This window comes from Pleurodeles waltl, chromosome 8 (genome assembly GCF_031143425.1).
Source record: "Pleurodeles waltl isolate 20211129_DDA chromosome 8, aPleWal1.hap1.20221129, whole genome shotgun sequence".
Classification (NCBI taxonomy): Eukaryota; Metazoa; Chordata; class Amphibia; order Caudata; family Salamandridae; genus Pleurodeles; species Pleurodeles waltl.
The window spans coordinates 698,106,642-698,178,730 of record NC_090447.1 but is presented as its reverse complement, the minus strand read 5'-3'; positions in this window follow the sequence as shown (position 1 = coordinate 698,178,730).

Below are 72,089 nucleotides of genomic sequence, written 5' to 3'. Positions count from 1 at the left end.
ATTACCGCGGAAGTCTAGGTTACTGCCCCCTTGCATTGACCATTTATTCTATTTGCATTTACTACCCTGGTCATAAGGGTTAGAGGGTATTTGCCTCATTGTTTGTTATATATTTGAGATTTAGGCCTTCATTATGAGTTTCGCCGCTAGCCAAAGTCAAACCGCAGAGGTCCAAACACCGCCACCCCTATTTGGAGTTCACCGCAGGGCCGTCAGGAAGAGACAGCGTTTCCGCCCGCCAGCCCTGTGGTGAATAGGGCCTGAACATTGCAGCCAGCTCGTAATCGAGCTGCCAGCAATGTGGCTTTGCAGTGGGTGCAGCAGCACCCATCGTGCATTCCACTGCCCATGTCACGTGCAGGGGCTCTCAGGGGACCCCGGACACCCCCATTCCGCTAGCCTTTGCATGGCAGTGGAACCACCATGAAAAGGCTGGCGGTATGAGGACTCCTAAATCCAGAGGGGCTGACCTGGCGGATTACAACCGCCAGGACTGTTGGCGGTCCGACCGTGGCAGCTCCTCCATGGTCATAATGTGGTGGCCGGACCTCCACAACCGTGGCGGTCCGGCTGCCACCGTGAGTCTGGCGGTCTCAGGACCACCGCACTCATAATGAGGGCCTTAATGTTATCAGGTAGTATTTCACAGCAATAAAGGTTTCTCTCTTGTTGCACTGTACTGGTGTAATTTGAAAATGTGTTCACGGAACTTGCACCCAGTTCCCAGGATCAATGTACATGGACTAACTACAGGATTGTCACAGTCTTGAAAGTTCAACAGTCTATCGACCACCGGCTGAGGCAGCACTCAGACGGCCTGCCTGTTACCCTGTGGATGGGAGCCAGTTTTCTGAAAACAGTTGAATTGTGGGGCCTTTCACTCACCCCAGAAGCCCTATTGGACTCAAAATATTGCACTGGGATCTGCCCTATACATCCCCCAAAAAGATCTTGAAGGTGGATAATGATCTTCTGCATGTCACGTACCCTATTGTGCGTCTCTGAAAGTGCAGTTTTGAGTTGGGCCAGCGAGGATTCTGTTTCATCAACACGCTCTGAAAGTTTCTTTTGGTCAGCCTGTTAGGCGGCTTAGGTCCAGGTCTACTGCATACATTTTCTGTTCTAGTGTAGCTTTTGTGTCCCTAGTCCCTGATCTCCTCCACCCAGGCAAGTCGATGTGATCCTGCCTCATATATCTGGGGAAGGGGTCCACTGTCAGCCCTATCTTCTGAGGTTTTGGCCTCACCATGGCTGCATGGGGAGGTCAGCCACCTATGACTCTCCGGAAGTGATCCGTGGCACTCCGTTGATCGCCCCGGCCAGTGCTCTGTCTTCACTCCGGGCTGCATTACTCGGGGTGTTCTTTCGCCTCCCCGGCCAACCTGCTCTCACTGCCCTTGCCCCCAGGAGCCAACCACCCGACCACTGACAGGCCAAGCCCGAGCGGGCAGACAGCAGCAGGACCCCTTGCAGACATGAGCATCCCAACTCACCCTTCCAGCCAGACGCACAGGTCCTGTCCCAGTCGACTCTTTCTCATGGTCACGCTGCTGCACTCCTTCTTAGGGCACTAGGCCCAGTGCAGTCCCCCAGCCATTGGCCTCACCGCAGTCACTGCAGCCACTGCTGTCTCTGGTGGGCAGTTGTCCCCTGCCTCCAATCCTCTCCAGGTTCTGTTTCGCTGTGCCTCTATGACACGCAGGGGAGAGGGCCCCCTCTCCATGTTGATGAGCCCACAGGGCCTCAAACTGCGCCCCTGGTCACAGCCAGGGTTCGAGGCAGCCCTGCTCAGTTCTCAATGGGCTCCGTCTTTTGTCATGAGCCCCATACGTTTTTGCACCCTCCTGTCTTGGAGGAGGAGAGCACCCCCTTGTTGGCTCAGGCCCGCTGCGGCCCACTTCGCCAGCCCACATGGGAATTAGGAGCCGCAACCATTTTGTGTCCTGCAGCAGCCCTGGTGGTTGGGCCAAGTGCGACCACACAACAGGTCCTTTTTCGGTCACCCAGGAATGCTGCCAGAGTCCCCAGGGGCACTCGCCAGGTCAGTCCTCTGCAATTGGGGCTCTGGGGCCTCAGAAGAAACACCTCAGTGAGACTCGGTACAGGAGCTTAGGTTTGTGCAACCGTCTCCATTCACAGCTGGTCACACACCCTAATTCGTGCAGTTCTCATAATTTTCCACACCTGTGACTAAATTCAGTCAGTAGAATAATGGAGGGAAATGAGTAACATCTCTCTGAGTTCATGAGACTACACCACCTATTGAAACTAGTAGACTGGCAGTTTCTGACATTCGAGGCATAGGATTGAATGCTCCTTTGCACAACTGGGTGATCCCAAGTTTAGAGAATGTTCAGGTCTGGTAAGCACACTATGAGATCAACTTATTCCTGCTATCTTGAGTGTGTTCGTCTTTTACTCCCATCACACCTAGGTCAGGTGCTGGGGACTTTTACCTTTGCTTGGACTATTTGTATTCCACAACAATATCGCAAATGTACTTGAAAAGGACTCCGCTATAATTAGTGCACCATGCGCAGTATCACTGGGGCCAACAATGTAGGGAGCGCACTAAAACCAATTCACAACTTGCATTTGGTCCCATCTTGTCCTTCCTAGTCCTCTGCATACTTGACACTGGAGCAACAGAACGTACATTTGCCAAGGAACAGCTTGAAGATCTGTTCGCACACACTACATTACAAAACTGGAGGCTCGATAATGGCTCTACTTCTTTACTGTGAACTCTAACAGCAAAGGAAAACATTATTTAACAAATGGCGTATTTCAACATGACTTCCAAAACGGTAGTAAAGTTGAACCTTCCTACACTATGCATCCAGTGATGATGACCTCATCATTTGTCCTGTGACATCATAGCAACACTATAAATACTGCACTCACAGTTAACTATTACTGTTCTTTGCCGCTGTAGTAGGAGCTAAGTGCTTCGAATGCCGCAGCTAATTTAAGACCTGCACTGTGCTGACTTTTAGTAACCATGATTAGTGTTTTCTTTTCAGAGAATGGTGGAATCATCCCAAAGTTTCTTTAAACACCAGTTTGTGTGGCATCCCTCATCATAGTTTGCATGCTACATTGCTTCCCCCTTGGGGAATACTTAATTTCCTTTTGTGGATAAGGTTTTCTGACTGCTTTAGAATACATTCATTTATTATTTAATGTTTAGATACTTACTGCAGTTCTATTCTTAGATTGCTTTGGCAGTACTTCCTTTGACTTTGTGTCATTAGCCCTTTTTCCTAGAAAAGGAGTGTTCAGTTTTCCTTTTTTTATAGGCAGCTTCTAAAATATTTAGGGATGGAAGGTAGAAATAGGAGCGGTTAGGGCCAAGTCTTCAGTGCCTGAGTGTGGGGATGGATTCATCATTGGATAAACATGACTCCTTTCAACAATGCCCTTTCAGGGAGGATCCTTACTCAAATGTTCATAAGGTAATTCACAATTGCTCCATGCTTTCACAGGCTTAAAGCCCATTTCCACCATACCCCAGTGGTGCAGCTCATTCTTCACAAAGTAGCCTTTAGTCTGCTAGACATGCGGAAGAGCGAAGAGAGTGCTCAGGTAAAAGAAAGCACACATTTTGTGGAATGTGTATAAGTGGTGTCCTGAGAATACTGTCCTGGCCACTGGATGTTCAGGAATCTGCTAGTGGTGAGGAGGAGTTTTTTTTTCTTTTTCAGTATTACGCGTGTTCCTTACATTTCTTTGCTTAATGCTAGTTACGTTTTAAATGTCATAGGAGTCAATATGTGCTTGTGAACTTGAGTAAATTAGTATTGCTCGATAATGACCATGTAACTATACTCTCTCCAGTTCAGTGCATTCAAGACTTTCACTGCACCAACCCAATTTTGTTTGATGAATGTGAAAAAAACAATAAACATTAAAAAAAAAAAAAAAACACATCCGAAGCGTTTCAGAATCATGATGTACAGTTATTTTCAATGGTTTCAGAAGGGCTTGAATTGAGTATTACCCAGAAGACGGATGGAGGTGGCAACGGGTTCCCTTGTGGTTACTTTTCAGGGTTGTTTCTCCAGCTAGTCTGGATCCCAATCCTGATAACAGTCAAGGATGTGGTTATACACACATCCAGGGTGAGATTACATTTGTTAAAGGGTCTCATAAGGTTATCCTTGATGTTCTGAGGCAGCTTCTCTTTGATTCAGGTTCTATTGTTCACCTTTCCCTAGATCAGAAATGGGCCCCTTCAGTATTATTAGACATTGTCATGAGAATTGAGCCACATTTGACAGAAATGTCAGATAAAGAATTGGGAGCAGACACACAGAATGTTACCCTTTTGGGGATACATTTGTTAAATAAATCTCTGCTAATGTATGGACCTTCACTTCCTTAAATAAGGCAAAACAAAACGTAAGAAAGGCTTTAAAGGTACCTGTTGGTCTTTGCTAACAAAGGTGATTCAGTATTTGATACACAAAGGGGCAATAGAGTTGGCTCTGTGGGATTCTCAGGGGTTCTTAAGGAATCTGTTTCAGGAAAGAAGACCAATCCTTTTGTCCAGTAATAAATCTGAACTTGTTGAATGGTTTCCTAATGTACAGACATTGCAAGATGGAAGGAGAGCATTGTTTGAGAGATTCCCTCCCCGGGGTGATGGCATGATGGTAAAGTTGGATATTTGAAAGCTTTATACCTTTTGGTACCATTTCATCAGTACCACGGATGTTTCAGTTTGCATGGGGACGAAAGAGGTTTCACTTCACTACTCTTCCATTCTTCCTGCCTTCTAGGCCATGAACCAGAACCCCAGATTCAAGCCATTGGTATCACTCAGGGGGAAAAGGGTTCTAACATGATTTTTTTGCAAGGTATGGATGCCTAAAGATGGAAAATATGTGATAGCAAGCTATCACTCTTTGCCTTTTGTCTGATATTATTGGGTTGGCAACTATAGCTGGAAAAAAATAATGGTTTTCATATTTTTGATAAATAGTATACAAATTCATCACAATATGTGGAAAAGTATATCTAATTCCACCAGATTGGTTAAATTCAATATAATTTTAAAATTCTAATAATAACAATATAGGCCTTAAAATAATAATAATAAAACTTACAGTTTCAAATAATAATAGTCACATCTTACATAGGCAATGTATGTCATGAGTGAACATAAACACAACTTTATCGTTCACATTCATCGTTAACATCTTCTTCTAAATAGGTGTCATCATTCTCTGCGTCTGTTTGATTTTCACAAGTGGAAAGCCTGCACATATCAGTGCACTTGAGGTCATTTAGACAGCAGACACATGTTGGTAGTTTGCAGTTCCTAATGCAGTTGCAAGCTAGTAGAACTAACACAGCCTGAGGTGCTGGGTGCCCCTCCATCCAGTCCACTACCAGTTGCTCTGCGCCCTCATGTTTTTCCAACTTCCACCCTCTCCCAATTGGACTAGGTGTCTGTGGATCATTCTGAAGCCATTTTTTGCTTATAGCAGCTGGATAACTTGCATGTTCTGCATGTTTCTTCAGACATTCCCTGCAAGGTGACAGTTGATGACTGTCTATTTCCACTTTTTGCGCAGAATAGGTGAGATCTCAAGTCATTCAGGTAATGAGCCAAAGATTTTGGTGCATACAGCAAGCAAGAGAATTGCTCCAGTTAGTCCATTATTTTGTTGGAGAGATCCCATTTGTTTCAGAGATGTGAAAAAGTCTCCCATATATGTCTGTTGGCAGACATAAATTTGAATGCACTTACTTTTCCTTTTCCCGCAAATGCACTTACGATGTCACATCAAGTAAATATATGGGGACCTATCAAAGCTCAACAAACATTTTTACCAAGAGTTGAAGCTACTTTCCCAATGTCAAGGACTTGCATGTGTATTTCAGTACCACATTTCAAAAACAATTTAGCCATGATTCCGTCATGGAATCCAAAACACATACTAAACACATCAATGTCATCTGAGCTTATCATTACTGCCTCATAACCTGCATTAGTAGCATGAGGAGCATGCAGCATCAAAGGGCCATCTGCTTCTTTGTGTGTACTGTTGAGATCGGGCTCTTCATGGCTCTCTTTATTTGTGATTTTGTAGCATTTATCTTCCCAGTTTGCAAACAGTGTTTTATTTTCAAGTTTTACTAAATACTCTGGTTTCTTCCATTCATTAACAAGAAATGCAATGAGAGTTGTTTTATTCCTTGTGTGGCTTAGAAATTTCCTCCACTGCCTGACAATCTGGGTAAGGTGAGATGCTCTGTAACTGATTCCCGAGTTCTTCCCCTCTGATTGTTCTTTCGCCGTTATTAATAGATATCTCATTGTACGTATCAAACACAACATTGATTCTTTGACTCCTATTTCTTTTTGGCAAAACCACAGACAAGATGGACATAACCTCCTCACGAAAGTTTGATTTCTCTCCTTTTACTCTCTGAACAAGAAACAAACCATGAACCTGCGTAGCTGAATTTCCAGGTATTTTCTCAAATGGGTAATGTTTTTCTGCAAGTATGTTAAAACAGCTTTGTTTGTCTTTCGCAACAGGCCTTCTGGAGTTGCTAAAGTCCATGGTAAAGGTCCTAAGGAATGAATGAGTATATCCACCATTTGAAGGTTCTAATTATGTGCTGTCCCAATGATTCGACTAAATAGTGCTTTGTCTGCTTTCATGATGATTGTCCTGCCATTGCTATTCACTGCCTTCTTCTTGGACATGTTAGTGAAGGTTTTCAATTTGTTCATTTTCATTGGGTCATTAAACTTCTTAATAGGTGGATTATTCTCAAGTCTCTCAAGTTTGAAGTCTGTATAGCTCTGTTCACCTATTTCATGCTTCTTCATCATGTCAGATAATATGTGCCTGAATATGAGTTTGACGGATCTCAGACCACGAAACTCGCAGTGGCTGCCAGACTGCCTTACTCCAGGCGGTCCAATTGCCAGATTATTATCCAGGGGGTTGGACTGCCAGGAGACAGTGCGCTGCAGACAGTGCACATGCTGAGGGTGCTTGTGTGCAAGAGCATTGGCCTTGGCTCCCCCAGGGAGCCAAGGCCAATGCAACTACACTGTTTCCACAGAGATTACTGGCTGAAGCGTCGTAATATGACATTTCCACCAGTCAGCACAGTGGAAAGATCATAATACGATGGGGGTGAGGCCGCTGCCTTGACAGCAACCTCACCCCCGCCGTATTGGCGATCTTGGTGGCAACGTAGCCGAGATCGTAATCAGACCCTATATCTTGAGATGCCTTTTTTGCTATGGAGAGAATAATGAGATCATGTGGCCCAACAAATGGATTTATCCAGATTTGAACAAGACTAACAGCTCTCATTACAGTACCTTTGTCTTTTTCAATTTGTGACTTATGTAGGTCTGAGTGAGTAAGATCTGATATATTGTTACAGACCATTCCCCTTATCTGACCCAAAAAGGCACTGTGTTAAGCCATCATATAATATCTTTTCACAGCACCCACCGTGAGGTTGAACCTTGTCATACCACCTGGAGTCTATGTGTCTTTGTTGACTGTTACTTCTATCGCTTGATTGACCGGAATTCGTCCAGATGGATTAACATCTGACAGTTGAACTGAAAAGTATCCATTGATGAAGCTGTGGTGTATCTATGGATGTTTCACTGCGAGTAATGTAATTTTGGCATAGTATACAGGAAGATAGCTTGCGTAGTTCATCCTGTCATATGCAAAACACCATGAGATCATAGAGCGTATGACAGTAGGATGTTAATGCTAGTTTTCTTCTCGAGCAGCACACAGCAGAGCAAGCAAGACATTTTCAACAATATGCATATACGACATCCAAAATGCAGAGAGAACTCCATTGCCATGACGGAGATGATTCCCTTATCAGCTCTGATTGTTTCAAAATGTCAGAAACAGTTGTCAACTCAGTTGCAGGGGCATTAATGGTGGGCAAGTAGCCCATGGAATCATGCAATACACTAACTAGATCTCCAGTACTGATGTTAAATCCTGTCCAACTTGATATTATCTGTGCGAGGATCGCTTCTTGTCTTATAACAACCCAGATTATGTTCTCATTTTGTGCAAGCTTCAGTTGGGCAACACATTCCAGCATAACTCCGGTACTAGTCATCAATGGTTGACTTTAATGATGTTCTTCTGTTTAAGTGCTTACTTGTGCACTCCCTTGCTCCAGCATCATCACTGACACTTGCTTCAGCTTTTCACTTAATAGTCTGTAAATCTCTCTTCGTAGTTAGCAGGCTCCTGCACTTCCTGTGCTAAAATACTTGGGGAACCATGTTGCTTTCTGCTTTTCTTTTGGTGTCTAACAGTGGAATGTAATTCCTTACTTGAGCTGCCTCTAACAAAGTTTTCCATGATGAGTAGTCCTGCGGCTTGTCAGTGTAACTCCATGTTGGACATTTGACCATAAATGAATTATACACTGGGGATCAGAGGGATGGGATGTGCTTGTTTCAGTCTTCTTCATGATGCTGCTTGTAGGAGGCTGGACTGGCTTGTAGTGAGTACCAAGGGGTACTCACACCTTGCACCAGGCCCAGGTATCCCTTATTAGTGTAGAGGGGTGTCTAGCAGCTTAGGCTGATAGAAAAGGTAGCTTAGCAGAGCAGCTTAGGCTGAACTAGGAGACGAGTGAAGCTCCTACAGTACCACTAGTGTCACTTGCACAATATCATAAGAAAACACAATACACAGATATACTAAAAATAAAGGTACTTTATTTTTATGACAATATGCCAAAAGTATCTCAGTGAGTATCCTCTGTATGAGGATAGCAAATATACACAAGATATATGTACACAATACCAAAATATGTAGTAATAGCAATAGAAAACAGTGCAAACAATGTATAGTCACAATAGAATGCAATGGGGGCACATAGGGATAGGGGCAACACAAACCATATACTCTAGAAGTGGAATGCGAACCACGAATGGACCCCAAACTTATGTGACCTTGTAGAGGGTCGCTGGGACTGTAAGAAAACAGTGAGGGTTAGAAAAATAGCCCACCCCAAGACCCTGAAAAGTGGGTGCAAAGTGCACCTAAGTTCCCCAAAGAGCACAGAAGTCGTGATAGGGGAATTCTGCAGGAAAGACCAACACCAGCAATGCAACAACGATGGATTTCCAGACGAGAGTACCTGTGGAACAAGGGGACCAAGTCCAAAAGTCACAATCAAGTCGGGAGTGGGCAGATGCCCAGGAAATGCCAGCTGTGGGTGCAAAGAAGCTGCCACCGGATGGTAGAAGCTGAGGATTCTGCAAGAACGACAAGGGCTAGAAACTTCCCCTTTGGAGGATGGATGTCCCACGTTGTGAAGAGTCGTGCAGAAGTGTTTTCCCGCAGAAAGACCGCAAACAAGTCTTGCTAGCTGCAAAGCTCGCGGTTAGGGTTTTTGGATGCTGCTGTGGCCCAGGAGGGACCAGGATGTCACCAATTGCGTGAGGGGACAGAGGGGGCATCTGTAGGAAAGTACCATCTTGCCTGGCATGTTACCCCCATTTTTCACTGTATATATGTTGTTTTAGTTGTATGTGTCACTGGGACCCTGGTAACCCAGGGCCCCAGTGCTCATAAGTGTGCCTGAATGTGTTACCTGTGTAGTGACTAACTGTCTCACTGAGGCTCTGATAATCAGAACCTCAGTGGTTATGCTCTCTCATTTCTTTCCAAATTGTCACTGACAGGCTAGTGACCATTTTTACCAATTTACATTGGCTTACTGGAACACCCTTATAATTCCCTAGTATATGGTACTGAGGTACCCAGGGTATTGGGGTTCCAGGAGATCCCTATGGGCTGCAGCATTTCTTTTGCCACCCATAGGGAGCTCTGACAATTCTTACACAGGCCTGCCACTGCAGCCTGAGTGAAATAACGTCCACGTTATTTCACAGCCATTTTTCACTGCACTTAAGTAACTTATAAGTCACCTATATGTCTAACCTTTACCTGGTAAAGGTTAGGTGCAAAGTTACTTAGTGTGAGGGCACCCTGGCACTAGCCAAGGTGCCCCCACATTGTTCAGAGCCAATTCACTGAACTTTATGAGTGCGGGGACACCATTACACGCGTGCACTACATATAGGTCACTACCTATATGTAGCTTCACCATGGTAACTCCGAATATGGCCATGTAACATGTCTATGATCATGGAATTGCCCCCTCTATGCCATCCTGGCATTGTTGGTACAATTCCATGATCCCAGTGGTCTGTAGCACAGACCCTGGTACTGCCAGACTGCCCTTCCTGGGGTTTCACTGCAGCTGCTGCTGCTGCCAACCCCTCAGACAGGCAGCTGCCCTCCTGGGGTCCAGCCAGGCCTGGCCCAGGATGGCAGAACAAAGAACTTCCTCTGAGAGAGGGTGTGACACCCTCTCCCTTTGGAAAATGGTGTGAAGGCAGGGGAGGAGTAGCCTCCCCCAGCCTCTGGAAATGCTTTGTTGGGCACAGATGTGCCCAATTCTGCATAAGCCAGTCTACACCGGTTCAGGGACCCCTTAGCCCCTGCTCTGGCGCGAAACTGGACAAAGGAAAGGGGAGTGACCACTCCCCTGACCTGCACCTCCCCTGGGAGGTGTCCAGACCTCCTCCAGTGTGCTCCAGACCTCTGCCATCTTGGAAACAGAGGTGCTGCTGGCACACTGGACTGCTCTGAGTGGCCAGTGCCACCAGGTGACGTCAGAGACTCCTGCTGATAGGCTCCTTCAGGTGTTAGTAGCCTTTCCTCTCTCCTAGGTAGCCAAACCCTCTTTTCTGGCTATTTAGGGTCTCTGTCTCTGGGGAAACTTTAGATAACGAATGCATGAGCTCAGCCGAGTTCCTCTGCATCTCCCTCTTCACCTTCTGATAAGGAATCGACCGCTGACCGCGCTGGAAGCCTGCAAACCTGCAACATAGTAGCAAAGACGACTACTGCAACTCTGTAACGCTGATCCTGCCGCCTTCCGACTGTTTTCCTACTTGTGCATGCTGTGGGGGTAGTCTGCCTCCTCTCTGTACCAGAAGCTCCGAAGAAATCTCCCGTGGGTCGACGGAATCTTCCCCCTGCAACCGCAGGCACCAAAAAGCTGCATTACCGGTCCCTTGGGTCTCCTCTCAGCACGACGAGCGAGGTCCCTCGAATCCAGCGACGCTGTCCAAGTGACCCCCACAGTCCAGTGACTCTTCAGCCCAAGTTTGGTGGAGGTAAGTCCTTGCCTCACCTCGCTGGGCTGCATTGCTGGGAACCGCGACTTTGCAGCTACTCCGGCCCCTGTGCACTTCCGGCGAAAATCCTTCGTGCACAGCCAAGCCTGGGTCCACGGCACTCTAACCTGCATGGCACGACTTTCTAAGTTGGTCTCCGGTGACGTGGGACTCCTTTGTGCAACTTCGGCGAGCACCGTTTCACGCATCCTTGTAGTGCCTGTTTCTGGCACTTCTCCGGGTGCTACCTGCTTCAGTGAGGGCTCTTTGTCTTGCTCGACGTCCCCTCTCTCTGCAGGTCCAATTTGCGACCTCCTGGTCCCTCCTGGGCCCCAGCAGCGTCCAAAAACGCCAAACGCACGATTTGCGTGTAGCAAGGCTTGTTGGCGTCCTTTCGGCGGGAAAACACTTCTGCACGACTCTCCGAGGCGAGAGGGATCCGTCCACCAAAGGGGAAGTCTCTAGCCCTTTTCGTTCCTGCAGAAACCTCAGCTTCTTCTGTCCAGTCGAAGCTTCTTTGCACCCACAGCTGGCATTTCCTGGGCATCTGCCCATCTCCGACTTGCTTGTGACTTTTGGACTTGGTCCCCTTGTTCCACAGGTACCCTAGATTGGAAATCCACAGTTGTTGCATTGCTGGTTTGTGTCTTTCCTGCATTATTCCTCTAACACGACTCTTTTGTCCTTAGGGGAACTTTAGTGCACTTTGCACTCACTTTTCAGGGTCTTGGGGAGGGTTATTTTTCTAACTCTCACTATTTTCTAATAGTCCCAGCGACCCTCTACAAGGTCACATAGGTTTGGGGTCCATTCGTGGTTCACATTCCACTTCTGGAGTATATGGTTTGTGTTGCCCCTATCCCTATGTTTCCCCATTGCATCCTATTGTAACTATACATTGTTTGCACTGTTTTCTAAGACAATACTGCATATTTTTGCTATTGTGTATATATATCTTGTGTATATTTCCTATCCTCTCACTGAGGGTACACTCTAAGATACTTTGGCATATTGTCATAAAAATAAAGTACCTTTATTTTTAGTATAACTGTGTATTGTGTTTTCTTATGATATTGTGCATATGACACTAAGTGGTACTGTGGTAGCTTCACACGTCTCCTAGTTCAGCCTAAGCTGCTCTGCTAAGCTACCATTATCTATCAGCCTAAGCTGCTAGACACCCTATACACTAATAAGGGATAACTGGGCCTGGTGCAAGGTGCAAGTACCCCTTGGTACTCACTACAAGCCAGTCCAGCCTCCTAGATTGGTTGTGCAGTGGTGGGATAAGTGCTTGAGACTACTTACCACTCTTGTCATTGTACTTTTCATAAGAGAAAAATATACAAAACAAGGTCAGTGTATATACACATAGCCAAAAAGTTTTGCATTTCCTCTTTTCACTCTTTTCTAAGTGCTGAAAAGTACTCCTAAACTTTCAAAAAGTTCTTAAAAGTTTAAAAAGTTTTTTTCTGTCTTTCCAAAAAGTTCTGAAAACATTTTTCTCTTTTCCTATCACTTTAACTCTCTCTAAAAAATGTCTGGCACAGGCAAAAATGTTGAACTGTCCAAACTTGCATATGATCACCTTAGCTGGAAAGGAGCAAGGAGTCTCTGCATAGAGAGAGGTTTGAGTGTAGGGAAGAATCCTTCCTTAGAACTGTTAATTAATATGCTTAGAGTACAGGATAAGGCCATAAGTGCCCAATCTGTAGAAAAAGTAGCTAATGGTTCTCAATCTGATCCAGGGACTCCCCCAGGAAAAGGTTCAGGAAAGAAACTTCTCAGCCTGCCCATTACTAGACAGTCTAGCATAGTTGGTACAGAAATTGAATCACACCATACTGAGGGTGTGCTCTCACATTATGCTGGTAGCCAAGCTGTTAGGGTGCCCTCTGTAAGGGACAGGTCTCCTTCTGTTCATTCCCATCATACCTCTGTATCTAGAAATGTCCCTCCCACCCACCCTGATGACAGATTGTTAGAAAGGGAACTCAATAGATTGAGAGTGGAACAAACCAGACTGAAGCTCAAGAAGCAACAGCTGGATTTGGATAGACAGTCTTTAGAATTAGAGAAGGAAAGACAGAAGTTGGGTTTAGATACCCATGGTGGCAGCAGCAGTATTCCCCATAGTCATCCTGCAAAAGAGCATGATTCCAGGAATCTGCACAAGATAGTTCCCCCTTATAAGGAGGGGGATGACATTAACAAGTGGTTTGCTGCACTTGAGAGGGCCTGTGCTGTACAGGATGTCCCTCAAAAGCAGTGGGCTGCTATCCTATGGCTATCATTTAGTGGAAAAGGTAGGGATAGGCTCCTTACAGTGAAAGAAAATGATGCCAATAATTTCCAAGTTCTTAAGAATGCACTCCTGGATGGTTATGGCTTAACCACTGAACAGTACAGGATAAAGTTCAGAGAAACCAAAAAGGAGTCTTCACAAGACTGGGTTGATTTCATTGACCATTCAGTGAAGGCCTTGGAGGGGTGGTTACATGGCAGTAAAGTTACTGATTATGACAGCCTGTATAACTTAATCCTGAGAGAGCATATTCTTAATAATTGTGTGTCTGATTTGTTGCACCAGTACTTGGTGGACTCTGATCTGACCTCTCCCCAAGAATTGGGAAAGAAGGCAGACAAATGGGTCAGAACAAGAGTGAACAGAAAAGTTCATACAGGGGGTGACAAAGATGGCAACAAAAAGAAGGATGGTAAGTCTTCTGACAAGGGTGGGGACAAATCTAAAAATGAGTCTTCATCAGGCCCACAAAAACACTCTGGTGGGGGTGGTGGGCCCAAATCCTCCTTTAATCAGAACAAAGAAAAGAAACCATGGTGCTATTTATGTAAAATAAAAGGCCATTGGACAACAGATCCCAGTTGTCCAAAGAAAGGCACCACAGCTCCTACCACTACAACCCCTACTGCTACACCTAGTGTCCCTACTAATAGCAGTGGTGGTGGGAGCAAACCTACTAATAGCCAATACAAGGGAGTAGCTGGGCTCACTTTTGGTAATTTAGTTGGGGTTGGTCTGATTAGGGAGACCACAGAGGCTACTTTAGTCTCTGAAGGGGCTATTGATTTAGCCACTTTGGTTGCTTGCCCCCATAACTTGGAGAAGTACAAGCAACTAACCCTAATAAATGGTGTTGAGGTCCAGGCCTACAGGGACACAGGTGCCAGTGTCACAATGGTGATTGAGAAACTGGTGCACCCTGAACAACACATACTTGGACACCAGTACCAAGTAACCGATGCTCACAACATAACACAAAGCCACCCCATGGCTGTTGTAAATCTCAACTGGGGGGGGGTAACTGGTCCAAAGAAAGTTGTGGTAGCTTCAGATTTACCTGTAGACTGTCTATTAGGGAATGATTTGGAGACATCAGCTTGGTCAGATGTGGAGTTGGAGGCCCATGCAGCAATGCTGGGCATCCCAGGGCATATTTTTTCTTTGACAAGGGCTCAGGCCAAAAAGCAAAAAGGACAGGGAAGCTTGGATCCTGGAACAATGGACCAAGTGCTCCCTAAAGCTAGGGCTAGTAGAAGCAAACCACTTCCTACTATCCCTCCCTCTACAGTGGATTCTACTTCTGAGGAAGAAGAATTCCCTCCCTGTGCAGAACCTACACCAGAGGAGCTGGAAGCAGACACTGCTGAGCTTTTGGGTGAAGGGGGGCCTGCCAGGGAGGAGCTGAGTGTGGCACAGCAAACCTGTCCCACATTAGAGGGTCTCAGACAGCAAGCTGTCAAACAGGCTAATGGGGATGTCAGTGACTCTCACAGAGTTTACTGGGAGGACAACCTCTTGTACACTGAGCATAGGGATCCTAAACCTGGAGCTGCCAGGAGATTAGTGATTCCTCAGGAGTACAGAAAGTTCCTCCTAACACTGGCACATGACATTCCCTTAGCTGGGCACCTAGGACAAATGAAAACTTGGGACAGATTGGTACCATTGTTTCATTGGCCTAGGATGTCTGAGGACACAAAGGAATTTTGTAAGTCCTGTGAAACCTGTCAAGCCAGTGGCAAGACAGGTGGCACTCCAAAGGCACCCCTTATCCCACTGCCTGTGGTTGGGGTTCCCTTTGAAAGGGTAGGGGTTGACATAGTTGGCCCCCTTGACCCTCCTACTGCTTCAGGCAATAGGTTTATCTTAGTGGTAGTGGACCATGCCACAAGATATCCTGAAGCTATTCCTTTAAGGACCACTACAGCTCCTGCAGTGGCAAAGGCCCTCCTGGGAATATTTTCCAGAGTGGGCTTTCCAAAGGAAGTGGTATCAGACAGGGGAAGCAATTTCATGTCTGCATACTTAAAGGCCATGTGGAAGGAGTGTGGTGTAACGTACAAGTTCACAACACCCTATCATCCACAAACAAATGGACTGGTGGAGAGATTTAACAAAACTCTCAAAGGCATGATTATGGGACTCCCTGAAAAACTCCGCAGGAGATGGGATATCCTTCTACCATGCCTCCTTTTTGCCTACAGGGAGGTACCCCAGAAAGGAGTGGGCTTCAGCCCCTTTGAACTTCTTTTTGGACACCCTGTTAGGGGTCCACTCACACTTGTAAAGGAGGGTTGGGAACAACCTTTAAAAGCTCCTAAGCAGGATATTGTGGATTATGTACTTGGCCTCAGATCAAGGATGGCTGAGTACATGAAAAAGGCCAGTAAAAACCTTCAGGCCAGCCAAGAGCTCCAGAAGCAATGGCATGATCAGAAGGCTGTTTTGGTTCAGTACCAACCAGGGCAGAAAGTGTGGGTCTTGGAGCCTGTGGCCCCAAGAGCACTCCAAGATAAATGGAGTGGACCCCACACAATTGTTGAAAAGAAGGGTGAAGTCACCTACTTGGTTGACTTAGGCACTGCCAGGAGTCCCCTTAGGGTGCTCCATGTCAACCGCCTGAAACCCTACTATGACAGGGCTGATCTCACCCTGCTCATGGCAACAGATGAGGGACAGGAAGAAGACAGTGATCCTCTACCTGATCTCTTCTCTTCCACAGATCAAGATGCTCTTGTGGAAGGTGTAGTTTTGGCTGATTGTCTTACTGCTGAGCAGAAAGACAATTGCATAAATCTCCTAGGACAATTTTCAGAACTCTTCTCTATTGTGCCAGGCACCACTTCTTGGTGTGAGCACACTATAGATACTGGAGACAGTTTACCTGTCAAAAGTAAGATCTATAGGCAGCCTGACCATGTCAGGGACTGCATAAAGCAAGAAGTTCAGAAAATGTTGGAACTAGGAGTGGTTGAGCACTCTGACAGTCCATGGGCTTCTCCTGTGGTACTGGTACCAAAACCCAATTCTAAAGATGGAAAGAAAGAAATGCGGTTTTGTGTAGACTATAGAGGTCTCAACTTGGTAACCAAAACTGATGCTCACCCTATACCCAGGGCAGATGAGCTCATAGATACACTGGCATCTGCCAAGTATCTAAGCACTTTTGATTTGACTGCAGGGTATTGGCAGATCAAATTGTCAGAAGATGCTAAACCTAAGACTGCATTTTCTACCATTGGAGGACATTACCAGTTTACTGTAATGCCTTTTGGTTTGAAAAATGCACCTGCCACTTTTCAGAGGTTGGTGAACACAGTCCTGCAAGGGCTGGAAGCTTTCAGTGCAGCATATTTGGACGATATAGCTGTCTTTAGCTCCAGCTGGGATGATCACCTGGTCCACCTATGGAAAGTTTTGGAGGCCCTGCAAAAGGCTGGCCTCACTATCAAGGCTTCAAAGTGCCAGATAGGGCAGGGTAAGGTGGTTTATCTGGGACACCTTGTTGGTGGGGAACAGATTGCACCACTTCAGGGGAAAATCCAAACAATTATTGATTGGGTTCCCCCTACCACTCAGACTCAGGTGAGAGCCTTCCTAGGCCTCACTGGGTATTACAGGAGGTTCATTAAGAACTATGGCTCCATTGCAGCCCCTCTTAATGACCTCACTTCCAAGAAAATGCCTAAAAAGGTATTATGGACAGCAAGCTGTCAGAAAGCTTTTGAGGAGCTGAAGCAGGCCATGTGCTCTGCACCTGTCCTGAAAAGCCCTTGTTACTCTAAAAAATTCTATGTCCAAACTGATGCATCTGAATTAGGAGTAGGGGCAGTCCTATCACAACTTAATTCTGAGGGCCAGGATCAACCAGTTGCTTTTATTAGTAGAAGGTTGACCCCTAGAGAAAAGCGTTGGTCTGCCATTGAGAGGGAGGCCTTTGCTGTGGTCTGGGCTCTGAAGAAGTTGAGGCCATACCTGTTTGGCACTCACTTCATTGTTCAGACAGACCACAAACCTCTACTTTGGCTAAAACAAATGAAAGGTGAAAATCCAAAATTGTTGAGGTGGTCCATATCCCTACAGGGAATGGACTATACAGTGGAACATAGACCTGGGAGTAGCCACTCCAATGCAGATGGACTCTCCAGATATTTCCCCTTAGACAATGAAGACTCATCAGGTAATGGCTAGTCTTATTGTTCTTCGTTTGGGGGGGGGTTGTGTAGGAAAGTACCATCTTGCCTGGCATGTTACCCCCATTTTTCACTGTATATATGTTGTTTTAGTTGTATGTGTCACTGGGACCCTGGTAACCCAGGGCCCCAGTGCTCATAAGTGTGCCTGAATGTGTTACCTGTGTAGTGACTAACTGTCTCACTGAGGCTCTGCTAATCAGAACCTCAGTGGTTATGCTCTCTCATTTCTTTCCAAATTGTCACTGACAGGCTAGTGACCATTTTTACCAATTTACATTGGCTTACTGGAACACCCTTATAATTCCCTAGTATATGGTACTGAGGTACCCAGGGTATTGGGGTTCCAGGAGATCCCTATGGGCTGCAGCATTTCTTTTGCCACCCATAGGGAGCTCTGACAATTCTTACACAGGCCTGCCACTGCAGCCTGAGTGAAATAACGTCCACGTTATTTCACAGCCATTTTTCACTGCACTTAAGTAACTTATAAGTCACCTATATGTCTAACCTTTACCTGGTAAAGGTTAGGTGCAAAGTTACTTAGTGTGAAGGCACCCTGGCACTAGCCAAGGTGCCCCCACATTGTTCAGAGCCAATTCACTGAACTTTGTGAGTGCGGGGACACCATTACACGCGTGCACTACATATAGGTCACTACCTATATGTAGCTTCACCATGGTAACTCCGAATATGGCCATGTAACATGTCTATGATCATGGAATTGCCCCCTCTATGCCATCCTGGCATTGTTGGTACAATTCCATGATCCCAGTGGTCTGTAGCACAGACCCTGGTACTGCCAGACTGCCCTTCCTGGGGTTTCACTGCAGCTGCTGCTGCTGCCAACCCCTCAGACAGGCAGCTGCCCTCCTGGGGTCCAGCCAGGCCTGGCCCAGGATGGCAGAACAAAGAACTTCCTCTGAGAGAGGGTGTGACACCCTCTCCCTTTGGAAAATGGTGTGAAGGCAGGGGAGGAGTAGCCTCCCCAGCCTCTGGAAATGCTTTGTTGGGCACAGATGTGCCCAATTCTGCATAAGCCAGTCTACACCGGTTCAGGGACCCCTTAGCCCCTGCTCTGGCGCGAAACTGGACAAAGGAAAGGGGAGTGACCACTCTCCTGACCTGCACCTCCCCTGGGAGGTGTCCAGAGCTCCTCCAGTGTGCTCCAGACCTCTGCCATCTTGGAAACAGAGGTGCTGCTGGCACACTGGACTGCTCTGAGTGGCCAGTGCCACCAGGTGACGTCAGAGACTCCTGCTGATAGGCTCCTTCAGGTGTTAGTAGCCTTTCCTCTCTCCTAGGTAGCCAAACCCTCTTTTCTGGCTATTTAGGGTCTCTGTCTCTGGGGAAACTTTAGATAACGAATGCATGAGCTCAGCCGAGTTCCTCTGCATCTCCCTCTTCACCTTCTGATAAGGAATCGACCGCTGACCGCGCTGGAAGCCTGCAAACCTGCAACATAGTAGCAAAGACGACTACTGCAACTCTGTAACGCTGATCCTGCCGCCTTCTCAACTGTTTTCCTACTTGTGCATGCTGTGGGGGTAGTCTGCCTCCTCTCTGTACCAGAAGCTCCGAAGAAATCTCCCGTGGGTCGACAGAATCTTCCCCCTGCAACCGCAGGCACCAAAAAGCTGCATTACCGGTCCCTTGGGTCTCCTTTCAGCACGACGAGCGAGGTCCCTCGAATCCAGCGACGCTGTCCAAGTGACCCCCACAGTCCAGTGACTCTTCAGCCCAAGTTTGGTGGAGGTAAGTCCTTGCCTCACCTCGCTGGGCTGCATTGCTGGGAACCGCGACTTTGCAGCTACTCCGGCCCCTGTGCACTTCCGGCGGAAATCCTTTGTGCACAGCCAAGCCTGGGTCCACGGCACTCTAACCTGCATTGCACGACTTTCTAAGTTGGTCTCCGGCGACGTGGGACTCCTTTGTGCAACTTCGGCGAGCACCGTTTCACGCATCCTCGTAGTGCCTGTTTCTGGCACTTCTCCGGGTGCTACCTGCTTCATTGAGGGCTCTTTGTCTCGCTCGACGTCCCCTCTCTCTGCAGGTCCAATTTGCGACCTCCTGGTCCCTCCTGGGCCCCAGCAGCGTCCAAAAACGCCAAACGCACGATTTGCGTGTAGCAAGGCTTGTTGGTGTCCTTTCGGCGGGAAAACACTTCTGCACGACTCTCCAAGGCGAGAGGGATCCGTCCACCAAAGGGGAAGTCTCTAGCCCTTTTCGTTCCTGCAGAAACCTCAGCTTCTTCTGTCCAGTCGAAGCTTCTTTGCACCCACAGCTGGCATTTCCTGGGCATCTGCCCATCTCCGACTTGCTTGTGACTTTTGGACTTGGTCCCCTTGTTCCACAGGTACCCTAGATTGGAAATCCACAGTTGTTGCATTGCTGGTTTGTGTCTTTCCTGCATTATTCCTCTAACACGACTCTTTTGTCCTTAGGGGAACTTTAGTGCACTTTGCACTCACTTTTCAGGGTCTTGGGGAGGGTTATTTTTCTAACTCTCACTATTTTCTAATAGTCCCAGCGACCCTCTACAAGGTCACATAGGTTTGGGGTCCATTCGTGGTTCACATTCCACTTCTGGAGTATATGGTTTGTGTTGCCCCTATCCCTATGTTTCCCCATTGCATCCTATTGTAACTATACATTGTTTGCACTGTTTTCTAAGACTATACTGCATATTTTTGCTATTGTGTATATATATCTTGTGTATATTTCCTATCCTCTCACTGAGGGTACACTCTAAGATACTTTGGCATATTGTCATAAAAATAAAGTACCTTTATTTTTAGTATAACTGTGTATTGTGTTTTCTTATGATATTGTGCATATGACACTAAGTGGTACTGTGGTAGCTTCACACGTCTCCTAGTTCAGCCTAAGCTGCTCTGCTAAGCTACCATTATCTATCAGCCTAAGCTGCTAGACACCCTATACACTAATAAGGGATAACTGGGCCTGGTGCAAGGTGCAAGTACCCCTTGGTACTCACTACAAGCCAGTCCAGCCTCCTAGAGCATCCAGCAAGACAAGGAGCCCTCTCAGAAGCAGGCAGCACCCGCAGAAGTGCCGGAACAGGCACTACGAAGTGGAGTGAAACAGTGCTCACCCGAAGTTGCACAAGAGAATCTCACGCCGCCGGAGGACAACTCAGGAGGTCGTGCAATGCAGGTTAGAGTGCCGTGGACCCAGGCTTGGCTGTGCACAAAGGAAATCCTCAGTGAGTGCACAGGAGCCGGAGTAGCTGCAAAACACGCGGTTCCCAGCAATGCAGTCTAGCGTGGGGAGGCAAGGACTTACCTCCACCAAACTTGGACTGAAGAGTCACTGGACTGTGGTAGTCACTTGGACAGAGTTGCTGAGTTCAAGGGACCTCGCTCGTCGTGCTGAGAGGAGACCCAGAGGACCGGTGATGTAGTTCTTTGGTGCCTGCGGTTGCAGGGGGAAGATTCCGTCGACCCACAGGAGATTTCTTCGGAGCTTCTAGTGCAGAGAGGAGGCAGGCTACCCCCACAGCATGCACCACCAGGTAAACAGTCGAGAAGGCGGCAGGATCAGCGTTACAAGGTCGCAGTAGTCGTCTTTGCTACTTTGTTGCAGTTTTGCAGGCTTCCAGTGCGGTCAGCAGTCGATTCCTTGGCTGAAGGTGAAGAGAGAGATGCAGAGGAACTCTGATGAGCTCTTGCATTCGTTATCTAAGGAATTCCCCAAAGCAGAGACCCTAAATAGCCAGAAAAGAGGGTTTGGCTACTTAGGAGAGAGGATAGGCTAGCAACACCTGAAGGAGCCTATCAGAAGGAGTCTCTGATGTCACCTGCTGGCCCTGGCCACTCAGAGCAGTCCAGTGTGCCAGCAGCACCTCTGTTTCCAAGATGGCAGAGGTCTGGAGCACACTGGAGGAGCTCTGGGCACCTCCCAGGGGAGATGCAGGTCAGGGGAGTGGTCACTCCCCTTTCCTTTGTCCAGTTTCGCGCCAGAGCAGGGCTGAGGGGTCCCTGAACCGGTGTAGACTGGCTTATGCAGAAATGGGCACCATCTGTGCCCATGAAAGCATTTCCAGAGGCTGGGGGAGGCTACTCCTCCCCTGCCTTAACACCTTTTTCCAAAGGGAGAGGGTGTAACACCCTCTCTCTGAGGAAGTCCTTTGTTCTGCCTTCCTGGGCCAAGCCTGGCTGGACCCCAGGAGGGCAGAAACCTGTCTGAGGGGTTGGCAGCAGCAGCAGCTGCAGTGAAACCCCTGAAAAGGCAGTTTGGCAGTACCCGGGTCTGTGCTAGAGACCCGGGGAATCATGGGATTGTCTCCCCAATACCAGGATGGCATTGGTGGGGCAATTCCATGATCTTAGACATGTTACATGGCCATATTCGGAGTTACCATTGTGAAGCTACACATAGGTAGTGACCTATGTGTAGTGCATGCGTGTAATGGTGTCTCCGCACTCACAAAGTCCGGGGAATTGGCCCTGAACAATGTGGGGGCACCTTGGCTAGTGCCAGGGTGCCCACACACTAAGTAACTTAGCACCCAACCTTTACCAGGTAAAGGTTAGACATATAGGTGACTTATAAGTTACTTAAGTGCCGTGTAAAATGGCTTTGAAATAACGTGGACGTTATTTCACTCAGGCTGCAGTGGCAGGCCTGTGTAAGAATTGTCAGAGCTCCCTATGGGTGGCAAAAGAAATGCTGCAGCCCATAGGGATCTCCTGGAACCCCAATACCCTGGGTACCTCAGTACCATATACTAGGGAATTATAAGGGTGTTCCAGTATGCCAATGTAAATTGGTAAAATTGGTCACTAGCCTGTTAGTGACAATTTGGAAAGAAATGAGAGAGCATAACCACTGAGGTTCTGATTAGCAGAGCCTCAGTGAGACAGTTAGTCATAACACAGGTAACACATACAGGGCACACTTATGAGCACTGGGGCCCTGGCTGGCAGGGTCCCAGTGACACATACAACTAAAACAATACATTTACAGTGAAATATGGGGGTAACATGCCAGGCAAGATGGTACTTTCCTACACTGCACAATCATTTCACCACCAGCTCTGGTAAAATAAATTATTTAAAACATTCATAAATTTTACTTGGTGTACTTAATATAATCATAATTACTATTATAAGTATTATCAATTTATATAATCACATTTTCTGTAATTGTAATTTTTAATAATACAATTCACAATAACATTTATGACATTTACATCAAGGTATCTTGGGAGTAGAGTGGTAACTCACAAAAGGCAAAGAGTTATGACTTGCTATGACATATTTTCCATCTCTAGCCGTCCATACCTTGCCAATATATCATATTAGAACCCATCGACCCACGTGGCATCGCTAACATGGCTGGCTGAAGGCCTATTTAGTGCCTTGGTGCGTTTCAAAGCTCCTCAAGCTGATAGTTTCAATGCTCACATCTCACGGCTGGCGCCCGGTGGTTTTGCTTGGGCAGCATGTTAATGGTGTGTGCCAGCAAAGGAGGTGGGGCTTCAGATAGCAACGGTGGTATCCCTTCTTCACAGTTTGAGGTTTGTCATCAATTACAAGAAATCAGTGTTACAGTAGAGTCAAGTAATTCGGTTCTTGGAGGTTGTCATAGGTTCCATGAAGACATCCCTTTTTCTTCCCAAGCAAAAATAAAGATGCTAACAATTGAGATCTTTTTGTTGCTACAAAATAAACAAGTTTTCTCTCAGGAGGTTGGGCAGTGTAGTAGGCCTTCTATCTGCATCTATTCAGATGATTTTTCCTGTACCCCTATCTCCTCAACATCTGAGGGCACTTCTCTCAGGAAAGACCTCCCTTACTGAGCCCTAGTTTCTGTCTCGGAGTTGCAAAGGAGGAGTTATAGTGGGCGCTCACCAAGATGGAGGCCTAGAATGAATTTGATTGATTGCAAATTTGTAAAGCGCAACAGCTGCTTCACAAGGAAGTGTCCCGGTGTTAACGCACAAGGTAAGAAATTGCAGAATCTTACTTGTCTACAAACAGGAAGGTTTTTAGCTTTGTTTCTGAATAGCATTTCTGAATCAAGCATCCTAAGCTCAACTGCCAGCTCACCCCACAGCTTTGACAGCAAGTATCAAAATGAAGCAACCGCTCAGCCTGGATTTGTAAACCTAGGAACAAAGAGAAAGCATTGATTAGCTGAGTGGAGAGCTTTAGATGGGCGGTATATGCAAAACCTGTTCCTAAGGTACATAGGACATTTTTTCTGAATTACCCAGAATAGAATTAGCAAGGCTTTAAACTTTTTCCGTTCTTTATTATAGGTGTCAATGAAGTAGTTTTAGATCATCACAAATTGATTGTGTCTCAGCAACCTTAAGTTTGGCTCCGGCCACTGCGTTTTGGACCATTTGCAGCTTTTCTAATTAGGTAATCAGGAGCACCCAAGTAGAGAGAGTTCACATAGTCAAATTTAGAGGTTTCCAGGGCTACAACTATCCTCTTTCTGGTCAGAAGAGTTAATGAACTCAGGATCTTCTCAAGGATTTCAGGATGCCAAAATAAATCCTTTTCACAGCACTGATTTGGCGTTTAAAAGAAAGCTCTTCATCAAACTTTTACTTTTAGATTTCGTATATAGGGTAAAAAAAAAAATCAGATGTCAAGTTAGTATCAGACACCAGCAGACTAGGATAAGGGGCAAGGTGTAGAGAGGTTTTTACAGGAGAAAAGTGATCCAAAGAAGAAACGTAGCATTGTCTAAATTACTTCATGCTACTTGCGGGTTCTTTTTCAATAAAAAGTTCAATAAGTTACTAAGTCAGTTGTTTTGTCCTTTTGCACACGGACAACATCTCAGCAGTAAGTTACATAACCACACTTGGGGGAGCTCTTTGCAGAGGTTCAGTAGTCCTTACTTGGAAGTTTTGGCGTTTTTGCCTGGATAGAGGTATTGTGGCAGAGGGAGAGTATCTGCCAGGGCTTGCCAATACCATAGTGGTTTGGAGTTCCAGGTTTCTTCAGAACAGAAGCAATTGGTCTCTGGATCCATAAATCTTTTATTGAATCAGCTGCCTTTGGGTTCCTCTTCAAGTGGATTTGTTTGCGGCCATACTGACTCTTATCCTTCCATGATTTTTGAGTTGGAGGCCAACTCCAGAGGTGGAGACAGTAGAGGCCTTTCTTCAACATTGGGGATAATTTCAGGGGTTTGCTTTACCCTACTTTTCAGATGATTCTCAGATCCCTCGTAAAGATCAGGAGGAAGCAGGCCACTCTAGTAGTAGTCACCCCCTAGTCACTTCTTTTTGGTCAGCTAGGGCTTGGTATCCACAGCTTCTAAAATTCCCAGTAGATTTTTAAAAGATGTCTTCCTGTGTTTCCTTGGCTTCTTTCTGATCCAGTAGAGAGTAGTCCCGGATTGCTTTTGCTATGACGCTGATCGCCTGGATGATTTCAGGGGATCTTGGGCTATCCTGGGTATTTCACAAGAGGCTTTGTCATTTATCAGGGACTTTGGAGCCCCGTCAACTAGAGCAAATCACATGTATGCTTGGTCGATTTAGATTGGCTGGTGTATGGACAGATAGATACCAGTTTTGCCCCTCCGGTAGAGGTGGGCAACCTTTTGATTTTTTGTTTTGCTTGGATCATCAACTCTTAAATGTCAGCAATTTTAACTGGTCATATTCTGGTTAAAAATGAATCTATGGGTCAACACATTCTAGTGTGTAGTGCACTGCACTCTATTTGTATAAAGCTACCTTATAACCCCAAATCTGCAGCCCTTTGTTAAGTAAGTTTTGAACTGTCTGATTTACTGATCAGACAATTCTTCCCTTTCGTTGAAGCTGGTTTCTGTAAAATGAACTGTTATTTTGTTTGATATCGTTTTGTAGAATATCAGATGTTAAATCTCTCAAAGTTGACATTAAATTTGTTTCTCCTTAATGAGATACCTTTTATGTTAAAAGACATATAGACATCAGTTTTTTTCTCCTGTGAAATGGTACGAAGAACAAACCACTGCTTTTCATTCTTCCTTTTGCTTCCAAACGTTTCATTTTTTAAAGAGGCCTTTTAATCCAGTGTCCTCTTTTACTTTGACCATGTGGGTCAAATGGATCATGAGTGAATCAGGTACTATTCCTCACTTTACATGGCTCTATACCCGATTGCCTAAAAAGCAGACAGGTTACTCCTGTCCTAAAAAAGAAACAGAACTGACTAGTCCTACTAATACTACTATCCTAAATTTGGCCAAACTCCTAGAAAGATGTGTTCACAACTTCTTAATCACATGGAGCAATTACATCTCTTTGATCAATGCCAATCCGGTTTAAGACTCAACATTAACACTGAAACTGCCCTGGTCTACATTGTTGACAACACTACATTCACTTGATCAGAATGAATCTTGCTTACGTATCTTACTTGACGTATCAGCTGCGTTTGACAACGTGAATCATGAAATCCTTTTGAAACTATTAGAACACAGGATGGACCTCTCCGGTTTTGTATTAAAATGGTTCTCCTCCTTCCTTTACAACATGTTTCAAGGCATCCTAATCCATCACACTCTTTCCAATCAGTTGCCAGTTACACTAGATGTCCCCCAAGGTTCCACTCTCTCCCCAACTCTGTTCAACCTGTACATGGAGCTCCTGACTGAAATCTGCAAATTCTCCCACATCTCCTGTTACATGTATGCAGCTGATACTCAACTCTGCATGAAAATCACCTCACTCAATGATATCAGCACCCTTAACAACACCTTGACAAAAACGCAAAATTGGTTGACTCATAACCACCTCAAACTCAATGCCCTCAAAACAGAATTGCTACTGATCTCACCACCCAGTTTTGACCCTAATATCAAACACAACATTACACATCTTACTGCCTTGAACTGTACCTCCCACATCATTGCCCCACCTAATTCCTTAGGAATAATCTTGTATACCACCCTCTCTATGCAAAAGCACATCAGTGCCACCACAAGAGGAGCTAACCATCAACTTCCTCTATTAAGGGAATTAAAACCTCTCATTCCCACGGCAGATCTCAAAACAGTGGTTCAAGCACTTGTGATATACAAATTAGACTATGGTAGTGCCACCCTCGTAGGCCTCCCATAAAGCAAACTCACGCCACTGAATGCTACCTTGAACGTGGCAGTAACGCTCATCACTGGCTCCAAAATAAGTGATCATGGGCCAGATTTCCGAAGCATTTTTCGAATGCTTTTTTCTACGTACCAAAACAAAATGCGACTCAGTAACTTGTTTATCAAATCACATTTTGCTTTTACGATTCGGTTTAGGAAGGGGCATATTTAGGGCATCCCTTCCTAATACCGAATTGCACTGGCATGTAGGAATGTTTTGCCACTATCAATGCGGTCACACAACATTTGCAGTGACTTCAAGTTGGTGGTAACCCATTTGCAAATGGAAGGGGTCACCAGGACCCACTTCCTCTTTTGTGAATGGAAGCATAAATATTTTCTCAGAGCAGGACCACTCCCAATGACCACTGCCTACTCTGAGAAATGAAAAGAAAACTTTTCATTTTTTGTTTGAAATTCATCTTGTTTTCCTTTAAGGAAAGCGGGCTGCATTAAAAAAAATAAAACTGCTTTATTTAAAAGCAGTCACAGACATGGTGGTCTGCTGAGCCCAGCAGGCCACCATCCCTGTGAGTGCAGCCATTCCCAATGGTGGTCACAAATTGTGACCTCCCTCATGAAAATTGATGAGGTAGGTCTTTGCGACCCCATTGGGAATTGCGAAATGTGTCTGAGACACATTTGTACATTTCATTTTGCGTGTCTTTAATTGCGACTCACAAAAAGTCTCAAATAGAGACTTGCAAAATGAAATGGACATACATCTGGCCCCATATCTCCTCTGATCTCTGCTCACTGAAATTGTTATTCTTTGAGGCCAGGATCTATCTCAAAATTGCCTGTGTGACCCATAAAGCGCTGCATCACAACACCCTTTCCTACCTGTCCCAGAAACTAACCGTATCTAGCAGAAACAGAAATTCCAGAAGCACAAGTTCCTTGCTACTTAAGCCACAAAAGTTAAACAAATAGAAAATCTACAGTCAATCCTTTTTCTGGAAACCCCTAAAATGTTGAACTCTTTTCTTCCGGAGACCAGGTACAACTCCTCCACTTTCTTGTTCAGAAAAGAAGTAGAACTTCTACTAGTAAACACGTTTGTCTCACACTCAGGCCATACCTCCCTCTCCTCAAGTGTGACTCTTACCTGCCCGTGTGGGGCTCCATTTATCAAGCCCATCCACATCTTTGAGATCTGCATTATTTATCCGTTTTCCAACCCTTCTCACACCGCCCCATACCAATCTGACCCGGCCCATGCCAGCTTTTCAAAAGACTATGGGGGTTATTCCAACTTTGGAGGAGGTGGTAATCCGTCCCAAATGTGACGGATTTACCACCAGCCGTATTACGAGTTCCATAGGATATAATGGACTCGTAATACGGCTGGTAGTATATCCGTCACTTTACCGTCACTTTTGGGACGGATTACCACTTCCTCCAAAGTTGGAATAACCCCCTATGTGTGACTTTTGCTGTTCTTCCTTATATTTTGATTTTATTATTTGCTTATGTAACCTTTGCCGCATGACCGACTTCACTTATATGTACATAACATATCGTTTGTTGCATTACATAATTTCATTATTTGTTTTGTAAAGCCTGTCACTCAAAAGGGTTGTGTTCGCGCTATATAAAACTCTGAAATAAATAAATAAAAATTGATGCTTCAGCTTTCAGAGTTCATTCAGCTATAGAGATAATGACATCCAAGGTTTTACCGCCTTCGATTTGCTTACACGATGAAGACAACAGATTGGTCTTGTGAATCTATACTAAGAACTTTCTATTTTAAGCCTATTGTCAGTGCTCTCAGGCAGAAGTAGACAGGCTTTGAAACTGTCTTAAATTAGCCTCAGGTTTTGTAATGGAACATAAAATCTCCCTCTCTATCATAACAGGAGGTTTAGATTCTACTAAAGACAGAGGCAAAGATTATCTTTCTCGACTACACACATTTAACATTTTTCGAGAGATGGAAGCCGTTCTTTTTCTCTTTTCTTGAAAGGATGGTCTCATTTAGGACAAAATACTGTTTTGAATTATTCTGATCGGTAGTTTCTCTTCAGCTCAAAGTAATTGTACGCATTTTCTGGATGGATTAGAGTTTGCAAAGAAGAGAAGGCGCTGACTGAGGCTGCAGTATTTATAGGGCTGCCAATTATGTCACAGGATTTATTATGAGGTTATCATCACTGAATGCGTAGTGTGGGAAAGTTCAAATTTACCTCCTTTTTGCAAGCCGCGTTCAAACGTGTTATTTGTTATGTATTGTTTTTCTTTGATGCTAGTGGAGTCATAATATTCGGCTCAGTATGTCTTTAATAGAATCTAAACGCTGTGTGTTCTTTGGAGGCGGGGCAGGAGCCCTTTAAAACTCGTTCGCGCTCCCGCCGTCGCGGGAAGCGCTGTGTGTTCTTGGAGGCGGGGCAGGAGCCCTATAAAACTCGTTCGCGCTCCCGCCGTCGCGGGAAGCGCTGTGTGTTCTTTGGAGGCAGGGCAGGAGCCCTTTAAAACTCGTTCGCGCTCCCGCCGTCGCGGGAAGCGCTGTGTGTTCTTTGGAGGCGGGGCAGGAGCCCTTTAAAACTCGTTCGCGCTCCCGCAGCGCGGGACGCGCGCGGGCGGCGCCCGGGCAAAGCCCGGGCCCGTCCTGCGCCCGTCAGCGGCTGACAGAGGCTGGGCTGGGCCACTCCCCTAACATCTATCTCCCAAGAAGGCCATATTGTACTCAGTCCCTTTTGTTATTTCCTACTCTGTCTCCCCAGTCAGCTGCTCCATCTAATCTGACACCTTATCATTTAACCTTGCACCTACACTAACACCAGATGGGCAAAAGGAAAGCAATAGAGGCAGGGGCCGGGGCAGTACTAAAAGCCAAGCGAAAAAGGCATAAGCATGCAGCTAGCAACTGCGTTATGGATAGAATCGACTCTCTCCTGGGCGAATGCAACGGAATACTAACTAGCCCCCAGGGTAACATTTCTATTGCAACTGGGGAGGGGCCCACTTCAACTAGCAGGAAGGAAGGTTCCATGAAAATCGCTGAGATTTTCGTGAAACGTGGGCAACAAGTTACTGACACTACAGGGGTGGGTGAAAATAGGAACGTTATCACCCATGCGGCCCCCTCCCTAGCAGAAGACCTACCACTTGCCACCAACGATTCCATCCAGCTCAGTAACCGCTTCAATCCCCTAACCAACCTCCCTGAATCACGCGACGACATCAACCCAGACACCCTGGCAGATGGGCCAGCAGCAACCAACACGCACTCTCCTCATGTAACCCCACAGCATATCGAATACATACAAGCTCTAAGGAAGGAAGTCACAGAACTCAAGCATATGGTTAACTCATTACTTGCAATAGTAAAACAGCTAACCCACGCAAATAACACGACCACCAGTAACCTTGCCCAAAATCCAATCCTATCAGGCATCACAACAAACTCGCCCAACTCCTCTGCTTCTAGCCACGCTGGCCCTCACCCTACCAAAGAAAAGACCATGAACTCCCGCCAGACTCCCCTCTTCCACAATTTAGGCATAGGAAATTCACTAGACATCTATCATAATACCCTCAAACCCATGAGCAACACCGCCTCAAAATACTCTACGCAACCAGCCACTGACCAGTCCCATTTAGGTAATATAGTTCTAATGGTTAACGTTCCCAAGTTAACCACATTGGCGCGCAAGGAAGGGGTAGACTCTATCAAAAACAAGGCAATCCACTGGATTCGCCATGTTAGAGTCTGCCGATCCATAATACGTGAGGACCTAATTACCGTAGTACGACGGCCAGACCCGGGAACTCACTTTGATATCCTAAAACTGACACTCAAGAACAGGACCATGGCGAACAATCTGGTGGCCCTAGACGCAAGAACAAGCCCACCTGCACACTCACGCATCCAGTTTAAACAGCCCAGGTCACCTACGCTCCACGAGGAATGCCCGAGTTACCACCCGGCAGAAAACCTATCCCCTCTTGGTAAACATGATTGACTCACAGCCCCACCTAAAATCTATGCAGGCAAACCTTGCAACCTTCCAACATCTATCACCCCCAGATCCTCCTTTTACCCCACCACTGTCTGTCCATGTATTCACCCCCCTACCCATGACACCGCGACCATTTCCGGCTCACCGAGCAATCATGACAACGATGCTCCACCCATCTTGCAGGCACATTGCCCACCAAACCTAGAGCTGCTGTCTAGGCCCGCAAGCATCTCCTTGATCAGGACCAGGCCTGTTCCAACAGAGGAACATCACCAACCACCACAAGCCTCACGGGCAAACATTGGTATCAACCCATCTCTGCTCCCTCAGCCACATCTGCCAAACCAACCCCCGACAGCCAACTTCACAAACCCCGGGCATTTAGGCAGGACAACTCAGTCACAATCTGGGGTACGACTTGTCTCATGGAACGTGGCAGGTCTGAAATCTATTCTTCCCCTTCCATCCTTCTCCTCATTTATTGACGAACATGACATATGCCTCCTACAGGAAACATGGTCACTCGACCCACTCTTCCGAACAGGCTACTCAAATTTCCACATCCCGCTGTGGCCAGCACGAGAGGCAGGCCCTCAGGGGGTCTGACCATCTGGATCAAAACATCGCTTAGCTGCCATATATCACAGCTACCTACCGCCTCTCCCGACCTGTTAGGCCTTCGTCTATCCTTTGGGCCTGACTATGTGGTGAACATCTTTAATATCTACGCTCGAGGGGTCAGGGGGGGTCAAGTCTCCAAAACCCTCTGCGCCCTCGTAGCCCTCTTACAAAATTATCCCCGCCATCATAAAACCATTGTGGCTGGGGACTTCAACGTCACATTCGAACCCCTTGACTGGGACGATCTCAGGTCCACCCGCGAGGAAGATCAAGCCTGGTCTATCCCCGCCCTGTCAATTCCACCCATCAAAAGGTGGACGTCGGTTGCCATTCAGGTTAAATCATTGACCATGGAGTTTGGACTCAGGGCGCTAAATGGCAGAACTAATTCAGACACCAACGGTAGTCACACATACAACAAAACGAACCACACCAGCAGAATCGATTATTGCCTATTCGATATAAGATTATGGCCTCTAGTCATCGATATGACAATCATCGAAAGGACCGAAAGTGATCACAACCCTCTCTCTGTCCACACATTAGCCCTAGGTAACCTCCCAGCCACGTCTAACCCCGCAGCAGTAGCACCCGAGGGTATTAACCTGGCCAACAACAAAAGACACCTAAAATGGGTCAATATTGTGGCCCGGCCCGCACTCATCAATGCTGCCAACAACACCCTAAAATCCACACTAAGGGACCTAGAGGCGGGTTCTGCAACACCCCACCAGGAAATTAGCTCAATCCACACCTCCTGCTTTAGGGATATCGCAGCCCACTTCTCAGCACCCCCAGCCCACGACGACAAACGACCCAAAGCCAGGCACCGCTGGTTCAACAAAACGTGCCGGTCCCTAAACAAGCGCCTAGTTCAAGCCATTAAATCCAAGGACCCCATCGCCATCCGCGTAGCTAGGAAGTCCTATAAATCTGCAATATGCATAGCCAAGCGCGATCAAGATAGCAAATGGTGGACAGCACTCAGCGACGCTGTGCGCGAGAGAAATTATAGTCTGTTCTGGTCCCTGGCAGCGCGAGGCCCAGAAACCAGTGGTTTGGACATCACAACCAATATTGCCCCAAGAGACTGGATAGCCCACTTTAGTAGTCTGTACTCCCCTGATCATGATAGCCCCACCTCTGTTTGTACGGGCCCCCTCCTACTTCACTCATCAGCACCAACCACCGCAGCACCCCTGTTGTTCTCCCAAAGTGATATAACTTATTCTCTAAGCACTCTAAAACGCGGCAGGGCCCCTGGTTCAGACTGCGTCCCAGCAGACCTATTCTCAACAGACCTAGCATCCTGGTCAAGATATCTCACCATTCTAGCTAACGCAATAGCATCTGGGGCGCCAATTCCCGACTCTTGGAAAGCGGCCATTGTTATTCCAATCTTTAAAAAGGGCGACAGATCTCTTCCCTGTAACTATAGACCCATTAGTCTAATTGACTGTGTCCAAAAAGTCTTCTGCCACTGCCTCCTAGGGAAGATAGAAGAATGGATAATTGACCACGATATCCTTAGCCCCCTCCAAGCCGGTTTCCGAAAGAAGATTTCCACCACTGATCAAGCCCTCAGATTCCTATTATTATATTGGAAAACAGTGTTCATTGGTAAAGGCAGCCTTTATGTAGCTTTCGTGGACCTCAAATCTGCCTTTGACCTAGTACCTCGCAACAAACTGTGGGTCACTCTCTCTCGGATGGGAATCCCGGAACACATCCTTGCCATTTTGATACGACTCCACGAGGACAACTACGCACAAGTCAGGTGGGGCAACAAGGGCCAACTTACCGATAGAATCCACGTCTCTAGGGGTGTGCGGCAAGGTTGCGTACTTGCCCCGACCCTCTTTTCCCTGTACATCAACAAAATTGTCCCCTCCCTTCTCAGACTGCAGGCTGACGCACCTTCACTTGGCACACAAAAAATCCCAGTCTTACTCTTTGCCGATGACACTCTTTTGATATCTAAGACCCCTAGTGGTCTAAGGAAACTCCTTGCGTGCTTCGAGCATTTCTGTTCATCCCAGGGACTCGAAATCAACGCAACGAAAACCAAACTAATGACCCTTAATCCCCACAGATCTTTCAAAGGGAAATTTACTTTAGAGGGCTCCTCACTCGAGAAGGTGGGCATTTTCAGCTACCTGGGCATAACACTCACTGACAACATGTCCTGGAAGCCACACATAGGAAAACAAGCCCTTAAATTAAGACAAACAACTGGGGCTCTACTAAAAAATTTCCACCTCTCACACACAAAACCAATTCGCCCAGCATTACAGTTATACGAAGCCCAGGCAGTTTCCTCAGCGCTCTACGGGGCTGAACTTTGGGGTTATACCAAAACCAAAGACCTAACCACCGCTGAAAACAACTTCTTAAGAAATCTTGTGTCCCTTCCGCTAAGCACCCCACTGTTCCCTCTTTTCAAGGACCTCGGCATCAAACGCATTGGTCACAAAGCCCGCCTGCGACCTCTGCTGTACTGGCGGCGTCTCTGGACCACTCCGGAACTTGACATCTTCACCGAAGCTCTACAGGTCATCCTAAAAGCCGACCACCTGCACAGAATCCCCTGGCTACGATCCATCAAGGATTTACTTCACTCTATCGGGCTCGATGATCTCTGGAACTCACCAGCCACGTCAGTCTTTCCCTCGAAAAGCGAACTAAAGAAACTTTACTGGCAAAGGGCCAACAACGAAGACACTCGGGCTGCACTCCACACTACATTATCTTGTGACTTTGCCAACCTAAAAGAGTCATGCAAGTACGAAACTTTTTGGGACCTAATCACGGTCCCAAGGGAAAGGAAACTGTACTTCCAGCTCCGCATTGGAACACTCCCATTAAGACTTTTCACCAGCAGCTGGTCACACAACGAATCCACCGCATGCCCTGCTTGCAAAGCCCCCGTCGAGAATCTCCCTCACCTCCTTTTTGCATGCCCCGCGTATACTGCCCCCCATAGGAAATGGCTGGCCCCGGCATGCAGACTACTGGGAGCACGCTGCTCTGCGCTAGCTCTGCGAATCCTTAGATCAGACACCAGGCCAACGCTAGTGATCGCTATCGCCAAATTCCTCGGAGCTAGTTGGCTTATTAGAGGGAAAACTCTCCTGGACAAAGACTCCAAATAAGACTGTCCCAACATCCTGCACATTGCATTTCATTTCATTTCATTTCATCTAATTTCATTCCATTTTATTCTATCTCATTTTTATTCCATTTGAATTTTTATTTATGTTTTACTCCCTTTTATCACCATATTTACCTGCAATTTTATTTTATTATGTGCATTTACTTGTATTTATTACTGCTCGCGCTTTTTTGGCTCTTGTAGCCGCAATAAAGCTTCTTTGAATTTGAATTTGAATCTAAACCACTTGTCACAATTGTGGGATATACTTCACATTCCCAACGTCTTTCAGCAGCTGTTTCCCTTGCTCATGTAAAAACAGCAAGGGTCAACACATTTTTCCTAGGACCTGGGTATTGTTGACAAAATGCGAACAATTGTTTTTTTCGGAATCATGCTTAAGTGATTAGGATTTGGGGGAATGTTAAATGCATCATCCAATACAAATTACTCTCAAAAGCTCATGCAACTTAAGTAACAAGAGAAAAACCTATATTTATAGTGATACATTTTATTAAGGATGGGAAAAATACATTACATTCACAAAGAGATAATTTTCAGCGCAAGGTGCTACCAATAGTGTTTAACGGCACAGTGTACATTAATTTTTGAAAAAAGCGAAAAAAGAATAGTATAAAATAAAGCAGTTGTTAAAATTTTCAGCATACACGTAAGGTTTTGGCTGTTCAAGAAAAGTATAGAAAAGAGCAACTAATAGCTTTAATCCTTAATGCTATTCATTAATGTTCGTTCTCTATCATTATCTGTCACTATGGTTCTCCAGCATTGGTGTCTTCCGCATATTCAGAAGCGGCACTCCTTCTTTTCCTGTGATCTATTCTGGCACGCGTGTGCTTGAGCTATTAACCTATCTAGTTTGCTGGCAATTCAGTAGGCCAGCAATGCGCTTGGTATGCTACACGGACTACTGTATTAAATGTAGGAAAACATAACCGCACATCCCTACACAGTAGGCTGGTTTTGGCAGGACAGACTGCAAAGAGAATCAAACGAATATAGGATGGTGCCACATCAGACAGCTCCTTGCTTCTAAATAGTTCATCTTGGGTACGGGATAAGAACCTCACACAGAAACAAAAAAAACAGATATAGGTCCTCATTATGACTTTTGCGGTAAATCCCACTTACCGCCATGCTGGCTGCCACCAACATACCGCCACCATGGCAGATATCCGTTCACCATTTTATGACACCCACACACACCAATCCATCACTATTCAGACACAAGTCCGCCACACCAAAGTTCAGCGATAAACTTGTGGTATCAAAACCCACACTGTTACACCAACAGAACTAAGCCCATCACATTATGACCCACGAATCACCACGGCGGACATTCAGTGGCGGAAAACCCTTGGCGGTACATACCGCTGCGCTCAAAATAAACACACTCAAACAAAACAGCACCACATTGGACAATTCAAACTACACACACCTGACACCCACACCACACCCACACACCCACACCACTATAAAACACACACCCACATTACCCACAACCTTTTACGAATACAAATCATTGCCACAAGACAGATACCACGACTACAGACAAAACCACAGCCACACACCACCTAAACCTATACACCAACCATCTACCCCACATCACACACCCCAACACATCACCCTACACACCCTCACCTACACAACTCACACAACACCCATTGGCACCACAAAGACACCCCAGATTCTCAGCGGAGGCCCTGAGGGTCATGGTGGTGGAAATCATCCGGGTAGAGCCACAGCTATTTGGAGCACAGGTGCAGCAGATATCCATTGCTAGGGAGATGGAGCTATGGCGGAGGATCGTGGACAGGGTCAACGCCGCGGGACAGCACCCAAGAATTAGGGATGACACCAGGAGGAGGTGGAATGACCTACGGGGTAAGGTACGTTCCATTGCAGAAAGACACCAACTCGCTGTACAGAGGACTGGCAGTGGACCCCCACCTCCTCCCCCACAACTAACAACATGGGAGGAGCAAGTCTTGGCAATCATGCATCCTGAGGGCCTGGCCGGAGTAGCAGAAGGACTGGACTCTGGTAAATCAACTCTATACTACTATCAACCCCCTACCTGCAGGCCATCACATACCCCCACCCTCACTCCCATCACTCCACCACCTCACACCCCCCCACCATCACATCTCACTCACCCCAATGCCAAGCCCTGCATGCACCACCAATGCATGGACACCACTCACAGATCTGCATGGACACTTATCACTAAAGCATGCACACTAGAGAGAACTAATCATCCCGCCATACACCAACGTACACAAGTGAAAGATGCCAGGCAAATACAAAGAGTGCAACCTACCAATGCACAATATGTCACACACACAAACAATAACACTGCATTCACATTCCCACAAGTACCCCAGCCACTGTCAGCGGCAAAGAGGTGCCAGCACTATCCAGTCCCCCCACAGAAGAGGCCCACAGTGATGACAGCAACTCTGGTCGCCTGAATCTGGATGACCAATCTGGCCCATCAGGGACCTCTGGACAGCCGGTTACCCAGGCCCAGTCACACAACATCACAGAGCCTCCCCCATCTGGAAACACCACCACACCACCCACCCAGCGTATCCATACCTCTGTCCCCAGGACACGTCAATCAGCAGTGAGTCCACCACTACAGGGACCTCAGGGCACACCTCATACCCAAGACAATCAGGGACCTGGGGTCAGTGGCAAAGGGCACACAGTTCAGGGGACAGAGGCACAGGACAACAGGGAAACTGGGAGGACTGCTGGGTGCCAGGGGGAGGACAGAGCCAGGGAACCAACTCTCCAGGAGGCACTCTCTAAGATCCTGGGAGCATGCCAACATTCCCAGGATACGCTGGGCCAGATCCTAGACAACATGCAGGAGAACAGGCGGCTGCAGGTGGGACAGTACCAGGGGATCAGGGAGGACTTGCAGGCCATCAACGCCACCCTAGTCTCCCTAGCAGGGGTGCTGGCAGACATGGCCAACATTATGAGGGAGGCAGTCTCATACCAGCGGGCCCCTGCCACAAGCCAGACATCTGAACTGCCTTCCACCTCCACTGCCGCTAGTGGACAGGAGGCCCCACCTCAGGACCCACAGGCCATCAGCACCCCTCCCCCTGCAGAAGGAGAACCACCCCGCAAACGTTCCCTGCAATCCAGGCAGAAGCCAGAGACTATTGCCAAGACCCCCGCCAAGAAATGAGATTCTCCTGATTGTCACCCTTGTGTCCCACTCTGTCACCCTATCCACCTCGAACTGCCATTGCTCGCCTTCCTATGTCCTCTTGGACAATGCACCTGTGCTACAAATAGACTGGAACAATGCCCTGGACGTTCATCCATCATCACCCCATCCCATTGCACTTGCCCCTCTTCTTCTTAGCACTTCAATAAACACACATTGAAAAAATACAAGTATGGAGTATGTCAAATGTTTTAAGTATGTATTCGTTTAACGAGGTTCAAACATTGCAATTCAACTGTAAAGTAATGTTGACATAGTAAAGACCTGTAATTGGCTGCAGTGATCACATCAGGAGCGATAGTGGGGCACCAACATCTGAAAAATGAGTTGCCAAAGGATACAGTGAGTGGGCATAGAAGTGGGAATTTACAGCATGCCAGCACCATAGATAAATAAAAAATGACAATGAAATGTGAAGTACCACCGTCATACCTGTGTATCATAGGAAATATTGTCGAATCACTGCAGTTCTGTTGTGCTCATCCTCATCCTCTGCCTCCTCATCCTCACTGTCCACAGAGTCCACTGCTGCCACACGGCCATCTCCAGCCTCCTCCTCCTGCAGAAAAGGCCCATGATGTCTCGAGGCAAGGTTGTGCAACATGCAGCATGCCACAGTTATCTGGCAAACCTTCTTGGGTGAGTAGCACAGGGATCCACCTGTTAGATGGAGGCACCGGAACCTGGCCTTCAGGAGGCCAAAGGTACGTTCGATAATCCTTCTTGTTCGCCCATGTGCCTCATTGTAATGTTCTTCTGCCCTTGTCCTGGCATTCCTCACACGGGTCAGTAGCCATGATAGGTTGGGGCAACCTGAGTCACCTGCAAATATCAAGGGACAACATTTAGCCACACACTATCCTATATGGCCCACACCATACCCATACACCAACATCTACTGGGTGCGAACCAGGTCTCACCGATTAGCCACACCTGGTGCCTCTGTAGTTGGGCCATCACATTTGAGATGCTGTTATACCTCAGGATAAAGGCATCATGCACAGATCCTGGATCCTCAGCATTGACATGGGAGATGTACTGGTCCGCCAAGCACACCATCTGCACATTCATGGAGTGAAAACTCCTTCGATTTCTGAACACCTGTTCATTTTGCTGGGGAGGGGACAAATGCAATATGTGTTCCATCAGTTGCTCCAATTATGTTGGGGATATGTCCCATTGCATAGAAGGCAGCCTTCGCTATGGCCAATCTTCAACCTGGGGGAAAACAATGTAGCTGCACATGTGTTTAATCAGGGCAGACAACACTCTTGTCAGCAATATTGAGAACATTGGCTGTGACATTCCTGCTGCCAAGCCCACTGTCACTTGGAAAGAACCATTTGCCAGGAAATAAAGCACTGATAGAACTTGCACAAGATGGGGGATCCCATTGGGGTGACGGATAGCAGATATCAGGACAGGCTCCAGTTGGGCACACAGCTCCGTGATTGTGGCCCTGTCAAGTCTATAGGTGGGGATAATGTGCCTGTCCTCCATTGTTGCCAAGTCCACCAGGGGTCTGAACACGAGGGTATGTCTCCATCTCCTGTTCATCCGCAGCAGTAGCAATCAATGGGGCAAAAGAGTGAGGAGCCGGTCACAAACTGAACATTGTAGCCACAACAGTACAATGCATGATGTTAATTTGTAATAGGTAAGTGGGATTTGTCCTGTATGTCCTATTTTGAATTGTGACGCAGTTATTATCCAGGACCTGCCCCCCCCGCTGAAATGGCGTTTGCCTGTCCTGTGTGGAGGGACAAGTGAAAGTGAGGTAATTCCGCTGACGTTCTGCGCAGTGGCAGGAGTCGGTCGTGAACCGCCGTGCAACTCCTCACTGGATAACATTGGGCCCTATGGGTTACCGTGGCCAATGGTGATCTACGCCGGCGGTGATGGTATGCGCCGTCATGGATGTGAATGCCATTTTCTATCATATTCCTCACTTTCTAACTGACCTTCAACAGGAGAGGACCTACACTGCATGTGCTGCTGTGACCTGTGTCTGGAACCTACCATGGCTCATGTGACTGGGGAAAGTGCCCCTGCTTTCACCTCAGTGGATCTGGAGCGACTGGTGGATGGGGTCCTACCCCAGTACGGACTGCTGTATGGGCCTCCAGACCAATAGGTGAGTACACTGTGAGCACGATGCATGTGGCATGAATGCATGGAATGGTGTGTTTAAAGGCCTCGTGTGGGGGTGGGTGAGTGGATGCTCCCTGGGCGGCTTGCAGCTTGTGTGCTGGGCCCTGAGTATGCAAATGGCGATGTGAAGGGGTATGGTGGGCCATAAGTGTAACAGGCAGGATGGTCTGACTGATACCATTTCCTGTGTGTATTTCTCTGCAGGTCAGCGCCCATCAAAAGAAGGGTCTATGGTGTGCCATTGCCAAGGACGTGCGGACCCTGGGGGTCCACGGCAGGCGGAGCACCCACTGTCGGAAATGGTGTTAGGACCTGAGGTGCTGGGCACGGAGGACCGCGGAGGCCCAGCTGGGGATGGCCTCCCAACGAAGAAGGTGTGCCCGTCGAACCCTGACCCCCGTCATGGCCCGCATACTGGTGGTGGCCTATCCGGACTTGGATGGGCGCTTGAGGGCATCACAGCAGCCACCAGGGAGTGAGTACAGTGCCCATCATCACTACTTATGCATGGTGGGGGGTTACCCAGGTGGGGGATGTGTGTCAGTGGGTGGCCTAGGCCAGGGCTGACATTGCAGAGTAGGTCTCATGTTGGGTAGGGTTCTGAAATAAAATTCCTGCTACCCAGCTTGTAGGCATCCACAACTGGTCAGGGCTGTGTAGGTCCAAGGTGTGCTGCATTTGGCAGTATGTGCCCCTCCCCATGCCTTGGTGGCTAGTATTATCACAGGTAGTGCATTGCATAGTGCGTAGGGCTGTTCCCTGTGTGTGTTGGTGGTGTGTATGCCAACGGTGGTGTTGGTGCAGCCATTGATCCATTGTATCCTTTGTCTCCCCCCCCTTTTTGTTTTGTCATCCTGTCCTTATGTGCATTAGCTATATCTGGCAGAGGCACTGGTGACAGAGGGAGCTGCATCCCACAGGAACCAGGAGGCAGAGTCCATCGATGGTGAGGGCACCAGTGTGACAGAGGGCAAGGGGAGCACCACGGCGGAGACTGGAGGGGACAGTTCAGACACAGATACCTACTCCGATGGATGCTCCCTTGTGGTGGTGGACACCTCTGTGACCACCCCAGCTACAGGTACATCCGCCACCCCCGTACCAGCACCGCCCTCCCAGCAGCCCCTCAGTGAGTTGCCCGTGCCCCCTCACCCGGGAGGGTGGGCATCTCCTTCGCCCCAGGCACCTCAGGCCCTGCCTCAGTGAGCCCTGCTTCCCTCAGTGAGGAGGCTATTGACCTCCTGAGATCCATCTCTGTTGGGCAGTCAACCATTGTGAATGCCATCCAGGGGCTGGCAGCCCAGATGTAACAGACAAATGCATTTCTGGAGGGCATTCACACTGGCTTAGCTGCCCAACAGAGATCAATCCAGGCTCTGGCCTCCTCTCTGATGACAGCCATTGTCCCTGTTTCTACCGCCCCCTGCCAACTTCCTCTTCCCAATCCCATTCCCCTCATCCCCAACCTATCCCAAGTACACAGGCAGATGAGCATGCACACAGGACAACACACAAGAGTGGCACAGGCAAACACAAGCACCACACATCATCCCACAGGCACTCACACAAACACCATCCAGATGCAGACATACCAACATCCACAATTTCCACTGTGTCCCCCTCCTCCTCCTCCACCTCCCTTCCAGTTGCATCTACACTCACACATGCATGCACTACATCCTCATCCACTACCATCATCACCACCACACCTAGCAGAACACACACCTCACTTGCAGACATCTCTGCAACAGCCATGCACACATCCCCTGTGTCCTCTCCCAGTTTGTCTGCCCCCCAAAGTACACAAATGCAAGCACTCAGATACCCAACAGCCATCCACCTCACAACAGCATCCAGCCCATGCACCTGCACCCAAACACAGCAGACAGACACCTCCTACAACCACTCCCTCTTCCTCCACTCCTAACCCTCTCCCTCTTCCCGCCCCAATGTCCGTAAGAAGCTTTTCCTCTCTACCATTGACCTCTTCCCTACCCCTCCCCCCCCAACCTTCATGTCTGGCCATGGTGGCAAAAACCCAGGCAAGCCCCTCAGCCACCCACTCCACGAGCCCAGTAGCCTCCACACCCAGTCGTGGTGGGAAAGGCTCCAGGCCACCAGCCAGCCTCAAAGAAAGTGTGCCTGCCCAAGCTGCTGCCCGGAAGGGCAAGGAGCCTGTCCCAGCTGCTGTTTGGAAGGGCAAAGTACCTGCCCCAGCTGCTGACCGGAAGGACAAAGAGCCTGCCCCAAGTGCTGCCAGGAAGGGCAAGGGGCCTGCACCAGCAGGTAGGCAGGACAAGGGGCCAGGTGCAGGGACTCAGACGGAGCCCCACCACCAACCATGGTTGTGCAGCCATCCGATGCTGCAGGGGATGGGCAGGAGCTTCCCTCCACCACCACCATCAGCAGCAGCAGCACCACCACCAGCAGTGGGCAGCCGTCCGAAGCTGCAGGGGATGGGCTGGAGCCTTGCCCACCACCACCAGCAGCAGCAGCACCACCACCACCAGCATTGGGCAGCCGTCCAAGACTGCAGGGGATGGGCTGGAGCCTCCTCCCACCACAGCCACCACCAGCAGCAGCACCACCACCAGTACTGGGCAGCTGTCCGAGGCTGCAGGGGATGGGCAGGAGCTTCCCCCCTCCAGCGGCTGCAGCAGCACCACTACCACCACTGAGCAGCTGTCACCGTCAGGGAACGGTATGTAGCCCTGCCTCCATGGGCTGCTGTGCGGCTTGCCCCCTGAAAATCCAGTGGGTATGATACCCATCTGGGAGACTGTGACCTTGCATTCCCCAGGATCAAGAGCACAGGGCACGATGCCCCCTCCAAAACCAGTGGGTAAGATACCCACCAAACCCAGCCTCCCCAGGATCAAGAGCACTGGGCAAGATGCCCCCTCCAGAACCAGTGGGTAAGACACCCACCAACCCCAGCCTCCCCAGGATCAAGAGCACAGGGCACAATGCCCCCTCCAGAACCAGTGGGTAAGACACCCACATGCCCAAGACTCCCCAGGCTCAAGAGCACAAGGCATGTTGCCCCCTCCAGAACTAATGGGTAAGACACCCACCAACCCCAGCCTCACCAGGATCAAGAGCACAGGGCACGATGCCCCCTCCAGAACCAGTGGGCAAGTCACCTACTCGAGAGACTGTGGCCTTGCACTCCCCAGGACCAAGCACAAGGCATGTTGCCCCCTCCAGAGCATGTGGGCAAGTCACCTACTTGAGAGACTGTGGCCTTGCACTCCCCAGGACCATGCAGAGGGCATGGAGCCCCCTCCAGAGTATGTGGGCAAGACACCCACTTGAGAGACTGTGGCTTTGCACTCCCCAGGACCAAGCACAGGGCATGTTGCCCCCTCCAGAACAAGTGGTGGTGTTCCATCTGCCGGCTGAGGTGCCCCCCATTCCTCATCCCCCTAAGGTGCTTGCCTATTTTCCAGCTGAGGCCCCTGTAGTGTTCTCACTGTGTTGGTGCAGGTGACAAGTGGGGCCTTGGACTGCAGCCTGTGGCCCTGTGGCCTACACACAATGAGGACTGTGCAGGTTACCTTGAACTGTACATATGTATATACCATGAGATTGACTTTCGTATTTCCACTGTGTTGTTATTATTACAGTCACTTTATCACATTCCTGTAGTCCTTGCATTATTCCTCAGGGTACAGGGTAAAAATGTTTTATTACTGCAGCTGATTGTGTGTTTGGTGTTTGGGGTGAGGGGTGTGTGTGTTGCGTGTGTGTGTGTCACTCTATTTTTCCTCCCCCCCTCCCTTGTGTGCTATGCGGCTGTACTCACCGTGGTCATCTTCGCCGGCGTTGGTGTTCGTGGTGGAGCAGGACGTAGAATATCATCAGGAATAAATGAAGTTCAGGCTCCATGGCAGCGTGGTTCTTCCCTGTGTCTCCAAAGGTGAGGCCTTTCCCTTCTGTGCAGTGTTTCTGCCAGGCTTTTGATGTTGTTGGTACCGCCCCGGAAAAGGTGGTGGTTTCCTGTCTCATAATACGGTGGGCGAAACATTGACTTCCGCCTGGCTGTAGACGGCTACCGCTGTGGTGGCTGTTGTTTCCGCCCAGCGGTCGGTGTGGTAAAGTCGCTGTCTATCTGAGTTCTCACTGCCATGGTCATAATTTGGCGGTAGTTACCGCCAGCCAGTTGGTGGTATTACCGCCACTTTATCACAGACCGCCAGGGTTGTATTGAGGGCCATAGTTTAAAGCACACCCAAGAAAAGTTTTCAGTAATCAGTAAAGCATATACACATGGGTTTCAAGAATTTTAGATATGAACGTAAGATCCTATTACATGCTGTGATATGGTGCTTGTTCATGTTCTGTCGTCACACACGTAGTTTCACATATATAAACATGAATATCTTTGTATTTACAATGGACATGATTGTATATGATTCTTCAATCATCAAAGGTGAGAACACCAGAAGTTTCTGTAGATGGCATATATAGAACAGTCTTGGTGTATAAAAGAACAGCTGACAAATGTTTGGCAGTCAGACTTTTTCAAGACTAAACTTGTCAAAATTAGATAGCATATAGTAATCAATGGTATTCCTAAAGTATAGTACTCAAAGTTCAATGTCTACCAGATGAATGCTGTTTTTTTAAGTTCAGAAAAGATTTGTATTCTTTTATATGTTAACAGATGACAGAATTATATTAATAATAATAATAATAATAATAATAAAAACTAAAACAAACAGCAGATCGAATTGGTAGGTAATATCACAGAATTACATACATAGTTTGTTTGTCTTTGTCCATGATGTAACAATGAGTAGGTCTAAAATGTAATGTAAGCATACATGGAACATAGTACTGGATATGCTAATTAAATATAGAAGAGAAAATAAGAGAAGAGTAAGAAAGAAGATGAGAGATAGAGTAAGATATATGGCATATTTCTGTAGTGACTAGGTCATTTGGTTTGTTGGCAGGTAAGCGAATTGAGCTCTAGGTATTGAGGATGAATCATCCAGAAGAGATTGTTCATGGGGGTTTACTGGAAGCAAAAAGGTTTTCTAGGGTGCCCCATATGTTATATGAGTGAGTTTTCCATGGAGAATGTTGGTGCGCTGTATTGTCGGCACAGCGTATCTGAATTAACCAGTTCAGCCAGGAATTAAAAGTAGTTTTGTGCGTTGTTTTCCAATTTGCAGTAACCGATTTGATTGCTGCAGTGAGCATAAGGTCAAGAAGGAGGCGATCCGATTGCGATTTGATGTTGTTATCTAGTAAGCCAGTAATTAAGTATGAAAAATCATTTCTTGGAATAATGTGGAACAATTTAGAGATAAAAAGGAATACTTCAGACCAAAATGGTTGAACCTGTGTACAAAAAACGATCAGATGAGGAAGATCCCCAGTTTCTTTCTGGCAGTTCCAACAAGTAGGAGTATCTGTTATGTGTACTGGGTGTAGGCAAGGGGGTGTCCAGAAAATATTATGTAATGTCCAAAATTTAGTCTGCGAAAGAATAGGGGTGACTTTGTGTAGAGTCACTGATCTCCAAATGTTTGTCCAGTCTAAGTCAGTAATCACTGACCCAGATTGAATATTCTAGAAGGCTAGGGTTTTCTTCAAAGAGTTGGTAGTTGTTGGTTGGAGGAAATGGTATAGCTTAGAAACCTGATGTCCATTTTTAAATAATTTCAGGGTTAGGGGAAGAATTGACGGGTCTTCGTGAAGGGAGTGAGTTTTTGACAGTGCTACTTTAAGTTTGAGGAAGTTATAAAATTCCTTGTCTTCAATATGGTATATATTTTGCAGATTTGCAAATGTATGAGGGTTGGAGGGTGTACCTAGTTGCTTCGGTTAGAAAATGCCCTTGTTTATCCACGATTGCCAATGGAGGGTTTGTCCTTTGTATTTGATATTTGGATTGTGCCATAGGGAAACGGAGTTGGAGAATTTCAATTTAACTTGTAGTTTACTGTTAACGGAGAGTAGTGCCCGTTTCGTATTCCTGAATATATATTTAGAATATGGTAAATGTTTGTCAATAGAAGTGAGTAGGGTTGCCGGGGCTAGGTTTCCTAGTATGGGTTTTTCTGCTTCAAACCATAGAGGGGTGTAATTAGAGATCCTTGTTTGGCAAGAAATGCTGTCTGGTAAGTTCTGAAGTTGGGTAGGTTAAGACCTCCCAGATTTTTGGGGAGCTTTAGTTTGTGTAAGGCTATCCTAGGCTTCTTATCTTTCCATAAAAAGTTATTGATTATTTTATCTATTTTATGGTGGAAGTCATCAGTGAGGTATAAGGGGAGCATACTCACTAAATAGTTCACTATGGGAGATACCATATATATCTATTTTTTTCAATGCGACCCCACCAGGTGATGAATTTAGGAGACCATCCCTCTAAGAGTTGTTTGATTTTTCCAGAGTTAGGTGTTCATTATGTATTAGGGTGTCTATTAAATCTGATCCAAACTCTAAACCTGAGTATTTTATGTAATTTGGTTGCCATGTTAGACCTGAATTCCCCAGTAGAGTTTGTGGGCCTAGTGGTTTTAGTGATTTCACTTCTGATTTATCTCTGTTTAATTTATAGCCGGATACATGAGAATATTGTTCAATTGTGTCCATTAAGACCTGAATGGAGGGTTGAGAGTCATCTGAAAAGATTAAGATGTCGTCAGCGTAGGCTATCACTTTATTTTTTTTATTATAGCAGTCTATACCTGCTATCTGTGGATTATTATTGGTATGTTAGATTAATGATTCAAGGGCTATCAGGAATAGGGAGGGTGAGAGTGGGCAACCTTGTCTCGTGCCTTTTTGTAGGTTAAAGGGCATAGAAACCATGCCATTTACAGAGATCGCAGCTCTAGGGTTACTGTATAGTGCCATTATCATTTTTATAAAGACATCTCCAAGGTTAAAGTATTTAAGAGATTGTTCCAGAAATGTCCATGAGACATTGTTAAAAGACTTTTCTGCGTCTAATGCAATAGCCACTGAAGGCGTGGATAAGTATTTGGCTCGTTCTATGGCATGGCAGAGAAGTTGTGTATTATCGTTGGCCATTCGATTTTTCAAGGACCCTTCTTGTGAGTTGCTAATTAGTTGAGGTAGGAAGGGATTAAGGGGGTCATTACAACCCTGGTGGACGGTGTTAAAGGTGCAGTAATACCACAAACAGGCCGGCGGATAAAAAAGGGAATTATGACCCTGGTGGAAACCGCCAACAAAGACAGCCACTTTAACACACCGCCCGCCACGACGGTACAGACAAGCAGCGCAGCGGTCACTGCCAACAGACAGGCGGAAGACAATGTACCGCCCACAGTATCACAACCTACCAATCCGCCACCTTTTCCGGGGCGGATTCACCGTGGATAAAAACACGGCGGAAACAGTTACTGCAATGGGAAAACGCTCACCTGAACACATCCCACGAGGAACGAGGACTCCATGGAGCCCGAATTACACATTCTACTGGCCCTTGTATTCCTACTCATCTACGAAGACCAACACCGGCGCGGCCGCAGACAACGGTGAGTACTGCACCTACGACATGGGGGAGGCAAAAGTTAAGGGGACACACACGAAACACCCCCACCCTCGCATATTACAACATACACACCAATGCATCCACAAAAATCACAGTAACAACCCACAATCCCCCCGGAAGAATGCAAAGACAAAGCGAAATCAGTTCAAACATTGTAATGTAGCAATATACATGTCTGTCAAAAATATACAGATATATAATAAAATCAGCCAGAAATATATACATTACGAGAAGTAGTGCAGATATGCACATATCAATGTCTGTGCACCACTAGTCCAAAAATGAATGGGCGAGGCCCACAATAGATACCTGTCCGCAATCGGAGAGAACACTGCCGGGGCATCAGATAGAAATACTACAGGCACCTCAGGGGGAAGGGAAGGGGGGGGCACCCCAGCCAGATGACTGCAAAGCCAGATCCACGACGGGGCTCCATGCCCATTGATGTATCCTGGGAGTGCAAAGCCACAGTCTCTCAAGTCTATACAGTGGGTGGCTTGCCCACTGGACCTTCCTGGGGAGTGCAAAGCCACAGTCTCTCAAGTCTCTACAGTGGGTGGGTTGCCCACTGTTCCATTCTGGGGAGTGCAAAGCCACAGTCTATCAAGTCTATACAGTGGGTGGCTTGCCCACTGGACCATCCTGGGGAGTGCAAAGCCACAGTCTCTCAAGTCTCTACAGTGGGTGGGTTGCCCACTGCTCCATCCTGGGGAGTGCAAAGCCACAATTTCGCAAGTAGATAACAGCTCCCACTGGCTCTGGAGGGGGACTGGTGCCCAGACTGGATTAGTCTCCCCGTGAAAGTTCCTGTCCTGTCACTGTCCCAGCTGCACATGGGATAACAATGCTTATCATTCTTACCCGGTGTATGCCCTGTTCAGCGGTGCTTTGCCATGGCGGTCTCTGGACTGTTCAGCGGTGCTTTGCCATGGCGGTCTCTGGACTGTTCAGCGTTGCTTTGCCATGGCGGTCTCTGGACTGTTCAGCGGTGCTTTGCCATGGCGGTTCTGGATTATTCAGCGGTGTTTTGCCATGGCGGTCCTTGAACGGGCATTGGTGTGTGGCATGACGTTCCCTGGAGTGGGCATTGGTGTGTGGCATGACGTTCCCTAGACTGGGCATTGGTGTGTGGCATGACGTTCCCTCATTGCCCACCTGGGCTGTGGCAGCCGGGGCCCTCCTGGGCACTGACTCCGGCGGTGGCGGTGGTCTCCTGACCAGTGACGATACTTGGGCCCTCCTGGGCACTGACTCCGGCGGTGGTCTCCTGACCAGTGACGATACTTGGGCCCTCCTGGGCACTGACTCCTGACCGGTGACGATACTTGGGCCCTCCTGGGCACTGACTCCGGCGCTGGCGGTGGTCTCCTGACCAGTGACGATAATTGGGCCCTCCTGGGCACTGACTCCGGCGGTGGTCTCCTGACCAGTGACGATACTTGGGCCCTCCTGGGCAATGACTCTGGCGGTGGTCTCCGGACCAGTCACGACGGTGCTGGCGGTGGCGTCTCGACTGCCGGGAAGGATGCCGCCCTTCTCCGCCGTGATTCTCACAACAGGCTGGGCAGACTTCCTCTGGCCCTTCCCCACCTTTGGTGGAGTCACAGCTGACTCTCCAATCCCCTCGGGGCCCCTGTGAGTTGTGTTCCCTCCAGGAGTCTTCACACGGTCCCGTCATCCACTTTCCAATTTCAGAGCCTTTCCAGGGGGTTGGCTGCCAGTGCCTTGGCTCCAGGTCATACTGCCTGCCCTGGTGGCCGTGCACTCCACACACCTTGAACAGGCACCACTGGTATTGGAGGCTTTTTGGCTGAGGTGCTACAACGGGACTGATGAATTGGAGGGTGAGGGCAAAAAGGTCAACTTTACAGAGGGACAGTTTCTGATGAACACTGGGATGGGTAGTTGGAGGGGGCCTGGGAGTGGAGGAAGAGGAGGTGGTTGTAGGAGGTGTCACTTTAGGTGTTTTGGGTGCAGGTGCAGGTACTGGAGGCTGTCGTGAGGTGGATGGATGTTGGGTGTGTGGGTGCTCGCGTTTGTGTACTTTTGGAGGGGACATCACAGACACACTGGGAGAGGACACAGGGGACGTGTAAATGGCAGTGGAGGTGGTGAGCGCAGGTGAGCGGGAAGTGGTGCTGGGTGTTCTGTTGTGAGTCCTGGTGCCTGTAGATGTAGTGCATGCAGGTGTGTGTGTAGACAAGACTGGGAGGGAGGAGTTGTTGCAACTCTCTTTCTACACCCTGGATGGCATTCACAATGGTAGACTGCCCAACAGTGAGTGACCTGAGGAGGTCAATGGCCTCCTCACTGAGGGCAGCAGGGGTGACTGGGGCAGGGCCTGAGGTGCCTGGGGCGAAGGCGATGCCCACCCTCCTGGGTGAGCGGCCACGGGCGAACACTGAGGGGCTGCTGGGAGGGCGGTGCTGGTAGGGGAGGTGGCGGCTGTACCTGCAGAAGTGGGGCGCAGAGATGGTGCCACCACCACAAGGGAGCTCCCATTAGCGGACGAGAGTCCGTGTCGCTGCTTAGTGATCCGGTGGCCGACGTGAAGCTCCCCTCGCCCTCCGTCCCACTGGGGCATTCTGAGTCCGTGGTGTTGCCCTCCATGGCCATGTGGGATGCAGCTCCCTCGTGCTCCGGTGCCACTGTACCTCCGCCTGATGATGCTGATGCACATAAGAACAGCAAAAGCACAAAATGGGGGGGGGATACAGAAGAAGAACAGGTTGAGTGCATGGCATACCGCTACCGTTGGCGGACAAGACAGACACAGCAGCCCCCTGCACTACGCCGTGCTCCTGGCCTCTGCATATGCAATTCCTGGGATATGGCCTACATGGCTATGGTGGACATCTGCACACATGGATGCCACAGGGGCATATATACCTGTACTTGTCACTCTACTGCGGTGGTGTTGAGTGCCACATGTGCTGCATTACAGAGGGGCCTAGTCTACGAATTTCTGGCTGGCCTAGGTACACCCACAGGCCTCCTCCCCCACCCAGACCCCTCCACTGCGCGCAAAGTCCGTAGAATGAGGTCGTACTCACCCCCTTGTGTCTGCTGTGATGCCCTCAAGTGCCCATCCAACTCAGGGTAGGCCACCGCCAGGATCCGGAACATCAGGGGGGTCATGGTGCGACAGGCACCCCTCCCACGTTGGGAGGCCATACCCAGCTGAGCCTCCGCCGTCTTCTTGCTGCAGCGGCGAGTGTCCTCCCATCTTTTCCGGCAGTGGGTGCCCCGTCTCTGGTGGGCCCCCAGGGTCCGGACGTCCTTGGCGATGGCACGCCAAATGTCCCTCTTCTGGTGGGCGCTGACCTACATGACATGCACAAGGGAAGACGAAAAGTCATTACCAACTGCACCGTTGATGTGAGTGGCCCCCTCCCTACTCTAGCCATATGGCCCATTCATTCACATGCATTAATGTTCCCTGAACTCTGCCCCCTTCCCTCTTACAACCAGCCCTCTCCACCCAGGCCTAGCCCATACAACGTGCTCCCTGTGTACTAACATGTTGGTCTGGAGGACCGTAGAGTAGCGTGTACTGGGGGAGGACCCCGTCTACCAGTTTCTCCAACTCCTGAGCAGTGAAGGCAGGGGCCCTTTCCCCAGATGCAGCAGCCATCGTCGCTTCCAGACCGAGGTCACAGCAGCACTTGCAGTGCATATCATCACCGCCGGCGCACCTGTTCATTGGCTCCTGGGACCCATAGGGTCCTATGTTAACCAATGCAGCATTGCGCCGCGGTCTACGACCGCATACCGCGACGGTGTGCAACGCCAGCGCAGTTACCCCACAATCCCATTGTCCCAGTTTAGAGGTCAGGCAGCCGCCATTTCAGGGGCCCACATGACTTCATTTACTTCTGCCTCACACATAGCTAGGCCTACACTCAACACACATACAGGAAGGGTTTTGTGTTTGATGTAGTCTTCTGTGTAACTGTGGGTACATACCTGGAAGAAAATTGACTTTATCGTCGCTGTTGTCCTTCGTAGACGCCATCAGCTGGGACATGTGAGAAGATGGCGGAATCCTCCGGTGTACCGACCGCTGGTGGACCTGTTGACAATGGAAGAGCGACATGTAATCGTCACCTACAGGTTTGACCGTGCCACAATCCAGGAACTATGTACCCAGTTGGAGCCAGACCTGATGTCACCAATCCGCCATCCCACAGGAATCCCGCCTGACGTGCAGGTGCTGTCAGTGCTCCATTTCCTTGCAAGTGGGTCATTTCAGACAACAGTGGCCATGGCATCAGGGATGTCCCAGCCTATGTTTTCCAACGTGTTGTCCAGAGTGTTGTCTGCCCTGCTGAAACACGTAAGGAGATACATAATTTTCCCTGAGGTGGAAGATTTGCCTACAGTTAAAGGTGACTTCTATGCCCTTGGACATATCCCCAACGTCATAGGTGCCACTGATGGGACCCATGTAGCTCTGGTCCCCCCCCACAGGAGTGAACAGGAGTACAGGAACAGGAAGAGTTATCATTCCATGAATGTACAGATGGTCTGTTTGGCAGACCAGTACATCTCCCAGGTTAATGCTATGTTCCCTGGCTCAGTGCATGACGCCTACATCTTGCAGAATAGCAGCATCCCTGATATGATGGGTCAACTCCAGAGGCACTGTGTATGGCTATTAGGGGACTCTGGTTACCCCAACCTTTCCTGGCTATTGACCCCAGTGAGGAATCCCAGGACCAGGGCAGAGGAACACTACAATGAGGCCCATGGGCGGACTAGGAGGGTGATCGAATGCACCTTAGGCCTCCTTAAGGCCAGGTTCAGGTGCCTCCATATGACAGGTGGTTCCCTATTCTACTCACCGAAGAAGGTGTGCCAGATCATCATCGCCTGCTCGATGCTTCATAATTTGGCTTTGCGACGCCAGGTGCCTTTTCTGCAGGAGGATGGTCCAGATGACGGTGTTGTGGCAGCTGTGGAGCCTGTGGAGCCTGTGGACAGTGATGAGGAGGAAGCTGAGGAAGAAGACAACGACAACAGGGAGTCAGTCATACAGCAATATTTCCAGTGACACACAGGTGAGAACTTTTTCATTTTTACCATTACATTCACTGTCACGCGTCTTCCTCTATCCTGTGTGTAATTTAATGGGATTATTTGGTAATTGAGTTGTTTCTTTCTATTACGGTTTCACAGGTGTGGTTACCAACGTGTGACATCTACTTGCATCCTTCAAGGACTTGTGATGTGTGACATTGGTATGTTGCCTTTACATCTCACAACGCATTTTGACACTGTCATAGATATTACATTTTAACAAATCATAGACTGACTCCAGATTGTTTTGTGTTTCAAGGGTGTTTATTGAAGTGCTCAGAAATGGGAGGGGGTGGCAAAATGGTGATGGGTGATGGCGGAGGAATGTCCATGGCAGAGTCCAGTCTATTAGTCTCACAGGTGCGCTGCCCATATGGGCATAGGAAGTGGAGCTGGGGCAGTTCAAGTATGGACAGGGTAACTAAGTGGGACAGTGGGGGGACAATCAGGGTGGTCTCATTTCCTGGCGGGGGTCTTGCCATCTTGCTCTGTCCTGTTTCTGGATCTCAGGGACCGCTTGCGGGGTGGTTGTCCGTCTGCAGGGGGTGGGGTGCTGGTGTGGTGGTCCTGTGGCGGGGCGTCCTGTCCACTAGCGCCGACAGGAGGTGGTGGGCTGTTCATCGTCCTGGCTAGTGTCAGGGGCCCCTTGGTGTCCCTCAGGGTCTGCTGTATGTCCTTCAGCACCCCTACGATGGTGCCCAAGGCGGAGCTGATGGTCCTGAGATCCTCCCTGAAACCCAAATACTGGTCCTCCTGCAGGCGCTGGGTCTCCTGAAACTTGACCAGGACCGTCGCCATCGTCTCCTGGGAGTGGTGGTATGCTCCCATGATGGAGGTGAGGGCCTCGTGGAGAGTGGGTTCCCCTGGCCTGTCCGCCCCCTGATGCACAGCAGCCCTCCCAGTTCCCCTTTGTTCCTGTGCCTCCGTCCCCTGGACCGAGTGCCCACTACCACGGCCCCCAGGTCCCTGTTGTTGTTGGGGTGGTGGGTTATCCTGGGTTCCCTGTAGTGGTGGACACACCGCTGATTGACCTGTCCTGGGTAGGGAGGTTTGGGCCCGCTGGGTGGGTGCTGTGCTGGAGTTACCAGAGGGTGGAAGGTCAGTGTTGGGCTGTGCCTGTGCAAGGGGAACCGACTGTCCCGAGGCCCACGATGGTCCGGGCTGGTCATCAGGATCCAGTAGGGCAGAGCTGCTATCGTCACTGTGGGCCTCTTCTGGGGGTGGAGTGGTGTTGTCTGGACCCTCTGGTGTGGTGACGGTCCTTCGTGTTCCTGCAGGGGCATAAGAGCATGATTATTGCATGTGTGTGTGTGATGCTGTGCAATGGGTGGGTGTCTGTGTACCCCAGTGCAAGCATTCCTGTGTGGGGGCTTGTGTGATGATGGTTAGGGGGTTGTTCTGGGTATGTGCAGTGGGCATGCTTAGGTGATAGGTGTCCATGCTTAGTTGTGTCATGCAGGGCTTGGTGTTGGGATGTGTAGTTTGTGTTATGAATACATTAGTGAGGAGTTGGGGTGATAGGGGAGGGTGTGAGGGTGAGGGTGTGTGATAGCATGCAGGTAGGGTGGGGGATAGGATAGTTAAGATTTGACTTAACAGTGTCCCATCCTCCACCGACTCCTCCGAGGCCCTCTGGATGCATGATGGTCAAGACTTGCTTCTCCCATGTTGTTAGTTGTGAGGGAGGAGGTGGGGGTCCGCCGCCAGTCCGCTGAACCGCGATGTTGTGCCTGGAGAGCGTTGAACGCACCTTCCCCCGTAGGTCGTTCCACCTCTTCCTGATGTCCTCCCTATTTCTTGGGTGCTGTCCCACAGCGTTGACCCTGTCGACTATTCTTCGCCATAGCTCCATCTTCCTGGCTATGGATGTGTGCTGCACCTGTGAGCCAAATAGCTGTGGCTCTACCCGGACAATTTCCTCCACCATGACCCGGAGCTCCTCCTCTGAAAAGCGGGGGTGTCTTTGGCATGCCATGGGGTGGTGTGTGTGATGTGTGGGGCAGTGAGAGTGTTGATGTGTGTGGTGATGTGTAGTGGTGTGTGGTGTTTTGTGCGTTGATGTTGTGTGGGTGATGGTGTTGTGTGCCTCTGTATGGTGGGGTTGTCTTTGCTGTGCTGTCTATCTGGCCTTCGTCCGTGAATTGTGGTCATAGGGGTTTGTGGGTGATGTGGGTGTGTGTTTTATATTGTATTGGGTGTGTGGGAGTGTTGTTTGTATGTGTATCAGGTGTGTGTATTTGGAATTGTCCAATGTGGCAGTGTTTTGGAGATGTATGTGTATTTTGAGCGTGACGGTGTGTACCGCCAATGGAATACCGCGGTTGAAAGACCGCCGCGTGGATTCGTGGGTCGTAATAGCATGGGCGTGTTTCTGTTGGGGTGGAGGATTTGTTTTCGCCAGTTTAACACTGACCTTTGGTGTGGCGGACTTGTGTGGGTGTCTGAATTTCGGCGGATTCCGAGATGTGGGTCATAATAGCTGTGGCGGAATTCCGCAGCGGTGTATTGACGGTCTTCTGCACGGCGGTAAGCGCCTTTTACTGCCAATGTTGTAATGACCCCCTAAGTCTTTTGGCAAGGATTTTTGCATACATTTTGCAATCAGGGTTTATTAGCGAGATTGGTCTGTAATTCTTTGGCAGTAAAGAATCTTTACCTTCTTTGGGTATGACAATATTATGTGCTTCGGCAGTTGTGCCGGTAATGTCCCCAGACGAGGCGTGTGTGTTAAATAGTTTTAAGAGAGAGGGATGGAGGGAATTTGTAAATGTTTTATAGAATTTGGCATTGAAGCCATCTGGTTCAGGAGCCTTATTATCTTTTAGTGTGTTAATTGCATCCGTGATTTCTTTTGTGGAAAATTGTTTGGCTAGTGTCTTCTTATCCCCTTCTGATAGCCTGGGTAAGTTTAGTTTATGTAGGTATGTCATACATTGTTCAGGTGTAGTCTGGTTGTTTTCGGAGTATAACTCAGTGTAGAATTGTCTAAAAGAGTCTATGATATTTTGTGGGTTGGTGTGGACTAAATTTAGCTTATCCGTAATGGCAGATATATTCTTTTGGTTATGTTTATGTTTTAAGTATGAAGCTAACATTTTCCCTGCCTTGTTGGATTCACATAGTTTAAAGTCCTTAAATTAATTAATCCACACTCCAGCACGTTCGCTAAGTATTCTGTTGTATTCGTATTTCTTAGAGGTAAGTTTATTGAGGATCTTTTTATCTAGTGTTATGAAATGGGAGGCTTCTAAGAGGCCAATTTCAGGTTCTAGCTCCAAAAGGGAGTTGTTCCTTGCTTTGTTAATTCTAGTTTTCAAATCTATCAAAGGGCCTCTTTGGGTAGCTTTAAGAGCATCCCAGAAGGTTTGAATATGGACATCTGTGGTAGCGTTATTTGATCAAAAATCAGTAATGACCCTCTCAATTCGTTGTATATTTCTTCATCTTTTAAAATCTCATCCTTAAATCACAATTTTTAGTCTGGTTTCTGGGATTGGACCCAGTTATTAACAGTTATTAACATGTTGATGCATGCGTAGTCAGAGATCAGTATTGGTGAGATGTTTGTTTGATCTATGAGGTGAGCGTGGGAACCTGAGATAAGGATATAGGTGGTCATTACAACCCTGGCGGACGGTGTTAAAGCAGCGGTAAGACCGCCAACAGGCTGGCGGTAAAAAAAATGGAATTACGACTGTGGCGGAAACCGCCAACAAAGACAGCCACTTTAACACTCCGACCGCCACAGCGGTACAAACAAACAGCGCGGCGGTCACCGCCAACAGACAGGAGGAGGACAATGTACCGCCCACAGTATCACAACAGGCCAATCCACCACCTTTTCCGGGGCGGATTCACCGCAGACAAAAACACAGCGGAAACAGGACTTCGAAGGGAAAGCGCTCACCTCTACACACCCCACGAGGAATCCGGACGCCATGGAACCAGAGCTGCAGATCCTCTACCAGGAGCACGAACGCCGGCGGCGAAGACCACAGTGAGTACTGCACCTACGACACAGGAGAGGGGGAGGGAAAAGAGAGTGACACACACACGCAACAAGCAACACCCCCACCCTCACCCACCACAACACACACACTAATACAGCATGATACATTACAGTTACACCCCCCAACCCTCCCTGGAAGACCAAAGGAAATGAATGTAACCATTGTAATATATTAAAATCCAGTACGCAAAAATATACATATATACACCATAAACAAAATATACACCAAGAATAGTAGTCCAGGTAGTGCTCCATTGAAGTCTGTGGAACACTGGGCCCACACAGTGTGGGCGAGGCCCACACAGTGTGGGCGAGGCCCACACAAGATCCCCGACCATGACGGAGAGAACACTGCAGGGGCATCAGATACCAATAAAACTGGCACCTCAGGGGGAGGGATGAGGGGGCACCTCAGCCGGTTGTGTGCACGACGCCAAATCCACGAGGGGGCCACATGCCCAATGTTCCATCCTGGGGAGTGCAAAGCCACAGTCTCTCAAGTCTCTACAGTGGGTGGGTTGCCCACTGTTCCATCCTGGGGAGTGCAAAGCCACAGTCTCTCAAGTCTCTATAGTGGGTGGGTTGCCCACTGTTCCATTCTGGGGATTGCAAAGCCACAGTCTCTCAAGTGGATAACATTCTCCACTGGTTCTGGAGGGGGCTTTGTGCCCAGAGTGCTTCCTCCTGCCAAGGTCAGAGGTAGTGGATGTATCTCGTGGATGTCAATCTCCACTGGTTCTGGAGAGGGCCTTGTGCCCAGAGTGCTTCATCCTGCCAAGGACAGAGGTAGTGGATGTCAATCTCCACTGGTTCTGGAGGGGGCCTTGTGCCCAGAGTGCTTCATCCTGCCAAGGACAGAGGTAGTGGATGTCAAGCTCCACTGGTTCTGGAGGGGGCTTTGTGCCCAGAGTGCTTCATCCTGCCAAGGACAGAGGTAGTGGGACAGAGGTAGTGGATGTCAATCTCCACTGGTTCTGGAGGGGGCCTTGTGCCCAGAGTGCTTCATCCTGCTCGTGGTGGCCTCAGTAGCGTCAGAGCTTTTGGCGCTCATGGGCCTGCGGTGCTTGTTGCGGCGGTGCCCTGTTCAGCGGTGCTTGTGGCGGCGGTGTCCTTGGCAGCGGTGCGTGTGGCGGCGGTGTCCTGTTCAGCGGTGCTTGTAGCGGCGGTGTCCTTGGCAGCGGTTCTTGTGGTGGCGGTGTCCTTGGCAGCGGTGCTTGTGACGGCGGTGTCTTGTTCAGCGGTGCTTGTAGCAGCGGTGTCCTTGGCAGCAGTGCTTGTGGCGGCGGTGTCCTGTTCAGCGGTGCTTGTAGCGGCAGTGTCCTTGGCAGCGGTGCTTGTGGCAGCTGTGCCCTGTTCAGCGGTGCTTGTAGCCCTGTTCAGCGGTGCTTGTAGCGGGGGTGCCCTGTTCAGCGGTGCTTGTAGCGGCGGTGGCCTGTTCAGCGGTACTTGTGGCGGCGGGCTCCTTGCAGTGACTCTCTAGCCCAGCGGGGCTTGTGCTGGCGGTCCTCTCTAGCCCAGGGGGGCCAGTGCTGGCTGTCCTCTCTATCCCAGAGGGGCTTGTGCTGGCGGTCCTCTCTAGCCCAGCAGGGCTGGTGGTCCTCTGTAGCCCAGCAGGGCTTGTGCTGGCGGTCCTCTCTAGCCCAGCGGGGCTTGCGCTGGCGGTCCTCTCTAGCCCAGCGGGGCTTGTGCTGGCGGTCCTCTCCAGTCCAGCGGGGCTTGTGCTGGCAGTCCTGTCTAGCCCAGCGGGGCTGGTGCTGGCCTCCTGGGCAGCGGGGATGATGGCGGTGGCCTCCTGGGCAGCGGGGATGATGGCGGTGGCCTCTTGGGCAGCAGGGCAGGTGCTGGCGGTGGCCTCCTGGGCAGCGGGGATGATGGCGGTGGCCTCCTGGGCAGCGGGGATGATGGTGGTGGCCTCCTGGGCAGCGGGGATGATGGCGGTCTTCTCCGCCGTGCTGCTCTTGTCAGACCTGCTGACTTTCTTGTGGCCCTTCCCCACCTTGGAAGGTGTCGCAGCTAACTCCACACTCCCACCTGGACCCCTAGGAGCAGATTTGGTGGCTGGAGTCTTCCCCCTCTCCCGCCGGGCACTGGCCAACTTTTGATGTTTGACATGTGGGGGAGTGTCCGTGCTGTGGCTCCGTGCCACACTGGCTGCCCTGGTGGCCGATGCACTCCATATTCCGGTGACTACAGGCACCACTGGTCCCGGAGATGTGGCTGAGGTGCTAGGTTGGGACCTGGAGAGTCGGGCCCTAGCAGACAGACAGGGTGGGGGAGGTGTGGGAATGAGGTCAAGGTTGGACAGGAAAAGTTTTTGGGAGACACTGGGACAGGTAGCTGGAGGGGGTTTGGGAGTGGAGGAAGAGGTTGTGGTTGTAGGAGCTGTTCGTTTGGTGACTTTGGGTGAAGGTACATGCGCTGGAGGCTGTCGTGAGGTGGATGGCTGTTGGGTGGGTGCCTGCATTTGTGTATCTTGGGAGGTGGCGTCACAGACACACTGGGAGAGGACACAGGGGACGTGTGAATGGTAGTGGGGGTGGTGACTGCACATGAGCGGGGTATGGTAGTGTGTGTGCTGGTGATGGCAGTAGTGGCTGTAGATGTAGTGCTTGTAGGTGTGAGTGTAGACGAGACTGGGAGGGAGGAGAGAGACGAGGAGGAGGGGGACACAGTGGAGGCAGTGGATGTTGGTGTGTCTGCATGTGTGTGATGCTTGCGTGAGTGCTTGTGGGATGTGTGGTGCTTATGTTTGCCTGAGCTGCCTTAGTGTGTTGAGGTGTGTGCATGCTGGTCTTAAGGTGGGCTTGGGATAGGCTGAGGTACAGGGGATTGGGTCTGGGTGGAGGAAGTTGGAGGGGGGAGGATAGAGACAGGGACAAAGGCTGACATCAGTGCTGAGGCCAGAGTCTGAAAAGCTCGCTGAAGGGCCGCCTGACCAGAATGAATGCCCTCCAGGAATGCATTTGTTTGTTGCAACTGCCTTTCTACACACTGGATGGCATTCAAAATGGTAGACTGCCCAGCAGTGAGGGACCTGAAGAAGTCAATGGCTTTCTCACTGAGGGCAGCAGGGGTGACTGGGGCAGGGGCGGAGGTGCCTGGGGCGAAGGTGATGCCCACCCTCCTGGGTGAGCGGGCATGGGGCAAAGGCTGAGGGGCTGCTGGGAGGGCGGTGCTGGTAGGGGGGGTGGCGGCTGTACCTGTTGATGCAGGGGCACAGATGTTTCCGCCACCACAAGGGAGCTCCCATCAGAGGACGAGTCCGTGCCACTGGTGTCAGCTCCTGTCCCCGCCGTGGAGCTCCCTCGCCCTCCGTCCCACTGGTAAAATCAGACTCCGTAGTGTCGCCCTCTAGGGCCTTGTGGGATGCAGCTCCCTCCTGCTCCGGTGCCACTGCTCCTCCGCCTGATGATGCTAATGCACACAAGAACAGGGAGACCACAAAAAGGGGGGGGGGGGCGACAGAAGAAAGACATGTTGAGTGCATGCATTACCGCTACCGTTGGCGGACATGATAGACACAGAAGCCCCCTGCACTACGCCGCGCTCTTGTGCTCCACTGTTCAATCCCTGGGACATGGCCTACAAGGCTATGGATGACATCTGCACACATGGATGACACAGGAGCATGACTAGGTGTACTTGGCACTCTACAGAGGTGGGGTGGGGTTCCACATGGCCATGCCTTACGGAGGGACCTTGCCTACTAAACTTGCCCTGGCCTAGGGAAACCCACAGCCCACCTCCCAACCCAGACACCTGCGCGCAAAATCAGCAAGATGAGAGTGTACTCACCCCCTTGTGGCTGCTGTGATGCCCCCAAGCGCCCAACCAACTCCGGGTACGCCACTGCCAGGATCCTGAACATCAGGGGGGTCATGGTGCGACGGGCAGCCCTCCCACGTTGGGAGGCCATCCCCAGCTGAGCCTCCGCCGTCTTCTTGCTCCAGCGGCGAATGTCCTCCCATCTCTTACGGCAGTGGGTGCTCCGTCTGTGGTAGACCCCCAGGGTCCGGACGTCCTTGGCGATGGTACGCCAAATATCTTTTTTCTAGTGGGCGCTGACGTATATGAATTGTACAGGGGGAAGAGAAATTATATTACCAACTGCACCGTCACAGTCATTGGCCCCCATCTCTACCCTTGCCATGTGGCACATGCACTCACCGTCGTTTCATGCACGCCTCAATCTCCCCCCCCATCTTTCATCCACCCCACTCCACACAGGCATAGCCCATACAGCATGCTCCCAGTGTACTTACCTGTTTGTCTGGAGGACCCAAGAGTAGCGTGTACTGGGGGAGGACCCCTTCCACGAGTTTCTTCAACTCCTCCGATGTGAAGACAGGGGCTCTTTCCCCAGACACTCGAGCCATTGTCTCTTCCAGACCGAGGTCACAGCAGCACTTGCAGTGTAGGTCCTTTCCTGTCGAAGATCAGGTATTGAGTGATTGAACAGATAGAAAATGGCGGTCACGTCTGCGGCGGTGCGTACCGTCACCGCCGGCGTACATCGTCATTGGCTCCTGGGACCCATAGGGTCCAATGTTAACCAATGTAGCATTGCGCCAGAGTCTTCGACCGCCTACCGCGACGGTGTACAACGCCAGCGCAGTTACCTCAAATCCCATTGTCCCACTTTACAGGTCAGGCAGCTGCTATTTCAGGGGCCCACATGGCTTAATTTTTAACTGCATCACACATACCTAGGCCTAGCCTCAACACACATACAGGCCACTTTTCGGATTATGATTCGTGTTCTGTGTAAGCTGTGGGTACGTACCTCTGAGTTGGTTGTCTCTGTGCTCGCTGTTGTCCTTCATAGGCACCGTCCGCTGGGACATGTGAGGAGATGGCGGCATCCTCCGGTGTACAGACCGCTGGTGGACCTGTCGACAATGGAGGAAAGACATGTGATCATCACCTACAGGCTTGACCGTGCCACAATCCAGGAACTGTGTACCCAGCTGGAACCAGACCTGATGTCAGCTATCCGCCATCCCACAGGAATCCCCCCTCTAGTGCTGTCAGTACCCCATTTCCTCGCAAGTGGGTCATTTGAAACAACAGTGGCCATAGCATCAGGGATGTCCCAGCCTATGTTTTTCAACGTGTTGTCCAGAGTGTTGTCTGCCCTGCTGAAACACATGCAGAGCTACACCGTTTTCCCTCAGGTGGAGGATTTGCCTATAGTGCAAGGTGATTTCTATGCCCTGGGACATATCCCCAACATCATAGGTTCCATTGATGGGACCCATGTGGCTTTGGTACCCCCCACAGGAGTGAACAGGTGTACAGAAACCGGAAGAGTTATCATTCCATGAATGTGCAGATGGTGTATTTGGCAGACCATTACATCTCCCATGTGAATGCCAAGTTCCCTGGCTCAGTGCATGACGCCTACATCCTGCGGAATAGCAGCATCCCTTATGTGATGGGTCAACTCCAGAGGCACCGTGTGTGGCTATTAGGTGGGCACATGGACCCAATACAGTGGGAATAGTTGTCTGGGTCTGGGGATATCCCTACAGGTTAGTGTGTGTCTAACAGTTGTCCCTCACCATTTGCAGGTGACTCTGGTTACCCCAACCTGTCATGGCTACTGACCCCAGTGAGGAATCCCAGGACAAGGGCAGAGGAACACTACAATGAGGACCATGGGTGAACTCGGCGGATTATAGAGAGGACATTCGGCCTTCTGAAGGCCAGGTTCAGGTGCCTCCATATGGCAGGTGGATCACTATTCTACTCACCAAAGAAGGTTTGCCAGATCATCGTGGCCTGCTGTATGCTTCACAACTTAGCTTTGTGACAACAGGTGCCTTTTCTGCAGGAGGATGGTCCAGATGGCGGTGTTGTTGCAGCTGTGGAGCCTGTGGTGCTGGTGTTTCCAGAGGGAGGAAGCTCTTTAGTGGCCTGTTACTGTGTGAGGGGAACCGACTGTCCCGAGGTCCCCGATGGGCCGGCTGGTCATCTAGATCCAGTTGGACAGAGGTGCTGTCATCACTGTAGGCCTCTTCTGTTGGTGGTGTGGACATGTGTGGACCCTCCTGTCCGGTGACGTTGGGTAGGGGTCCTGCAGGGGTATAAAAGGATGTTTATTACATCTGTGTGTGGCATGGTGTGCAATAGGTGGGTGACCCTGTACCCCAGTGCTTGCATTCCTGTGTGGGACCTTGTGTGATGGTGGTTTAAGGGGGTGTATGGGTATCTGTAGTGGCCATGCTTTGGTGATGGGTGTCCATGCTTTGTTGTTGCATGCAGGGCTTGGTGTTGGGATGGGTGGTTTGTGATATTGGGACATTTGTGAGGAGTTGGAGTGATGGGGTGAGGGTGGGGGTATGTGATGGCATGCAGGTAGGGTGGGGGATGTAATAGTAAAGCTTTGACTTACCAGAGTCCATTCCTCCATCTACTCCTGTGAGGCCCTCAGGATGCAGAATCGCCAAGACCTGCTCCTCCCATGTTGTTAGTTGTGGGGAAGGAGGTGGGGGTCCACCGCCAGTCCGCTGAACCGCAAGGTGGTGTCTTGAGACCACAGAACGCACCTTCCCCGTAGGTCGTTCTACCTCTTCCTGATGTCATCCCGATTTCTTGAGTGCTGTCCCACTGCGTTGACCCTGTCCACTATTCTTCACCATAGCTCCATCTTCCTAGCTATGGAGGCGTGCTGCATCTGTGCTCCGAATAGCTGTGGCTCTACCCAGACGATTTCCTCCACCATGACCCTGAGCTCCTCCTCAGAGAACCTGGGGTGTCTTTGCCGTGCCATGGGGTGGTGTGGGTGATGTGTGGGGTGGTGTGTGTGGTGATAAGTGCGCTGATATGTAGTGGTGTGTTGTGTCAGGTGCGTGGAAGTTCTGTGGGTGATGGTATTGTGTGCCTGTGGATGCTTGGTATTAGTTTGTGGTGTCTCTCTCTGGCCTTCTCTCGGTGATTCTGGTCGTAGGGGTTTGTGGGTGATGTGGGTGTGTGTTTTATATTGTATTGGATGTGTGGGAGTGGTGTGTGTATGTGTATCAGGTGTGTGTATTTGGAATTGTCCAATGTGGTAGTGTTTTGTAGATGTGTGTGTATTTTGAGCACGGCGGTGTGTACTGCCAATGGAATACCGCGGTTGAAAGACCGCCGTGTGGATTCGTGTGTCGTGATAGTGTGGGCGTATTTCTGTTGGTGTGACAGTGGAGGATTTGTTATCTCCAGTTTATCAATGACCTTTGGTGTGGCAGACTTGTGTGGGTGTCTGAATTTTGGAAGATTCCGTGCTGTGGGTCATAATAGCTGTGGCCGAAATCCGCGGCCGTGGCGGTTTGTTGGCGGTCTTCTGCACGGCGGTAAGCGGTTTTTACCGCCAATGTTGTAATGACCGCCATAGTCTATTCTTGTATACGAGTCATGTGGGTGAGAATAGAAAGTGTAATCTCTTGCAGCCGGGTGTTGGAGTATCCATGTGTCTTTAAGATCTTGTTTCAAACAAATGTCCTTTAGAATCTTTTGTGCTTTGGGTGGGCGATAGTTACATCTGGATTGTGTGTCTAGTGTGATATCCAAGGGAAGGCTAAAGTCACCCCGCAACTATTATGAGATCGTTATTTGGTATTTGATCTATTTGTCTTGACATCATGTTCTAGAAGTCACAGTTGTCGTTATTTGGGCCATATATATTAATTACATGTATTCTTGCTACATTACTCTTTAAAGTAGAGATGACTCATCTGCCTTCTGTTTCTGCGGTATACGACTCAGTAGTCAGACTAGCATTTCTGGAGATCAAAGTGACCACACCTCTTTTTATGTGGGTTGCCTCTGAACAGTGGATATCAACAATGCAATTAGTTTTAAGTTTGAGTGCCTCTGATTCAGAAATTCTCATTTCTTGAAGGAGAATAATATCACCTTTGAATTTGTAAAGATGGCTTATTATTTTCTTGCGTTTTATCAGATGATTTATGCCCTTCACATTCCAGGAAATGATGTTAATATTTTCTTTATTAGGGGAGTTTGCCATCATAAAATGGGTGGAGATAAGTGTGTGTAGTAGTATGTTGTAGAGTACTTTCTATCAAGAAAGGACACTTTTGTAGAAGTAAAGTCGTCTTAATATGTATTTGGAGACTGCAAACGTGTGTGCTATACCTAAAGCTGGGTTTAGTATACCAGTATTCAGTGTATGTATATTGAATTGAGCTCTTGTTAACTACGATCCTACAAGATAGATTTTTGGATAATTCCATATCATCTCTATACTGTTCAATGGTGAGTTTCAAAAGGGAAATAGAATATGAAGACGAGAAAAAAGGGAGAAGGAAGAAAGGAGATGGAAAAGATACAAGAAGAAAAAAAAAGACCAAGGGGCATATTTATACTCCGTTTGCGCCGATTGTGCATCAAAAAATTTGACGCACAATCAGCGCAAACGTTGCCCCATATTTAAACTCTGACGCCCGAGCCCGCGGACGACAAAAATCCGCTGTGTGCGTCATTTTTTGGATGCGGCAACCCGCCCTGCGTTAATGATATGCAGGGTAGGCGTTCCCGTCCAAAAAACGACGCACACGGCCGTGCGTCGTATTTATGCTTCCGGGCAAAAATGACTCTCGGCCGGGAGGCGGAGCAAAAAAATGACGCAAAGCCTGATGTGTGTCAAAATTTAACACCTGGGTCAGGGCAGGCGTTAAAATGGGGCAAACACACCTGTATTTAATCAGAACACACAGAACAAACAGCAGAGCAGCAGAGCAGCAGAGCAGCAGAGCAGCAGAGCAGCAACAGGGAGACATGGAGGTGATCTTTATCCAGCGTGCACGTAGACGCAGAGCCCTGCAGCAACAACAGCAGCTACAACAACACCAGCAGGGGCCCCAAAGGCAGCGCAGAAGGCAGGAGAGGATATTCCGCCCAAGAACAACCCTGCATGGCCTCAGGGAACACGACATCATACAGAGGTACCGGTTGAACTGGCAGGCCATTCAGCTGCTGCTGCGAAACATTGAACAGCAGTTGGCCCCCACTTTAGTGACACCCCGCACTATCCCAACAGAAACAAAGCTGCTTGCCGTACTTCACCTGCTGGCAAGTGGCTCGTTTCAAACAACTGGTGCCCTGGTTGGCGGAATATCACAACCATCATTCTCCGCATTTCTGCCAAAAGTACTGGATGCCATCATTCGAATGACACCCCTCCACATCTGCTTCCCTAACACACTGCAGAAGCAGCAGGAAACTAAACAGGGGTTCTACGCCATCAGTGGCTTCCCACACGTCCTTGGTGCAATCGACTGCACACACGTACGCCTTGTGCCACCTGCTGCAACAGAACACCTCTACCGCAACAGGAAGCACACACATTCAATCAACGTGCAGGCCATAGTCGATCACCAGGGATTGATCACCAACATCGTGGCTAAATATCCTGGGAGTGTACATGACTCATTCATCTTCCGTCACAGCACCATCAACCAACACTTCCAGGATGGACGGTATGGCAATGGACTACTTGTTGGTAAGTACAGAAACCTAATTATATACACACTGCACAGCAACCCTCTAGGACACACAACACATACACCACAACAGCAACATCTAGACAGGAACACACTGAGGTCCTCACATCACTAGCCATGTTTCTTAAGTCACCATTGAACCTGTCACATATTGGAATCTACTGTACAGCCTAATGTTAAGACATTAATGAGTGTGGTTGCCTAAATGTCACCTTGCAAATTGTAAGTCTCACAATAACCTTTACATTAATACATTGCATTAGTTTCAAGGGATGGGATGTACAGGGTACTTTGATATGAACGTGTTAACAACACTTCCAAATTTAAATGTGCATGGAACTATCATCTCACCCTCAGTGAAGACACACGGACACCTGTATCACAAGTCACAATGCCAGGGAGGGCACACACTATTGCAAATCCCAAAACATACTGCTGACAAACGGTTAGCAGACAAACACTTGCTCAGCCAAGGAAAAAACACAATGCAGATGGTATAGCCTACAAGTATAGGTTGTCACATTAGTACACAAAAGAGTCACAGACAACTACTGCCATTGAAGGTCTTTTCAATAGTGCCAGCTACATCTACATGATCCCATTCAGTGTTTTTCTTTCAGCTGATCAGGGGTAAGGCATCCAGCCATGGCTAATGACACCATTTGGGAACCCGACTACTGCCGCAGAGCGGGCATACAACGATGCCCATAAGAGGACACGCAGCATTGTCGAGCGCACCTTTGGGATCCTCAAGTCAAGGTTCCGCTGCCTTGACATCACTGGCGGTAGCCTACTATATTCCCCGGAGATGGTCTGTAGGATCATACTCACTTGTGCCATATTGCACAACATTTGTGTAAAAAGGAACATTCCCCTCCTGGAACCAGACCCATACATGCCTGAAGACGAGGAAGAGGAGGATGCTGGCCTGCAACAGGAGGGGAACAACTAAACACGGCTGCTGGAGTGCGTAGGCACCAACAGATTGTAAATAATTTGTTTTCTTAATTATCACTATCACCACTTAATGCACTATTGTAAATAAACACTGATAACAAACACCACATCATGGTTTGGCCTATTCTTTTCTGCCCACCTTTAGTTTGAAATAGCTGAAGAAGAATGTCGTCTCATTGAGCAATAATTATATAACAATCATCACACAAAAAAATACACCACAAATGTAATGGCCACCATACAATGGTCAAATACACACACCATGTAAATGACAGACATCCTGTACAGTTCACCTTTGAAGGGCAATAGCTGAGGACCACACATATGACTCACATACATGTAGGAAACATGGATCATCGCAGCAGATGGCACACAACTAAAACACCATCACTCAACTAGGGGAAAACAGGCCTCATACATCAGGCAGTTCACACGCTAATGCTTCAGGAACAGGAATGTAGTACTAGACTCTTGCCAACAGTAATTCCAACTACTTACTATCATTGCAATGACTATCTGTCACTAGAGTTACACATAAGCAGAACATATACAGCACAAGTGCTACACCTATGACAAGCATCCAGCACATCACATCCCATCTACATGTCAGCCCTTTTCTAAAAACATTACACACACTTGCAGCTGCTCACACCCCACCTGTCTGAAGAGGTCCCTGGAATGCCGATTTGTGTACACTCAGATTCCCTCATCTACACACACACACTCACAAGAGTCATCCAGTGTGCCACACCCTTTACTATGCCGACCATTGTCATACTACCATCTCACTGCATGGAACACAGCTCATATAATACACTGCCTTGGAGTTTATAAGGCCTGGTATCACCTGTAGATTGATTATTCTGTGAAAGGTACTGTAGGCTATTTATCAGCTAATCCCATCTGACAGGACTAGTGAGACACAGATGGAGGTCACACCTGTGATCCCCTCCATGCACACCACCCAAATGTACATGCCCCATCCCTGCAGATGCCTCCTACTGCATACATGTTTGAATTTGAGCTATTACATCATTAAGCTTTGACACAAATGTTGCCGTTGAAAACTTTATCTGGGTTCATATGTCACCTTCAAAGCAACACAGGACATACACAGTGTGACATCTCAACTGTCTAATGCTCCCTCTGACCAGTCCTAGTCAGAACATGTGATCATGTGATTACTGAAAGAGCTTGCTCCTGATTGACCCAGCATCCTGTCAGCCTGACTGGCACCTGTCCGTGGGTCACTCTACAGATACCTGGGGTCCACCTATGGACCACACGTGCTGTCCAAAACCTTTTGTACCTCAGACACTAATTTGTCATTAGCCTCATCAATGTATACTCAAATACATAGTAGTGCATCATCTGACTGTCATTTGCATCCGATTTGTGACAGTTCCCATGAATAGCCAAATCTTGGCCCTTCCGTTGTCTGACCTTCATTAATGCCTAAACTTAAAAGTGTGACAGTGGACCAGGACCATAGTGTATGATGGTGTAAATGGCCTCCATCAAAGCCAGCAACCTCAGATAATGTCCATGAAAAGGTTACACATATGAGGACCCTGACTGTTCAAAACGCTGAGTAACACTTTTTCAAATGATAAAGATGAGTCGTGTGTTGAATACCAGCCATTTACTTCTGCACAGAGGCCATGATGTTTCATGATACATTACCATCCACAGAGGCCAACTGGAGTAGAAATGTGGCAATTACACATGCCAGATCCAGACACCTGAGACATTCTCTCACTCAGCACACCAAGGTTGCCCATTCGAAAGTCTCATTACACGTGTTCAGTGACAGGGTGGGACCATCCATGTGTAGGTGACCATGTCCTCAATGGCTTCTCTCAATTTTTGCTACAAACAATGCCCAATTGAAACAAGATTAGCTGCCACTAACTCATGAGGAGACCTGGAAGTTACAGTGACAACATACACCCTGACAGTTGATAGTGGATCTATATTGGACCACACACATAAACATGTACCATCCAATCAACAAAATGTTTGCAAGCAGCCGATCACAGTAGTGTCCCAGTTGTAACCTAGCAGGAAGAATGCAACATGCCACTAAACCAGGTAATGCATAAAGGGCCACATACATCAACAACCTATTTGTCATCAGCACATGAGGAACGTTGAGATTTAGCAAAAAATATCAATGCAAAATGGTATGTCAGATTGCTCCAAAGAATCAATAGGGCAAACGTCAAATGGGCAAATGGGATTACAGAATGGCAAACAGTAAATCATACCCTATGTGCTTCCATGAGCCTGCTGCTGCAGGTTTAGCATTACTGAATTAGGGAAACCCTTCGATAAATTAGCAAGTCTGGAAGAGCAAACCCTAGGGTGCTGGGGGCCTAAGTCCACCTCTAACGCCCCCCAAATATACATGAGATATGCACATGTGAAGTACACACATGCATAAGGCGCATGTGTGGCCTACATGTCAAAAGTAAAACACATATAAGATACACAAACTCATAATTAGGACATGGTTACCCCCTTAAAAAGTGTAGGTGACAATTGCACTACCTATTTGGCCTATATATAATTTTGATTACCGTGATAAATGTGGACACATTTTTGCTAAAGAATACATCCTGGTATCCCATTCTTAATTTGAAATTAGCCATCAGCAATTACCCAAAATATGTGTACAATTATGAGTAATAACCATTCTGAGCAATCATTACTATTGCACTGTGAATACCTTCTATACATCCTATAAGGGACATTTGCCATAGCTAACCCCAAATGTGTATCACTTAGCACTGTTTGGTCATGACAAATTTATTTTCACAATTTGACAAATTAAAGACATATTTGTCATAATGCGTCATATTTCCACGCATACAGCTTAGGCGTCATAATTTTTGACGCATAGGAGTGCACATAATGCTGAGTCAAAAAAATCTAATTAAAATAAATATATTAATAACCAGAATTACATGGCCACCATTTTTTCTATAATGCGTCATATTTCCACGCATACAGCTTGGGCGTCATAATTTTTGACGCATAGGAGTGCACATAATGCTGAGTCAAAAAAATCAAATTAAAATAAATATATTAATAACCAGCATTACATGGCCACCATTTTTTTTATAATGCGTCATATTTCCACGCATACAGCTTGGGCGTCATAATTTTTGACGCACAGGAGTGCATATAATGCAGAGTCAAAATTAATTTTCATATTTGGTTATCATATTTGCCAGCGGCTTAAATTTCAACTCTAGAACTGTAAAATAAGCCTCAAACAAATATAAGGGAACAATGATGAAATAATTTTTGACTCTGCATTATGTGCACTCCTATGCATCAAAAAATATGACGCACAATCTGTATGCGTGAAAAAATTACGCATTACGGGGAAAAAAAACGGCGGCCATTTTATGCAGGATGTGATGTAATAGGATATCCTGTTTACACAATCTGTACTGTGGGTGTACTTTCACTTTCACTTTGCAGTCTCAGATTATTCTAGACTGTGTGGCTGTGTGGAAAGTGTTGTCCTGTGTTTTAGTGCTTTTGTGTCCAGTGTACCTTCTCTATTGTGCTTTTGTCATCATTGTCTTGTTGTTGAATACTCTCTGAGTCTGTATTGTATTATTTTGTCAAGGCCAGTGTTTCTTTTATTGTCTGTGGGAGTCTGTTGTGGGTAGTGTAATTTAGGGGTTAGTTGGGCTCTTATTCATAAGTTTTCTTTGTTTTTCACTACTCTACCTTTCCCCATTTCCCCCTTTTCCTTTTTCTACAACTTTTTCCACTTTGTTAGTGCTTAGATGTCAGGTAGGCCACGGCTTGCCAGGATGGGTGAGGAGGAATTGGGGGAATTTATATGGCTTGTTTGCCATTTCCTCCCACTCATGCTGGAGGCTGGGGGTCGTGTGATAGAGGGGTATCACACAGAGGCCCGTAAAGTCCGGTGGGGGAAGGTGCGCCATCACTTGGTCCGTGTCTATGGTAGCCTGAGGAATGACCATCAACTTAAGCACCGCTGGGTTGATCTGATATCCAGGGAGCAAGATCTGCTGGACCACCTGGGAATCAGGATTGGTGGCCATGTTGGTGAGTACACATCAATTACATGTGCACAATTGAAAGCTGTGTGGGGACATGTGATGATTGTTACCCAATCTGCCAGATAAGTAGCTGACTGTGTGTAATGCTAGGGAAACCTACTGGGTAATTGTTGCACAATGTGAAGGAAGACAAATGCTAGCAGTCAGGTAACTCATGTTTTCTACACATACCGGTTGCCTGTAGCAGTATGTAATGTAGTGCTGGCTTTGTGTCAGACAAGCAACACGTTAATGACTCAATTTGAACTGTACAGGTCACAATAGCCAGTGAAAAATGGATGTTGAAACATCATACCTACATATGTAGACGCCATAGCTAGACTGACATTTGTAAACCCAATATGATGCTATAAATGAGTGCTGCCTTCACGTCAATTGAAGTTAGCTATGTTGTCCACACATATGTCACATGTGTGTCTGGTTGGTGTGTGGAGAAAATGACCACATAGGCTGTTTGAGTTTGAGGGGTCATGCAGTCCTCAAGTAACCAGCTTTTGGATGTCTCTCTTGGATGCACATGATGAGATGAATGCACCCCTATATTGTTGGGGCATACTAATGGAGGTGCATCTTTGACACCACATGACTATCCAGGCCACTGCATGTGTGTAGTAGGGTGTGTAACTGTAGCAGGAGACTCATCCAATGTAAATGTTGCTCAATAATTATTCCATGCAGTATGAGCATGTGTGAAAGTGTTTCATTACGCATGTCATATTCTCACATTGTCTTTGTAATTGCAATTGTTTGTCAGTGCACGGATTCTGAGTATATTCTTCCTTCCATGCTTTACAGGTGGACCTGCACCGTACACTGTGGGAGAGGTGGCTCATTTTGCGGACCCCGACACCTACAGTGAGTGTTGCATGTGTGCTATTTTTATTGTTTGCTGGTGATGCATGATGGACTACTGTG